Source organism: Acipenser ruthenus, chromosome 54, assembly GCF_902713425.1.
Source record: "Acipenser ruthenus chromosome 54, fAciRut3.2 maternal haplotype, whole genome shotgun sequence".
In the NCBI taxonomy this organism is placed as follows: Eukaryota; Metazoa; Chordata; class Actinopteri; order Acipenseriformes; family Acipenseridae; genus Acipenser; species Acipenser ruthenus.
Genome location: NC_081242.1, coordinates 7,945,226 through 8,014,109, shown reverse-complemented (window position 1 = coordinate 8,014,109; position 68,884 = coordinate 7,945,226). Strand labels below are relative to the sequence as shown.

Here is a 68,884-nt window from a genome sequence, read left to right as displayed (position 1 = left end):
AATTCCCTCAAATGTAATTATTTACTGCATTCTTTATTTTGCTCGTATTTGAATTTAATCTTATTTGCTACTGATTTTACTGTACATTATAACTGCTTTTATCTGCAATGTGATTTTGTAATGCAATATTTTGTAACAACTGTAAGTCGTCCTGGATAACGGTGTCTGCTATAAATAATAATAATCATAATAATAATAATAATAATAATAATACTGTACAAGCTGTTTATTTGGTGAACTCTTCAGATGAAACACATTCAAATCAATTCAAGTAGTATTAAATGTGTAAAACTCATTTTATCTTATGGGTGGGACACGTTTCTCTTGCTACATCAAAACTCTTAATTAAACTATTTCAGATTTTTCAGAAAGACAATGTAAGCATTTAAACACATTTTATTTATTTGAAACTAATACACTCTTCAAGCCAGCTGTGTATGAACCCATCATTCAGATAATTCTTTTAAAAACAGGGCAACAGTTTTGATTTGAGAAATAACCAGTATTTCACTAAGCCATATTACATAAAGAGAATGTGCAAGAGCAGTTTTTTTCCTGTTTGCTGCAAACGTATTCTTATTTAAAGGTGTAGTCAAAGAATTACTGTACAAGTGACACGAGTCCAGGCAATATATCATAATCTACGCGTCACAGAATTAATTTACAGTACAAGTGTAGAAATATTATTTCAAAACATGTGATTATTAAGAACTGGTTTAATCATGTTTTTTTGACTCGTATTATAACAAAAATATTACATAGTTACTGAATTTCAGTTTTTAACAATACATATTTTTTCAGATGCTCCGTAATTTAGAATGTTATTTATTTATTTTTTCTACTAAAACTGACGTGAATCTACCTTCCACTGTTCTCCATCCCGCTGTGCTTGTGTGGTCCCTGTGTTCACCACCTTGAACAAGCACTTCTGAACAGATTAAAACCCGGGAGCTTTTCAGTGCGGGCTGGGCTGCAGGCACCGGGTCCCTGATCAGCTGAACTGGTGCAGTGGAGCGATCCCGGGCAGGGGCTGACCGGCCGGGAGCAATAATTTGTGTTTCAGTGTTTGTGAGAGAGTGTGTGAAGTTCTTATCGACAGTGTTCGTGCATTCTCGTTCTCTTACGGCTTTTAAATCGCTCTCCGCGATTTCCAATCGCAATCTCACGCTTTCGAAATCTTTGTCTCTTTCGTCCAGTCTGAGGTGGAAAACTGCACATTTACTGTCCACGAACTTTGCTAACGCAGACATGACGCTCAGCACAGCCGCTTTCACTGCAGGCTCGATAGCAGAGGCGAGTTCTTCTTCCAGGAGAGACGCGGAGGATGCACAGAGATCCATCACCTCTTTCATTTCACAGGCTGATTGCATTGTTGGTTCTCTAATAAATAAAATAAAAAACACCGCTTTGTTTGATGTGGGGTAGCTGGTTGCCCTGTCTTGTATATTTACAACACTGTTTGTAAGCAAGGACCGCCTTTAACAACTGTCCACAATGTCCAGCAAACACAAGCTCTGAATCCACAGCTGTGTTTATGTTTCTCCTCTGAAAGTCCAGCACAACGAGTTTCCGCCCCAGTACCAGCGTCACTTCCGTTGTTCTCTAGTACCTCCACGTGGAATCAAAACAACATGTTCCTGTGTCAATGGGTTCCGTTTTTAACAGATATACAAGACCGTGACTTGTCTCTCTACGTTTTGACGGGCAAATTAAAACTTTTCTAGCTATTTTCTACAGCCTCAGAGGGCACAACACGTTTATACGATAATATAAAGAGAACACGATGAAGCTAAAATGTGGGCAATAATCCGATATACATACACTGCCGGAGTAACGTCAGAAAATAGATCCCGGTAACGTTTCTTGACGGTCTGTATATCGAATTTAGCATCCCCGTACTATTAAGAGGAGTTCATTTACTTAAGTTGCAACGGTTGCATAGAAATACGCATCCCCCTACAATCATCAGGACATGATTTATGTGTGAATCTATATTGATATTTAATCACATGCCTTCATTATTATTATTATTATTATTATTATTATTATTATTATTATTATTATTATTATTATTATTATTATTTATTTCTTAGCAGACGCCCTTATCCAGGGCGACTTACAATTGTTACAAGATATCACATTATACATTATTTCACATTATACAGTTATCACATTATTTTTACGTACAATTACCCATTTATACAGTTGGGTTTTTACTGGAGCAATTTAGGTAAAGTACTTTGCTCAAGGGTTCATGTGGTCCACTGAAACATAAAAACATTGACGGTGCTTCAGAGGTATTTTGCAGTACATGTAGAAGGGGTACACACTGCAGGACTGCATGTAGCTTATGTCAAAGACATTATAAGGGTTAAGGGTCAGGGTCAGAGTCAGGGGTCAGGGTCAACAGGTAGTGTAGTGGTCTCCTGAACCATACTGGCAGTACTATTATACTCATATTAATATTGTGCAATATTATAGTTCTTGAAAATGCTGTGATAATATTAGTGCCATATTTGTTTGTGATGTTTTTCAGTTGTGAAAATTGCATAATATTTACATTTTTCTTTTCAGTTTCGTACATTGAGGTGTGTACCACAGACAATGTGAAAGAGAAAGTTAAGATCAGTCAGAAAAGGAGCAAACTGAAGCAAGCCTGTGTAAAGGAGAAAGCAGCCAGGGCCAGTGAGGAGCCTCACAATGTATGTGTAACACTTGAGTACAGATTTATTTTACAAATAACAAACATATGGTTATGTACATATTACATACATCGGCATATCATGCAGGTGTTTGAAGAAATCAAATGCGCATAATTATGAGACAAGAACTGGTGTATTTTTTTTTATCTAAAAGTACATTCAAAACATCCATCCATCCATTATCATTAACTGCTTACTCCTTTACAGGATCGCAGTGAGCCGGAGCCTAACCCAGCAGACACAGGACGCAAGGTGAGACAACACCCTGGACGGGACGCCAGTCCATCACAGGGCACCACACACACACACACACACACACACACACACACAGAGGGCAATTTAGAGTGACCAATCGACCTGGACAGCATGTCTTTGGACTGTGGGAGGAAACCGGAGTACCCGGAGAAAACCCATGTGAACACGGGGAGAACATGCAAACTCCACACAGACAGTACCCTAGGCCGGATTCGAACCCAGGACCCTGGCGCTGTGAGGCAGCAGCGCTAACCACTACACCACTGTGCCGCCCACATTCAAAACATGTAATTTAAAAATATTTTGCATACAGTTACGTAATACTAAAGCAGTTCTTCAGGATGTGTCCTCCCATGGAACAAAAGGTTAACATCCAGCACTGGAAATACAAGCTGTGGGTGTGACTGCTGAACCTGTGCTTCCTGAAGACAGATTCAGCACTTGATTCCTGATTTCTAATAATCACTTAGACCCACAAACATGCATCAAAAATGTTGTTACAGTATGTGCAGAACATTCTCACTACTGTGGTGCACATGGGGCTGTTATGAAAGGGTTAATGAAAAAAAAACACAGTTTATGTAATTTATTTGTGTTTTATTCATCATATGTTATAGCAATTACAGGTTTGAAAACATTATTATTATTTTCAAAATCTGGTACCTGGGAAGGTGTTTCATTTTTACAGCTGGAGTTAAAGTTACTAACAGTCCCACCACAAAATATAGAAGTGTAGTGAATTGTAGCTGTTTTTGTTTAGTGTTACTTGGAAATTTGAAACATGCAGTTTTGCTTATAAAACCACTTTCTCATAAATCTAGAACACTGTGATCATTTAAATTAGAGTTGCAATTTTAGCCTGCAGGTAAACTCTGTATCCTAAGAAGTTTATATATATATATATATATATATATATATATATATATATATATATATATATATATATATATATATATATAGTTATTTCAAAGTATTCAGTGCAGCAACTGGTTGTAGTCACACTATTGTCCATTTCCTCACATTTACTGCACAGTTAGCACGCAGTCCTGCCATTTGGTAACTGGCATTTATGTATTTACAGCAAGACTAGGAACAGGGATTTCATTGACCTTTTCTCTCGAGCAATTCATCTCATAAGCATAAGGGTACCTCAAAATGTTCTCCTTTTTCTAGTAAAGCAGCACCACTGTGGATGGGGAGTTTGTTGCTGGGTAACTTCACTCAGATTGCTCACTAAATATCCTCGTATCCCTGAATGTTTTTCGTTTTAATAATATTACGTCTATGATTCTGATTTTACTACAATAATAAAACGTGTTAATTACATAAAAAACATTAAGTTATTTATTTACTTTGTTTCCTTTTGGGTAGATGGCGCCATTCTACTTTTTAATAAAGAAGTAACAAGCGGAAGTGACGATCGTGCTTGGGCGCAGGTTGTCTGTGAATGAGGAAAGGTACGCCACGGATGGAGATTCAGAGTGGAATTCGTCCACATGCTGTTTTCTCGCTGATATTTAGAGGCTTTTGTTCATGAAAGCTGCTGATACTACTGTAAAGATTACAGGCAGCTGCTGGTTTAGGCGGTGCATTTGCAAAAGTAGAGGGCCCATTGAAACCCGACTGAAATTAAAGCAGAGATGGATATCTGCGGATCCTCCGCGTCTCTCCTGGAAGAAGAACTCGCCTCTGCTATCGAGCCTGCAGTGAAAGCGGCTGTGCTGAGCGTCATGTCTGCGTTAGCAAAGTTCGTGGACAGTAAATGTGCAGTTTTCCACCTCAGACTGGACGAGAGAGACAAAGATTTCGAAAGCGTGATGTTGCGATTGGAAATAGCGGAGAGCGAGTTGAAAGCCGTAAGAGAACGAAAATGCACGAACACTGCCGAGAACGCAACACAGTCTTTCACGAACACCAGTGAACAGCACATTAATATCATCCAACTACCGAGAAGGCAGAAGGAAGGGCACCGTGTGAAAAGCGTTTCATTTTTCACTGATGATGAATCTGTAAATCACACAGTCAGCGACGGTATTATTGCTCCCGGCTGGTCAGCCCCTGCACGGGGTCGCTCCACTGCACCAGTTCAGCCAGTCAGGGACCCGGTGCCTGCAGTCCAGCCCGCACTGAAAAGCTCCCGGGTTTTAATCCAGGAGGATGGAAGCTATTCCGAGCAGGACCTGCTGATGCGAGGTGATGAACACAGGGGCCACACAAGCACAGCGGGGTGGACGAGAGCAGTGAAAGGTAGATTTGAAGCTGAATTTACGTCAGGTTTTAGCAGAAACCTTGACGTGGTTTCAGGGAACATAATTAATTTACAACCTGACGTTTAATTTTAAGTAATCGTTTTAAATGTAAGACAAACTCTAAAAGTTGATGGTGTTCATTTTTATTATGAATAAATACATACATAAACAAATAGGGGTCTAAAAAATGTGTGAGCCTGTAAGGCTGTTCAGTCCCAGCATGCCAAACCAGAAGTAGTTTCAATGTAATCAGCATGTACAGATGAGGGGCTGGGAGCGTGGAAATTCAATGCAATCGGACAACTTGTATAATTCACCACTTTGTGCATAGGACTGATAGAAGCAGGCAACATTCACGTTTCTACAAATGCAGTTGTTTAAATAAAGAATGGAATTCAATTTTATAAGACCATTCCTGTACTTGAAACAGAATCCATTATTAGGTAATAATAATAATAATAATAATACGATAATTGGCCCTGAGACAGGTCTATCATTTTCTTTGGGACATTGCTATTGGGGCTCATTTCAATCATCCTAACGTTGTAATGTCAGGTTACCTAATGTGCAATCTGGTGTAATTGTAGATTTTAGTCTTTCACTTTTCTCTTTGACACAGATCCTGCAGAGAGAAATGCTCTCCCTCATGCTGAGGAAGGGTCGAAGGCAGAATCAGTTCCCATTCAAGAGGAGCTCTTTGACCAGGAATGGTGCAGGAGTCCAAAGCAGGCTCCAGAGCTGACATCTATTGAAGGGGAGGAAGAGAAACCTGGACTGGATCCTGTCCATGTTAATGAAGAGATCCCTGGAATTGAACCGGTCATCATTAAAGAGGAGGTTCTTGAACTTGAATCTGACCCCATTGAAGAGGGGGGTTCTGACCACTTTCAAAGACGGCAGCAGATTCACGCTGGACAGAAACTGCATTGCTGCACAGAATGTGGGAAAAAATTCAGTACGTCATCAGATCTGAAAAGACACAGACGAATTCACACAGGAGAAAGACCGTACTGCTGCACTGATTGTGGGAAGAGTTTCAAAACCTCTGCAGATCTGAAAAGACACCGTCGCATCCACACAGGAGAGAAGCCGTATTCCTGTAAGTGTGGGAAGAGTTTCAAACAGTTACAGCATCTTAAAACACACCAGGAAATCCACACCAGACAGAAACCGTATTGCTGCAATGTATGTGGGAAGTGTTTTAGCCAGTCAGGAACACTGACATTACATCAGCGAATTCACACAGGACAAAATCTGTATCACTGCATTGAGTGTGGGAAGAGATTCATCACATCGGCACAGCTGAAAACACACCGTCGCATTCACACAGGAGAGAAGCCATACTCCTGCACGCAGTGTGAGAAAAGCTTCAAACAACTGCCACACCTTAAAGCACACCAGCAAATTCACACGGGAGACAAACCTTACCATTGTACTGACTGTGGAAAGACTTTCATCATGTCAACAGACCTTAAAAGACACCAGCGAATTCACAGCGGAGAGAAACCGTACAGCTGTGATTACTGTGGGAAGAGTTTCACCCGCTCAGGAACACTGACAGTGCATCAGCGAATTCATACTGGAGAGAAACCGTATCACTGCACCACATGTGGAAAGAGTTTTACTTTCCATTCTCAAATGAGGAAACATAGCTGTTTGCAACATGGGTAGAGCATGCAGTGGGTTTGTAAGGTATTCTGTGGCAGACTTTAGAGCATCACTGTCTGTTACTGAAACTGACACAAGCGACTGCGTCTCCTGCTTAAAAGATGCATCTTTGGACTGGATTTTGATCCAACTGTGCTGGACCTTTGCTAATAAATGATAATGTAACATTATTCACATGCTGAAAGTCTAGGCTCTGGCACTGCCACCTAATTGGCTATAAAAGTTGTATCTTGGGAAGAGCTTGTCTGATTTTGGTTAAACCATGCATGGGCATTTTCTGTGATGCACAGAGCAAATGCTAGAATGAACAAATGGTGCATGAAAACTTAGTTTTGGAAAAATGTACAAGTTACTGCAACCCTGATTGCAGCAGGTTCAAACCCTGCTTTATTCAACCAGCTCAAATGCTCTTTAAATAATAATAATAATAATCAGAACAGAAATATTTTAATGTAACGTGACTTTTTTTTTGACATATGTACCATACAGGATGTTGGCTTTATTGTATCTATTTTTAATAAACATAAAAAAGTGATTATTTTCATATAAAGTACAATGTGTTTCCTGTGAGAAGTTGAGGAAGACAGGCGCATTGTCACTACGGTAGTTACTTCAACCAGGCCAGAATAAAGGATGGAGGAACATTTCCATAGCAACCTCTACACTTCCTGTACAGGACTGAAGTCAGGGTGCTGCCAATGCTAGCCCAGTTGTGTCCGCGTCATTCACATATTTTGTTCTGTACAGCTATAAACACTAACATCAGAAAGCAATATTTTAACATCCGAGGGTGTCTCCGGCCCATCTGGATACACAGGTTCAAACCCCAGTGTAATTTTTAATACATTTCTCATGTACAGAAATGACCAAATGTGACAGGCTGACCGGGGTAAGGAGACTCAGAGTCAGGATGTGCAGGGAAAATAAAAGACTTTTAATTTAACAAAATAAACAAAACAAAAGGCACGATGGCCAACCAAAAAGACAAACACAAAAACAGGCTTTAAACAAACTATATCAAGAAACCACTCGTTCTCTCACACACGTCTTCTCACAGTCACAAACACTCCCCAACTCACATACCCAACCACTCCCTTTTATACAGGTGCCTGGGCTAATTGGGCAATTCGCACCTCATTAGCCCAGGCACATTCCACACATTCCTCACACAAACTCACTGAACCACATCCCAAACTCACTCTAAACAATACAAAAAACACAAAACCACCACAAAATAGGCTGCACCCCATCACACCAAGTTAGAATGAAGATGTGATATCTCCAGTCAGCTCTGGTAAAGATGTATCCACCTGCTGAGCACGGTTCTTTCAGAACGAGGCTGTGTTCTGTGGAGCGTCAAAACAAAAAGAATGGCACCTTTTGGAAACCTGTGCACAGTCATGACCACGAGACTTTGAGTAAACACAACAGTGAAAGATGGGGTTTTGTTCTTATTACGTAAAGCAGTGGTTTCTGTTTTCTGGTGGTTTACTCTAAATTCCTTTTATTAACAGTAAACGATCTGTGAAACGCACTTCAGCTTCATGGTGAAAGGTTTTGCATCGCCCTTAGAACTAATTTTGCTTCATGAAGTTGAATGAAAGCTGCTGAATAATGTTACATTAACATATTGAATTGCATACCGCTTCGTAGTTTTCAGTAAACTCATTAAATTTTAAAAATGTGACATTGTGACGTGTACTTTGAGTATTTATAAATAATAGAACCGCTTGGGTCAACATTGTGTATTAAAATCTGTTTCTGGTTTCTTGGATGTGGATTTCATCATTAGTGGCACGTTTTTGATATTCTGTTCACAGTGAGTCGGTACATTGGAGATAGAGGGGTCAGCTCTGGCCCATGAGAGCTGCAGGGGGTTCAGGTGTTTGTTCCAAATTATCTCTAAATTACTGAATTGAACAAATTACTACTTACATTGAAAACATTACTGCTTAACTAGTCAAAATTGTTCCAAGTATTCAGAAATGGATGATTCAGGGTTACCTGTAAACCCTGCTGGATTGTGGCTCTCCAGGCCAGGGTTAGCCACCCCTGTGTTAATGGTTTCCCTTTCCTGTGCAGCAGGGGTGCACAATTCCGGTCCTGGAGGGCCAGATCCCTCCTGGCTTTTGTTCCAACTGTGTTCTAAATTACTTAATTAGACCAATAATTGGTAATAATTGGTCCAATTAAGTAATTTAGGGCAAGGTTGGAACAAAAGTCAGGAGGGACACTGGCCCTCCAGGACCGGAATTGTGCACCCCTGCTGTACAGCCTCTCCATGCACTTCACCTGGCTCACCTTCCTGGCATGCAGAGTGGAAACTGCTTCCCAGAACGACCAGTGAAGAGGCAAGCGTTTGGGGCTCAGTGTTACATACATCATGACAGTGATAACGGTTTGTAAGTGTTTTTTCCCCTGGTTTTTAATTTCTGTTACGGTTTTAGTGCAGGGTTTCCCAGCCCTGGTCCTGGGAGATCCCCTCCCTGTGGCTGCCTGGTTTTCATTCCAGCTGAGCGCTCAAATTACTTTATCAAACCCTTCACTGGACTAATAATGTGCTTAATTAGACCTTTTTAAATTGTTCTCAGCTCTTAAGAAACTGCCGATTTTTCAAGTTACTTTTAAAATTGTATAGTTAACTTAATCACCAACTGTTTAAAAGCTGAAAACAATAAAAATGAAAAAAATGGTCTTATTAAGCTAATGAATAGTTCAATTACGGGTTCAATTAAGTAATTGAGAAGTCAGTTGCAATGCAGACCAGCAGCCACAGGAGGGCCCCCAGGACCGGGGTTGGGAACCCTGGTTTTAAACAGGATGTTAAACTGCCAGGTTGTCATGGTGAGAACAAATCTGTAATCTCAGCGTTACATACGTTTGAACCTCAGTATTAAATTGTGATTAAACTTCAATGCAATGAACAGAATCACATCAGGTGTGGAGAGGTGTTAAGAGTCATGGGTTATGCGGGTGTCTGTAAATCCGTTAGTCTTTAATATTTCACACTTGAGAACACAAAATGTTTTTTTTTTCCTCCTTTACACAGACTTGTTCGAAAGTAGAGTGTCAAATCCATTACATAATAATAAATAATAATAATAATAATAATAATAATAATATAACATGTGGAGGTATTCGCTAGATGGCGCTAGATGTAACAGGAAGTTCCAGGGAGCGTATTGTTTGTGTATCAGAGAGGAGGAGGAGGAGGAATCTCATAAATTATTATTTAGTTGGGCTGGTCTTCATGTTGTGCTTGGGTCTTTCATAATCGCTTTATTTTCTTGTAAGCTGCTGATGGAAGTGTAGAGGCTTGTTTCACAGTAAAGGCAGAATAAAACTAGATCGAGCACAGAAGCGAAGGCGGTGTTTCAGAGGAGGCCTAAAAAAAGGAGAGAACAGAAGTTAGACATGGATATCTGTGCATCCTCCGAGTCTCTCCTGGAAGAAGAACTCGCCTCTGCTATCGAGCCTGCAGTGAAAGCGGCCGTGCTGAGCGTCATGTCTGCGATCACAAGGTTCGTGGACCGCAGATGCGCAGTTTTTTACGTCAGTCAGAAGGAACGAGAAAAGGAATTTCAAAGCGTACGATTACGATTGGAAATAGCGGAGCGCGAATTAAAAACAGTAAGAAAACGAGACTATCTGAACGCTAATAAACAACACTCCCGGACGGACACTGATTTCATTCATCTAGCCGAGAAGGGAGAGAACCGTCTGAAAAGAGCTTCATTCTTCAGCGGCGGTATTATTGCTCCCGGCCGGTCAGCCCCTGCACTGGGTCCCTCCACTGCACCAGTTCAGCCGATCAGGGAGCTGGTGCCTGCAGTCCAGCCCGCACTGAAAAGCTCCCGGGTTTTAATCCAGGAGGATGGAAGCTATTCCGAGCAGGACCTGCTGATGCGAGGTGATGAACACAGGGGCCACACAAGCACAGCGGGGTGGACGAGAGCAGTGAAAGGTAGATTTGAAGCTGAATTACGTCTTGGTTTTAGCAGAAGTCATAACATGGTTAGGGTACGTTACACTTAACTCACTTTTTAAAAACACACAATTATTTATACACCATAAGTATAGCACATCTACAGGTGCGACATAGCTTCTAAGCGGCCAAACAAAAACACAATACTCTGGTAACAACAGAAGAACCAAAATTATCTAACCCAATACTAACCGTGACCATCTCCTCGCTACTAGTAGCACAGCATAGTAAAGTGGTATTTTATAAATATCTTTATTATTTCTTAATAATCTGGCACCCGATCTGATTTGAGATCAGTCGATTGAATGGGACATTATGAGCCAGTAGGTACCTACCAGCCTACTAACAGGTAGAGTAGATCCACATCAGCCGCTAGAGGGCGATAAAAAGCGGTGTTGAAATAATAGTACAAATTAATAGTAACACAGTTAGGTTTAGGTGGATAGATTTAGGGGTTCGTACTAGGCTAGTAGGTAGGTAGGTATCCTATGGGATGATTTTTGCTTGATAACGTCCCGTTCAAACGACTGATCTCAGTCACATCGGCTGAATCAGGAGTGTGTTGCTTTAATTGACCTAATAAGGTTTAATGATGACACATCTGGCAGAATTTCGCTTTTTTTAAATATTTGAGTTAAGTGTAACGTAACCCATTATTAATCTAAAACGTGACTTTTCATTTTAGGGAATCATTTTAAATAAGACAAAAAAAAAAAAAAAAAAGATAATATTATTTATTTGTATTGTTAGAGACCAAAGGCGATACGAGATACGATTAAAGGCTTTTTGTTAATTTAATTGTTAGAATTAGTTTTAGTTTTTTTTTTACAGTAGCTCATTTTTGTAAATTATATTTTCAATAGAAAGAAGATGGTGTACAAGTTTACAATGATATTTATTAATATTAGTTTATAATGTAACGATTTAAAACGAATGCACAAATACATTTCAATTATATCAAAACAAAACACACACGTTTAAATTATATGAAGATATTTTTTGGTAATTGAACTGGAATTCTCAGCTAGATAATATTCTGTTTGCTGTTTGAGGGATGTAATTAATAAATAAATAAATAAATAAATGCGATGTTCAATGTCTTTTTCCTGATTTTCAAAGAGCATGTCTCTGTCTTGGCCAGTAATGTTTTGAAATCTAGTCGTCATTTTGATTAAACTTCCAGTTTGTGTGCTGCGGTGAAGTCAGTTAAGATGCCCACATGACCTGTACATAATAAACTTTATCATCTGTGGAGGAGTGGTTAGGACTCTGGACTCTTGACAGGAGGGTCGTGGGTTCAATCCCAGGTGGGGGACATTGCTGCTGTACCCTTGAGCAAGGTACTTTACCTAGATTGCTCCAGTAAAAACCCAACTGTATAAATGGGTAATTGTATGTAAAAATAATGTGATATCTTGTAACAATTGTAAGTCGCCCTGGATAAGGGCGTCTGCTAAGAAATAAATAAATAATAATCTTACAACTGTAAATAATAAAGCTGTAAACTCCAGGAGCTCTCATAGAATCATAGAAGCGATGGTTTGCAGCCTGTAGGGCTGTTCAGTCCCAGCATGCCAAAGCAGAAGTAGTTTCAATGTAATCAGCATGTACAGATGAGGGGCTGGGGGCGTGGAAATTCAATGCAATCGGACAACTTGTATAATTCACCACTTTGTGCACAGGACTGATAGAAGCAGGCAACATTCACTTCTCCATTAACATCTACAGATACTGCGTTTTTACAACATTATTTATTGCATAAAATGATTGTATTGTTTTAATATTGGCACAGCCAGATGTTGTTAATGGAGCCAATGATCTAATGTCTAAAATGGTCAATACACCCCCAATTACTTCTTAGATAATCTGTTTCTACAAATGCAGTAGTTGTTTAAATATAATTCCATTTTAGAAGGCAATTCCTGTACTTCCAGTAGAATCCATTATGAGGTAGTAATAATAATAATAATGATAACAATAAGCCCTGAACCAATTCAGGAAGCAGATATTTTGAAGACAGGTCTATCATTTTCTTTGGGTCATCTCTATTGGGGCTCATTTCAATCATCTTGACACTGTAATGTCAGGTTACCTAATGTGCTATCTGGTGTGATTGTAGATTTTAGTCTTTCACTCTTCTCGTTGACACAGGTCCTGCAGAGAGAAATGCTCTCCCTCGTGCTGAGGAAGGGTCGAAGGCAGAATCAGTTCCCATTCAAGAGGAGCTTTTTGACCAGGAATGGTGCAGGAGTCCAAAGCAGGCTACAGAGCTGACATCTATTGAAGGGGAGGAGGGGAAACCTGGACTAGACCCTGTCCACATTAAAGAGGAGTCACCTGCTCTGGATCCTGTCCACGTTAATGAAGAGATCCCTGGAATTGAACCGGTCATCATTAAAGAGGAGGTTCTTGAACTTGAATCTGACCCCATTGAAGAGGGGGGTGCTGACCACTTTCAAAGCCGGCAGCAGATTCACGCTGGACAGAAACTGCATTCCTGCACAGAATGTGGGAAAACATTGAGTACGTCAACAGATCTGAAAAGACACAGACGAATTCACACAGGAGAAAGACCGTACTGCTGCACTGATTGTGGGAAGAATTTCAATACCTCTGCAGATCTGAAGAGACACCGTCGCATCCACACAGGAGAGAAGCCGTATTCCTGTAAGTGTGGGAAGAGTTTCAAACAGCGACAACATCTTAAATCACACCAACAAATACACACAGGAGAAAAACCTTACCATTGTACTGACTGTGGAAAGAATTTCATTATGTCAACAGACCTTAAAAGACACCAGCGAATTCATACCGGAGAGAAGCCGTATAGCTGTGATTACTGTGGGAAGAGTTTCACCCGCTCAGGAACACTGACAGTGCATCAGCGAATTCACACTGGAGAGAAACCGTATCACTGCACCACATGTGGAAAGAGTTTTACTTTCCATTCTCAAATGAGGAAACATAGCTGTTTGCAACATGGGTAGAGCATGCAGTGGGTTTGTATTCTGTGGCAGACTTTAGAGCATCACTGTCTGTTACTGAAACTGACACAAGCGACTGCGTCTCCTGCTTAAAAGATGCTGGACAGTAAATGATAATGTAACATTATTCACATGCTGTAAGTCTAGGCTCTGGCACAGACACCTAATTGGCTATAAAAGTTGTATCTTGGGAAGAGCTTGTCTGATTTGGTTTCAACCATGCATGGGCATTTTCTATGATTAAGGCCTTGTGTAAATCGTGATTTCACGGGATGTGTGGGAATTGTGAAATTTGCCCAATACCGTGATTTTTACAATATTCTTAAGAAATTAAAATAAATTGATAATTATTGTTAGTGTTTTATATTTTAAAAAATCACATTAACGAAACTGTACAGCTGTGCTGTGTGATTGTGTTAACTATTCGCCATGAACACAGTGCTGTGCAGTGATGATGTCATGTGACTGTATGCAATCAGGCAGGAAATTAAAATACTACACACTGTAAACAAGAAAATGGATGTCTCTAAACAGGCTAAAAATGTGTCTGCAGCAGATCACGTAAAGCAGTATCCAGCAGGAGTTTAAACAGCGATGGAGGGAAGCTCTTCTGTACATCCTGCAACGTTACTGTAGATCACAGAGAATAGGCTGTTGACAGGCATTTAGATTCACTGAAAAGAGAAAGGCAGACATCCAGAGCAGTACTGTGACTGCTTTACTTGCAAAGAAACAAAAAACGGAGACTTCCATGTTCCAAAAGTCCACTGAAAACCGTGAAGCACGAAACACATAAAACCGGACAGAGCCGTTTGTGAAAATATAGTTACTTCAACCAGACCAGAATAAAGGATGGAGGAACATTTCCATAGCAACCTCTACACTTCCTGTACAGGACTGAAGTCAGGGTGCTGCCACTGCTAGCCCAGTTGTGTCCGCGCCATTCACATATTTTTTCTTTTCTGTAGAGCTAACATCACAAAGCAATATTTTAATATCTGAGGGTGTATTAGAAGACACATGCAGCTGAAAAGTGGAAAAATATTCTCTGTTGAACAGATAGAATATAGTAAATTGTCCAGGCTGAAGGCGACAGGAGCTGACTCATTTACTTACGTTGAGCTATATAAAACAAAACAAACATCTGAGAAGACAACATGCCCCAGTCTATAGCACTGTGGTCTACACCTGCTGAATAATGTTACATAAACACATTGAATTACATACCGCTTCGTAGCTACCCATTATACTTAAAAACTGACAAATTGAAAAATACGACATTTCAAAATGTATCATAAAATACTGTACTGCTATTATGGTTTCCGGTAGACTTGTGTGATATAATTCTGTAGTTTATTTCATCACATTATGTTAAATAAAAGATCTACATTATGTTCATATGTTTTTATTTATTTATTTTTTCTCAATCCTAAAATTCTAGGTGATGCAAAACTTTTGGCCAGAGCTGTGTGTACTTTGAGTATTTATAAATACGAGAACAGCTTGGGGCAACATTGTGTATTAAAATCTGTTTCTGGTGTCATAATTAGTGGCACGTTTTTGATATTCTGTTCACAGTGAGTCGGTACATTGGAGATGCTCAGGAAGGTGTATTCTGCGTGCATTAATGGAGGGGCGGCCAACCCTGGTCCTGGAGAGCCACAATCCAGCAGGTTTTACCCTTCAATCGTCCATTTTTGAAGATTGCAAGTTGTTGATCAATTTAGCAAGTGGATGTGTTCAGTTAAATCAGAAGGGGTCAGCTCTGGCCCACGGAGAGCTGCAGGGGGTTCAGGTGTTTGTTCCAAATTATCTCTAAATTACTGAATTGAACAAATTACTACTTACATTGAAAACATTACTGCTTAACTAGTCAAAATTGTTCCAAGTCTTTAGAAATGGATGATTCAGGGTTACCTGTAAACCCTGCTGGATTGTGGCTCTCCAGGCCAGGGTTAGCCACCCCTGTGTTAATGGTTTCCCTTTCCTGTACAGCCTCTCCATGCACTTCACCTGGCTCACCTCCCTGGCATGCAGAGTGAAAACTGCTTCTCAGAACGACCAATGAAGTGGCAATCATTTGGGGTTCAGTATTACATACATCATGACAGTGATTATTATTATTATTATTATTATTATTATTATTTATTTATTTCTTAGCAGACGCCCTTATCCAGGGCGACTTACAATCGTAAGCAAATACATTTCAAGTGTAACAGTTTTAACTGTTTTTTCCCCCCCTAGTTTTTCATTTCTATTTTGGTTTAGTGTGCCCCCGGGACCCGCTTTTAAACAGGATGAGAAACTGTTGCTTATCATAGAGAGAACAAATCTGGAATCGTTTAAATAAAGTACCCTGTAAAGAAATAACGTATTGTTATGGTAAATGTACCGTAATATTGACAATTATGTACCTTTTATAATACGGAAATATACACTAGAATTAATCTACAAATAGCTTAAGTCTATAATAAAGTAAATTTACTATAAAAAGAAAAAAACTTATTTTTTTTAGTGTACACTATTTTAATTATTTACCCCTAGCGGCTGGGATAGAGGACGTGTTCGTGCTTATGTTGCTTCCTAATGTTACCAGTGTAACGTCAACGTTTGCTACTTCATCAGAATTTGCTACCAGTAGCAAAATATGACACACAAGTATCAAAGTTTGCTACCTTGTTAAAATCTGCTACCTGTCAAAATCTAACAATTCATCTTGGTGGTTATATAAAGAGTAATATATAGCAGAACTAAAATAATGTAATAAATTAACATTACTTATTATTAAACTAATATCAACAATATGATTGGAAGTCACACCAGGACATATCTCTATAATAATACTACCTCTGCAAAACAATTTTACAAAGGTGTACGTAAAGGTTATTTATAGTTTCAAGAAAACGCTACACTTCGATGTAAACAAAAGTGCTGTCAGCATATAGTTGCCTTCTTAGCTTCTGCTTTTTTTTAGAAACAGATGTATCTAGGTCTATAGTACATGTTATTATTATTATTATTATTATTATTATTATTATTATTATTATTATTATTTATTTCTTAGCAGACGCCCTTATCCAGGGCGACTTACAAATACATTTCAAGTGTTACAATACAAGTAATACAATAAGAGCAAGAAATACAATAACTTTTGTTCAAGCAAAGTACAAGTGTGACAAACCAAATTTCAATAATACAGCAGATAATAGTGATAGTTACATCAGGATATGATTAAATAGTGATAGTTACATCAGGATATGATTAAATACAAAGTACTACAGGTTAAACACTTGGCAGATTACAGTATTCTGAAGTACAGGATTAAATGCAGTAAAATAGGGGGCAGATAAGAGCAAAATAAAGCACATTTGAATGAAGGGTGATAGTGTCCCAGGATACAAACAGAGGAGTTCTACAGGTGCTGTTTGAAGAGGTGAGTCTTAAGGAGGCGCCGGAATGTGGTCAGGGACTGGGCAGTCCTGACATCTGTAGGAAGGTCATTCCACGTTACCCTTCATTAACACCAGCTGTCTGTATTTAATATAAAACTAATTATTACGTGTAGAGTAAAGTGCAACTTGACAAACCACGTACTTTTCTCATCCAATAAAAAATAAGATAGGTAGCAGTTTTTGATGAGCGTCCTCGGTCTTAAGGAACAAAATCTGGGCATGCGCAGTGCAGGGTGAAAATAGTCTGGGCATGCGCAGTACGCAAACACACCGCCTTTAATGAGAGGGCTACAGGCTTGTTGGGAGAAGTAAGACGTAGGCAGATCGGTAACTGGCTTTTTTTTATATAATAAACTCTTTCTGAAGGAAATCGGAGTCCAAATCAAAACAACAATATACATTTTTAAATGATTTCAGACATTTTAAAGATAAAACACGTATAGGTGGCAGTATTGTTTTGAATACCGACACGCAGCTACCGTCCTGAATTTCAGCAGCACAGCACTGGATCGGAATGTAAACAAATACATCTTCAAAACTAATCTTGGAGACAACAGAAGTTAGAGATGGATCTGTGTGCATCCTCCGCGTCTCTCCTGGAAGAAGAACTCGCCTCTGCTATCGAGCCTGCAGTGAAAGCGGCCGTGCTGAGCGTCATGTCTGCGATCACAAGGTTCGTGGACCGCAGATGCGCAGTTTTTTACGTCAGTCAGAAGGAACGAGAAAAGGAATTTCAAAGCGTACGATTACGATTGGAAATAGCGGAGCGCGAATTAAAAACAGTAAGAAAACGAGACTATCTGAACGCTAATAAACAACACTCCCGGACGGACACTGATTTCATTCATCTAGCCGAGAAGGGAGAGAACCGTCTGAAAAGAGCTTCATTCTTCAGCGGCGGTATTATTGCTCCCGGCCGGTCAGCCCCTGCACTGGGTCCCTCCACTGCACCAGTTCAGCCGATCAGGGACCCGGTACCTGCAGTCCAGCCCGCACTGAAAAGCTCCCGGGTTTTAATCCAGGAGGATGGAAGCTATTCCGAGCAGGACCTGCTGATGCGAGGTGATGAACACAGGGGCCACACAAGCACAGCGGGGTGGACGAGAGCAGTGAAAGGTAAGATTTGAAGCTGAATTAATTGACTGTTTCAGAAAATATATAAGACATTCTAAAGATACAGATTAAGCCATAGATACACCTAAAAAGTAAATTTATAATTTAAGTACAGTATTTTAAATCAAAGACACAATTGAAATAATCGTTTCCTTGCTTGATTGCGTCATCCTAAATACTATAGAACTGCACTGGCTTACCTGCTTTCATCCACGCTTGGCATAGGAAGCTGCAACGTGTGTTTCTTTAGAAGTCATTCTTTTAATATGAGTTTTTCTGGACTCCGACCATTCTAGTAAGTGTGGTGTAAACAAAGCCTGCTATCCAGTCCCAGCATGCCAAGTTCCCTCTTCTGTGTAAATATGACAGCTTGGAAATCCAATGCAGTTGGTTAACTTTAATGACATGCTAATTCTCAGCTTTTTGCACAATGAACTATTAAACAAACACATCCGAATTTCCTGTCCAGTAACTAATATTATATTTAACAGCTAGATAATAGTTCATCTACTCCTCACTTTAGCCATTTCCATTTCCAAAATGTTGTATTTTTCCCTTGTTAAATACCGACTTTGTTTCCAAGGCATAGTTAAAATAAACTTCAGTACTTGTTTTTCTTAAGTTACAGTTGCTTAAAATACTGATCATGACAAATAATGTCATCTGAAAGTGCCACTGCCTACATTTTTCCATTTGACATAAACTTTCAGCACATTATTCCCAAGTTTCATCAACTGAAGCAGCTGTGACATGTGCAAAACCATTTTGTTGAAATGGAAATGTATTTTGTAAAATAAATGTTTTTCAAAGCATATTTTACAGCAAAAAAATAAATAAAAAATATTAATCTGAAAGCAGTAGCGAAAATGTCAAGAGCCACATTCAGTGCAAGAATCACACAGCAGATATTTTATTGCAGCTCTTGCAAACTTATGTAGCAGTAACATACAGTTTTAAACAGCATAAACTCATAGAAAATATAAATACTCGACATCTAGTTTGATAATGTATTCTGACCCATACATATTATCTTATTTGCAAATATTGTTATACATCGCATCTGGTGTGATTGTAGATTTTAGTCTTTCACTCTTCTCTTTGACACAGGTCCTGCAGAGAGAAATGTTCTCCCTCATGCTGAGGAAGGGTCGAAGGCAGAATCAGTTCCCATTCAAGAGGAGCTCTTTGACCAGGAATGGTGCAGGAGTCCAAAGCAGGCTACAGAGCTGACATCTATTGAAGGGGAGGAGGGGAAACCTGGACTAGACCCTGTCCACATTAAAGAGGAGTCACCTGCTCTGGATCCTGTCCACGTTAATGAAGAGATCCCTGGAATTGAACCGGTCATCATTAAAGAGGAGGTTCTTGAACTTGAAGAGGGAGGTTCTGACCACTTTGAATACCGGCAGCAGATTACCACAGGAGAGAAACAACAGGGCTGCACTGTGTATGAGAAGAGTTTCAGTCGGTCAGCAGATCTGATAAGACACCTACAGATGCAAACAAGAGAAAAATTGTATCACTGTACGCAGTGTGGCAAGGGTTTCGCTCACTCAGGAACACTTGCATTACACCAGCGAATTCACACAGGACAGAAACCCTACAGCTGCACTGAGTGTGGGAAGAGTTTCACTCACTCAGCAACACTGTCTTTACACCAGCGAATTCACACAGGAGAAAACCTCTACCGGTGTTCTGAATGCAGCAGGACATTTATTGCATCGGCAGAGCTGAAAAGACACCAGCGAATTCACACAGGAGAGAAGCCGTACCGGTGCAGTGAGTGTGGCAAAAGTTTCAAACAGTTGCCACACCTTAAAACACACCAGCGAATTCACACCGGAGAGAAGCCGTACCGGTGCACTGTGTGTGGCAAAAGTTTCAAACAGTTGCCACACCTTAAAACACACCAGCGAATTCACACAGGAGAGAAGCCGTACCGCTGCAGTGAGTGTGGCAAAAGTTTCAAACAGATGCCACACCTTAAAACACACCAGCGAATTCACACAGGAGAGAGGCCGTACCAGTGCACTGCATGTGGGAAGAGTTTTACTTTCCACTCCCAGCTAAAGAAACACATTGAGTCCAGCCATGCTGTCAGGCACACCCCCTAAACGTGTTGGTCAGCATTTCCTCTTAAGTTTTTAGATACTGAGAAACTTGCCGTTTTGACTGAGAAACGGTAAATTTATCGGTGAGAAACCTTCGGTCACGCATGAACCCTTTTAATGTATTTTTGTTGCATTATACAATTTTGAAACAATATTCCATTCTCAGCAATTTTACAAATTTAAACAGACATTTATCGTGGCTCTGCCTTTGATTTTAAATCAAATTCTGATCCTGTACTGCATGCTTAACTGGTAAGCCTTCATAAAACACTGGCCTCTGAACTGCCTTCAATTGTAACCATACTTAGGGCTAACATTCATTGTTCCATTCTTGGGAATACCAAATTCAATTTTTCAAAAATGGCCAATTCCATTTGTTCCCACTTTTAATCAATGTATAAATAATTAAATACAGCATTTGAACATAAATAGTGTTGGTAGTTTAATAAATATTACTACAATTCATTTTTTTTCTTCAATCAGACTCTTGTTGCTGTAATAGTAAGTAAAGCACCTGAAGACACTTCAAACCTGTCATTGTGTTGATAGACATCACTTCATTGCTGGCATTAAAATAAGCAGGAAAACCTAAGACTTACATTACAACAGTTCAGAAAACCAAATGTCCAGCACAGTTGTGAGAATCACATTTACAGTCTTTCACTAACACAGTAGTTCAGTCTACAAATAAAGGTGTTTTGAAAAGACCTGTTTAGCTTATTGCTGGCATTTACAATCACAATAAAAAATATGAAGCAGTTTAGTAACAGTCCAGCAATGTCATGTGAGAGCACATGATCACGCGAATTGCAGCAAAACTTTGAGAATACTATCGCACCGTCCTCCTATAGATAATCAGGTTTCTTTCAGCTCCGTCTTACTGAAGCATTGCTCTTTTTTCTTCGTTGGTGCTGCCGCCATGTTGAGTTTCAGCAGAGACGTGGAGTGAAGTCACATGATGAATAAACTCGCAAAAAAAATGGACATGGTTTGTCTTCAATTTCTATACACTTAAATGTGTATTTTCGACAAGTTTGCTGATTACATTTTTACCAGTTTCAAAACGCTTGAGATGAGTTCTGAAATGGTCGTTTTTTAAAACAAAAACCGTCAAAGTGTGGGTATTGATTTTTATTTAAGTTTACCGGAGTATTTATACTTTTAAATAATGCAGGAAGATTGTGCGTCACTGATTTTAGTGTTCAATTATACAACTAGTTAAAAACTTTGAAAGTTCATGAGCAGCACCGAGCAGCACTCTATAGAGGCAGAATCGCTAGACGCCTGCTTTGCCCGCCCTGTGGCAGTAGATTCGCTGGCACCCAAGCGCGTTCTGCACGTGCATTTTTACAGGTAAATCAGAGAATCAGATGCGAATATGCTTATGCTTTGTAAGAATGGTCTCAGAATAATAGGTTCACCGCAAGAGGCTGGAGTCTCGATTTGAGGTGGATGTTTATGATAATAATTTGCGAAAGTTAGTAAACTGAGTGCGAAGGTTGTTGCCAGTTCCTATGAAAAATGCGCGCATTTTAGCCTTGGAGGGAACGCTGGTGTTGGTGCAGTGCAGCTTGGAATCAAGTGAATACTGATGGTGTTCTGCATCAGGGTCTTGACTGTAGAAGGCACATCAAAGAATAAAATCTATTTTTTTCTGACCGTAAACATTTCGCAGTACTAAAACTTCAAATTTATCATCACCCATATAAAGATGGAACAGGAACTACATCAAAAGTAAAATTGTTTTTGTCAGATTTAAATTTCTTTTCTGTGGGAGAAACTGCTAGGCCATGCTGACTTATTTTTTGCTTGAGTGACTAATCTGGATGTTGCCTCTCTATAATCTCCTAATGGCCACGGTGTGAAAAAAAGATATAATGCATTTGACTGCATTCCCATCTCCATCTCTACCAGCAGTACAGTTACTCGACAGGGTCGGTGAGTCAGCTGCAGGTCTGTTGAAAGATTTGTATGACTCTAGACCTGTACAGAAACCTAAGGAAGGCTTTCATGCAGTTCAGAATACAGCTTGCTTTGCCCATGACTGGCAGGAGTAACCACTGGATTCTTGATGCCCATAGACCTTTGTAAAGGATCTTTGTAAAGGGCCAGCAGTGTGGAGTAGTGGTTAGAGCTCTGGGCTCTTGACCGGAGGGTCGTGGGTTCAATCCCTGGTTGGGGACACTGCTGCTGTACCCTTGAGCAAGGTACTTTACCTAGATTGCTCCAGTAAAAACCCAACTGTATAAATGGGCAATTGTATGTAGAAATAATGTGTAAAAAATAATGTAATTGTATGTAAAAACAATGTGATATCTTGTAACAATTGTAAGTTGCCCTGGATAAGGGTGTCAGCTAAGAAATAAATAATAATAAAGATGTTATTGACCAATGTTTATTCAACTGCTTGTATGAGTTTGCATATACAGAGAATTTATTAAAAAGATCTATGCTTTCTGATGAAGACTAAAGCCAAAATGTTGCAGCAAATTGTTTAAATAGTGAGCAAATTACTCTGTCTTCAATATGTATATCTAGTGATTTGATGAGTATCTTATTGCATCTAAACTCTCTTAGGATATGGTGCAGTTTGCTGTTTTTGAAGTCTGTATACAGAGTGGGAGAGTAAGCTCCCTGCTGTGATCTTGACGTTGCTTTTGGACCGCAGCTCAACGGAAATAACAATCTAGCAGGAGGACGTGAAGCTTGGATAATAAGCTCATTGCATCTTTTTTTCTTTTATTTTGAATTGTTTGTGTTTTATAATTTATACCGATGTGTTGGACCTCGCTGTTGTTTTCCTGATTCAGTTGACTTTCAAATCTATTGTGTGAGACCGTTGTGTGACTCCAGTCTCCAGTGAAGCTTGGTGGCTTTGTTTGCGTTCTGGGCTGCCATCTCACATACAGCACCATTTATCTTCTTAGCCCAAGGTGCACTCCATACAGGCCCACTGGAGTTAGGGGTCATCCAAAACTATCACCAGTTACAGCAAGCGTACACAGCAGGCTCTGTTCGGTTGTATTTTTATTTACAAATAAACTTTTCATTTTAATATTATGGTATTAATGTAGACAAACCATTTCCTAATGCTGGTCACTAAATACATATATTTTATGAGATATCCCTGCACCACATCTCTTTGGTTTACAGCCAAAACTGTTCATAATAAAAGGGGACTAGATTTGCAACACTGAAGCTTAGATTATGATTGTTCTGTAGCTTTTCTACACTTGTTTTACCCTCTGCATTTCTGTAACCCAGTGAATTGTGTTATGCAAGTGTAGTGAAATCTTAAAATATACGTCTGCTTTGGAATTGCGTTTTCATATAAACGAAAATAAAACATTGTAAGGAACTGATTGGTTTGCATTTAATAAATTACATCAACCCCTTTATTTAGCACTTCAGGTACAGTGATGCTAAGTGGTCTGTGTAACGCTCATCAAGTGAAGCGCTTCTAAATAGTGTATATATATATATACATACATATATATATATATATATATATATATATATATATATATATATATATATATATATATAATATAATATAATATAATTTTAATCGTTTGCCTTTGCAAGTCTGCAATGTTCTCCCCCATCATCCAGCATTATTATTATTATTATTTATTTCTTAGCAGACGCCCTTATCCAGGGCGACTTACAATTGTAAGCAAATACATTCAAGTGTTACAATACAAGTAATACAATAAGAGCAAGAAATACTATAACTTTTGTTCAAGCAAAGTACAAGTGTGACAAACCACAATTCAATAATACAGCAGATAATAGTGATAGTTACATCAGGATGTGATTAAATACAAAGTACTACAGGTTAAACACTTGGCAGATTACAGTATTCTGAAGTACAGGATTAAATGCAGTAAAATAGGGGGCAGGTAAAAGCAAAATGAAGCACAGTTAAATGAAGGGTGATAGCGTCCCAGGATACAAACAGAAGTTCTACAGGTGCTGTTTGAAGAGGTGAGTCTTAAGGAGGCGCCGGAATGTGGTTAGGGACTGGGCAGTCCTGACATCTGTAGGAAGGTCATTCCACCACTGCGGAGCAAGGGTGGAGAAGGAGCGGGCTCTGGAGGCAGGGGAGCGTAGCGGAGGTAGAGCCAGTCTTCTAGTGCAGGCGGAGCGGAGAGGTCGAGTGGGGGTGTAGGGAGAGATGAGCATCCGTCCCGATGTGTGACCTTTTCATTACACAAATGGCAAACATTGTTTGATTTGCCATTATTTTAGCAGGAGTAACAACAAATGAAAGAGGTGAATTTCAAACCACTGACTGAAATTTCTGGGGTTTTTTTGTTTTTTTTCCAGAGAAAACAAAAAAACTAAACTCTTTTTTGCCAACATTTCTATGTTTTAAATGTTTCTCATTTTAAATGAGAACCGTTTCCGGAAACGTTCTACAAATTGAACTGATAAGTGTGAAGCAGACTCTAAATGTATAATACTGTACATTGCAGTGCAGCTTTGAAGTATCTGTGTCATAGTTACATATATAAAAAGCATAGGAACCGCTTATGCAATTGTGATGTAACCTGGGGTCTCTGTATTCTTTGATGCAAGCTATTGAGCATAGAGGAAGATGGGGTTCAAGAAGGCATCAGTCTGTAATTAAACTTACACAGTGGGTGTAGCTCATGAGAATATAGTTTTCACTTTCCTAATGGCTCTCGTTTTGGAAAAAAAAAAATATAGAAATGTGTACTGCTGTAAAACACCCTGCCCGGACCTCTTTAGTTTAAAAAAAAAAAAAAAAAAAAAACACCTTTGACTTTAGTGTGTCTGCATAGTGCAGTATGCTTCACCTCAGGTCATGACCTTATTCTCCAGAAGCACTTCCCCTGTCACGACCCGCGAATTTTATGAATTAATTCTGTGTGTTGGAAATCTACTGTAAAACGTTTCGTGTTGAATTTCGTCTGCTTTATTTTTGTGCAGTAGTTTTATGATGTCAAAATGAAAAATAAAATATATGGGAATGTGTTATGAATATTTAGTGTGGAATAAGTAATGGGCAGCACTGTGGAGTAGTGGTTAGAGCTCTGGACTCTTGACCGGAGGGTCGTGGGTTCAATCCCCAGTGGGGGACACTGCTGTTGTACCCTTGAGCAAGGTACTTTACCTAGATTGCTCCAGTAAAAAAACAACTGTATAAATGGGTAATTGTATATATAAAAAAATAATAATAATGTGATATCTGTATAATGTGAAATAATGTATAATGTGATATCTTGTAACAATTGTAAGTCGCCCTGGATAAGGGCGTCTGCTAAGAAATAAATAATAATAATAATAGTGTACATTTGGTTAGCTGGCTGTTTTGAGTGTGTAAAGCAGGCTTTCTTTACTGTACATCTTCACTGTGACATACATACAGAACAATGACTTGATTTTATAATCAATTATAAAACTGAATGAACACTTGCTTCCTCTTCCCCAACACAAAGTGTATATTTAGAAACCATTGGCTTAATATACCGGGTTTTTTCCTTCGTTTGATGACGACATCGATGATGATGCTTATGTAATACTGGAGGTGTTCGGTAGATGGCGCTAGATCGGTAAGCAAGCAGCTTCACGCTTCCTTTTTCTCTGTTAAGAAAGACCTTAACAACGCGGAAATGACTGTCGAGTCGAGGAGCTTTGTTTGAGCCAGAATCGTCGCAGCTGGAGTTTCAGAGTTGAGATTCGTAGGTTTGTTAAAAGCTTAGCGTGTTTAAGATAGCAATTGCCTTCTGTACTATAAAGTTAAAGACTATATTGGACAAGGATATTTCCAGTTAGGCAGAATAAAGCAGCGTCGGCACAGAAGGGAAGGCGGTGTTTTTTTTCTATATAACGTGCTGGCCTACTGAGACACATATCGAGATGGATATCTGTGCATCCTCCGCGTCTCTCCTGGAAGAAGAACTCGTCTCTGCTATCGAGCCTGCAGTGAAAGCGGCTGTGCTGAGCGTCATGTCTGCGTTAGCAAAGTTCGTGGACAGTAAATGTGCAGTTTTCCACCTGAGACTGGACGAAAGAGACAAAGAATTTGAAAGCGTGAGATTGCGATTGGAAATCGCGGAGAGCGAGTTGAAAGCAGTAAGAGAACGAGAATGCATGAACACTGCCGATAAGAACTTCACACACTCTCTCACAAACCCCAGTGAACAATACTCCGGGCTTGATATTGATTTCTTTCATCTACACGAGAAGGAAACAGTGGAGGATCCTGTGAATAACACCCGGGTCAGCGACAGCATTATTGCTCACGGCCTGTCAGCCCCTGCACGGGGTCGCTCCACTGCACCAGTTCAGCCGATCAGGGACCCGGTGCCTGCAGTCCAGCCCGCACTGAAAAACTCCCGGGTTTTAATCCAGGAGGATGGAACCTATTCCGAGCAGGACCTTCTGATGCGAGGTGATGAACACAGGGGCCACACAAGCACAGCGGGGTGGACGAGAGCAGTGAAAAGTAAGATTTGAAGTACTATTACGTAACTGGTTTAGTAGAAAACAGTACATTCTACAGCAGGGGAGACTCGGGGTTTGATTCAGCAAACAAAAGAACTGTATATATATATATGTGTATATATATATATATATATATATATATAATCATAAGCAAATACATTTCAAGTGTTACAATACAAGTAATACAATAAGAGCAAGAAATACTATAACTTTTGTTCAAGCAAAGTACAAGTGTGACAAACCAAAATTCAATAATACAGCAGATAATAGTGATAGTTACATCAGGATATGATTAAATAGTGATAGTTACATCAGGATATGATTAAATACAAAGTACTACAGGTTAAACACTTGGCAGATTACAGTATTCTGAAGTACAGGATTAAATGCAGTAAAATAGGGGGCAGATAAGAGCAAAATAAAGCACATTTACATGAAGGGTGATAGTGTCCCAGGATACAAACAGAGGAGTTCTACAGGTGCTGTTTGAAGAGGTGAGTCTTAAGGAGGCGCCGGAATGTGGTCAGGGACTGGGCAGTCCTGACATCTGTAGGAAGGTCATTCCACCACTGCGGAGCAAGGGTGGAGAAGGAGCGGGCTCTGGAGGCAGGGGAGCGTAGCGGAGGTAGAGCTAGTCTTCTAGTGCAGGCGGAGCGGAGAGGTCGAGTGGGGGTGTAGGGAGAGATGAGGGTCTGGAGGTAGCTGGGTGCAGTCTGGTCAAGGCATCTGTAGGCGACTACAAGAGTCTTGAACTGGATGCGAGCGGTGATCGGGAGCCAGTGGAGCGAGCAGAGTAGTGGAGTATCATATAATCTATCGGGGCTTAAATTTATATTGATATCGTGAAGACATTTTATATTACATTTATATTACAATTATTTTATCATGCTGCTTTGATTATGTCTATAGAAAACATAATCTAAAACAACTTTGTCCAAAGTGTGCTCCTGCCCAAATCAAATCAATACTGTGTGTGATATTTTAAAAAGATTTAATGTGAGCCTCTTGTATCACTTGAAAGGTGGAGAACTACATTTTGAAGCAACATTTTAAAAAATGAACAGATGAACAGTATAAGAAATGTGATTTGAAGAAAGCAATTGGTTTTTGAAATATATATTTTTTTTTAAAAATTGAGATGATAAAACTTTACTTAGCAGAATCTCCTCTAACGTACTGCTAATCTAAACTACCTCTCTGCCAACATTTAGACAGCCCCTGAGCAAATTAGTGACACATTGCAATTATTTATCCCTAGGAGAGAAGAGTTATACAAATGTTCGTGTTAATTATCTCTGTGATGCTCCTTATTAATTAACGGTTGAGAATTGTGTTTATAGTAAAGGGTTGAGTGCACAGGTAGCAGATATAAAACAACCAGGTGTTGCATAAGAGTTATTTTCTGAAAAAAAAACTTTTACCCATATCTCACTCTGTGACAGTGTAGGATTACACAAATCCAAATGATCCTCTACTTGTGATTGTGTGTTTGAACCTTTCAAATTGAATGTTTTGTAAAAACCTGTTGGTTTAGATTTGTCATGTCTGTTTGTTCAGTCTAGAATCAACAGTGCATGAAATAGTTTTTTAAATAATTGTCATTTATTTTACTTTCACAGCAGAGAGAAATGCTCTCCCTCATGCTGAGGAAGGGCCGAAGGCAGAATCAGTTCCCATTCAAGAGGAGCTCTTTGACCAGGAATGGTGCAGGAGTCCAAAGCAGGCTCCAGAGCTGACATCTATTGAAGGGGAGGAGGAGAAACCTGCACTGGATCCTGTCCACGTTAATGAGGAGATCCGTAGACCCCAGCAAATTCAAACTGGGGAGAAACCGCATGGCTGCACTGTGTGTGGGAAGAGTTTCAGTCGATCAGCAGAGCTGAAAAGACACCAGCGAATTCACACTGGAGAAAAAAGCTATCACTGCAATGAATGTGAGAAGAGCTACAAATATTCACACCACCTGACAACACACCAGCGCATTCACACAGGAGAAAAACCATATCGCTGCAGCGACTGTGGGAAGAATTTTAATACGAAAGAAGAGCTGAAAAGACACCAGCGAACGCACACAGGAGAAAGACCGTACTGCTGCCCTGAATGCGGGAAGAGATTTAAACACTTACACCACCTCACAACACACCAGCGCATTCATGGAGCACAGGAGCATGCATTGAATATGGGCAGAGTTTCAAACGCCTATGCAGCATTACAACACAGCAGCACATTCATGGAGGAGGAGGACATGCAGTGAATGTGAACATAAGAACATAAGAAAGTTTCCAAACGAGAGGAGGCCCCATTCAGCCCATCTTGCTCGTTTGGTTGTTAGTAGCTTATTGATCCCAGAATCTCATCAAGCAGCTTCTTAAAGGATCCCAGGGTGTCAGCTTCAACAACATTACTGGGGAGTTGGTTCCAGACCCTCACAATTCTCTTTGGGAAAAAAAGTGCCTCCTTTTTTCTGTTCTGAATGCCCGTTTATCTAATCTCCATTTGTGACCCCTGGTCCTTGTTTCTTTTTCCAGGTCAAAGAAGTCCCCTGGGTCGACATTGTCTATACCTTATGTGGGGAGAGTTTCATTGCAAAAGCAGAACTGAAAGGACACCTGCTAACTACAAATTATTTCTTGAACTGACTTTACACCAGAGAATTCAGAAAGGAGGGAGGATTTAAGCTGAGAGAACACAAAGTCACCTTTTCAGGAACAGGGGCGTGAAACCTGGTTCCAGGAGACCTGGAGAACTAGTTTGAGGCAACTTTGCTGAATCAAACCCCAAGTCTCCCCTGGTGTGCCGTGCAGGGGTCTGAAACTTAGTCTCCTGAAACCAAGCTCCAAGCCTCAAAGTGGCTTCGTGTTCCCTTAGCTGAACAAGTGTACTGAATATGAGAAGAGCTTATTTGGAACAATTAATAATACACCAGACCCTTAGCTTAAAATATTTTTTGATAATAAAAAAATAATTTGCTGTTTATTAAACTGCTTTGGAGAGTTAAGTCAGCAGTGATTTATTAAAGTGGTGTGAGTACGAGCTTTGTTTAATGAATACAAACAGATTTCAGATGCCTCTGAGGCTGTCTGAACAGGGTTTCAAGATTAGATCTCTGTCATTTAGAGAACAGCAATAAAAACTCAATGATATAACCTAAAGGATGTGTGGTCTAGGTTAACAGAATTAACAGTGGATTGAAAAAATGCAAGTGTTTTTTTTTTTATTCTGTATAAATAAACTTCAGTATTTTAGCAAAAAGCCTCTTAACTGGATTCTATTCACTGCTACTTCAAAGATTTATTTATTGATATATATATATAGTCATCAAAAAACGCATTGTTTAATCATAAATCTGGCATAATTTAGCCTCCATTTTGTGAATGGAGAGTACATTTTCTGCAATCTAGTATACTATATATATCTCTTTTAAAACAATGAAGTGCGCCCTCGTGTGTCGCTATTGAGAAATACAACACGCTTTGATGAATGTGCCACTCTTTCAGGCAGTCTGGCTGCGTTCTGTTACACACCTGCCTCGCTAGCTCTGCAGTTGGTAGAGTGGAGGATCAGAGTTAGGAGATAACTTTTCATGCCGGGGGAGGGGGCGAGTCTTACTCTAGGGGCCCATCGTTAAAATAGTTTTCTTCTAATTTAGTGGTGTCGTGATCCTATAGCGAAGCAGAAGTGCTGAATTATGGTATAGTGGAATGCTGATGTGTATAAAGTAAGCTTTTAACCACACAAATACTCAATTAAAAGTCGATAAACTTTCAAAAGTTGTAAAGAGTCAGTACATAAAATAGTTGAAAACATAACAGGAGAAATATTTGGCTACAAATGCACGCTATTGAGGTACTACGAATCCAGCGGATTGCTCAGGAATGCCATTAATGTAAACAGGGAAAGGGTTTATTGATGAAAAATACAAGGGCATTGAAAATAAATTGGTTTCCCTCACATTTCACACATACTTTAAACTCCCACCCCCTACAGGGACAATTAAAATAAAGCGGGGACTATTTTTTTAAGGGCTTTTTTTCCTGTAGTTTAAAAACTGTTAACAAGCATTTTTTTAGCTATGGGTTAGCGTTAATAAAAGCCTGATTTAATTTGCTAAACATTACTACAGTAACAATTTGAACCGATTTCAAGCATATGATCGACTGGGTATTGATTATCCATAGGGCTCTGCTGTTTGATTGATCATCCATAGGGCTCTGCTGTTTGATTGATCATCCATAGGGCTCTGGTATTTGATTGATCATCCATAGAAAACTGGTGTTTGATTGATCATCCATAGGGCTCTGCTGTTTGATTGATCATCCATAGGGCTCTGGTATTTGATTGATCATCCATAGGTCTCTGGTGTTTGATTGATCATCCATAGGGCTTTGCTGTTTGATTGATCATCCATAGGGCTCTGCTGTTTGATTGATCATCCATAGGGCTCTGGTGTTTGATTGATCATCCATAGGGCTCTGCTGTTTGCAGTTTTAGCTGACTTATTATATGTTATTAACTAACAGTTAACAGAAAATAAATAATGTTAATAAACAAACAAAAAAAACGTCTGTTAAAATAAAGCGTGACGTAAGATGCTATATTAAATATAATTAGCAGGCAAAATATAACATGCGAGATGTTAATCAAAAATGTACAAACGTATTTTTAATTTTAGTGAAATAAAAAATTAACAAAAATAATAATAATAAAATGATAAACGCCTTCAAAACCACCTGATTTCTCGCGATCCAATTGCCAAATAAAGATATAAAAACGTTCATACAAGCGTCATCGCTGGGCTTCTGGGTAGTGTAGTTTTAAAAGCAATCCATTGTTTTTAAATAGGAGAAAAACAAAGAAACATTTCGTGCCAGCTAGTTAAGCGTTACTGCAAGTATTCAAGCGCGTGTGTGGAGTTGTATTTTTTCTAAACACCGCACTGCCAGCGGGGAATTAGCTCAAATGGTAGAGCGCTCGCTTAGCATGCGAGAGGTAGCGGGATCGATGCCCGCATTCTCCACTTTTTTTTTTTTTTAAATCCTACATCAGACAAGATGCGTTTTCTTTCTGAAAACATGTTTTCTTTTAATTTATTTTCGTTATCCACTAGTACATATAGAGTACAAGGATTTGCCCTTCTCTGTTTAAAACACATCCTGCTAGATTAATAAAATGATTGTTTCAAACACGCATAACAGTGACATATTAAAATGATATCGCGTGGCAATTGATAATTTAAACAATACAGCAATTTCAGCCAAGATGGCCGACAACACAGAGACAGTTTCTTCATTTTCTCAATGTAAATTTAGCTGTCAGGTCAGTATTATCTCCAGTTTAGTGACCCACCTTAAATTTTAACGTGAAGTTCATTAAATAATAAAAGGATTATTATTTCAGCCGTGTAACAGAAAGACCGTTTCACATGGCATTACTCCATTTCCACCTGAATGTGTATTGTGAAGATACTGTAGAGAGCAGAAACTGTAACTCTTTTAAATGACATTGTGGGCGGCTCTGAAAAGAGCCTTTGTGTTCAAATGCAGCCGATGAAAATCCTTAACCTCCGAATCCGTACAGAGTGCGACCCTGGCGCTTCAGAGCGTACACCACATCCATGGCGGTGACGGTCTTTCTCTTGGCGTGCTCGGTGTAGGTGACGGCATCCCGGATCACATTCTCCAGGAACACCTTCAACACCCCGCGGGTCTCTTCATAGATCAGCCCGGAGATTCGCTTCACTCCTCCGCGGCGAGCCAGACGGCGGATAGCGGGCTTGGTGATGCCCTAGATATTATCACGGAGTACTTTACGATGACGCTTGGCGCCTCCCTTTCCAAGTCCTTTACCGCCCTTGCCTCTTCCAGACATATTCCTAATAATTCCCAAACCAATAATCTACAAAACACAATGTTTTAAACAGGCTTTCAAGTCTCTTATATAGACACAGTTCGGACCTGATTGAAAAGAGTCCATCAATGAAGAGCGCGCACACTGAGCGCGTGTTAACTACAAACTGCTCATTCATTCAATGCAGTGTTGCTGATTAACAACGATAAACCTGTATTTATTATTATTATATGCAGTATATGGTGCATTTGTTTTAAAAACCTATATTACAAGTCCTTTCACTTTTTTTCGGGGGTCTGTGTAATGGTTATTTATTTTCCCGTGTATTATTATTATTATTATTAGTAGTAGTAGTATTTATTTCTTAGCAGACGCCCTTATCCAGGGCGACTTACAATTGATACAAGATATCACATTATACATTATTTCACATTATACAGATATCACATTATTTTTCACATACAATTACCCATTTATACAGTTGGGTTTTTACTGGAGCAATCTAGGTAAAGTACCTTGCTCAAGGGTACAGCAGCAGTGTCCCCCACTTGGGATTTGAACCCACAACCCTCCGGTCAAGAGTCCAGAGCCCTAACCACTACTCCACACTGCTGCCCATATTGCAGTTGTATTTGTGCATTTAAATTCATACGCAGTACATTATGAACCTGTTTCTGTTCCACACCGAACAACAGCTGAACGAGTCTGTTTATCTTTATTTACGGCATGTTTTACATGTATCTATACATAGGCGAATGCATGAGAATCTACGGGGGTCATTCATGTTTTTTTTTTAAACATATATTACGAATGGTACGGCGTCACTCACTTGCTCTTAAACAGCAGATAGAGGTGGCAATCCTTATGAAATACACCAGCTGTAAAACATTTAAACTGAGAAAATGCTGTGGTGATGTCAGGGTTAAAGTGTTGTAACAACTGTGGGTCATGGATAAAGAGAAGTGATAAAATGTAGCAAAATAATTCTCTCCTCGGCAGGGTGTGCTGAAGTGTGTTAACCGCACCTCACAGAAAGGCGATTAAATGTACAGTTTTTCAAACCTCACGCTTCTAAAGTACTTAGTGATGTTTGAGCAGCCTTCCGGGTTGTGCAGGGAATTGTAGCGTTACTTTGAACAGTAATGTGATCATTTTAATTGAAGAAAATACAGTGAAGTACTGAGCGAACAGGTCTACTGCGCTGAAGCGCAGTGATGTTTTAGTCTCCTCAGTCAGAAATGCTGTAAAGTTCCTGGTTAAAGAAGGAGCTAACATGCAAACATAACCCTTCTATTTAGAGACCCTCGGTTGTTTATGTATATTTGTTGTTCTTTCGCTATTAAATTGTATATTTTGGGCGGGTAGGAAACACAAGACGTTTTCAAGTATGTTGCCTGGGATACATGGAGTCTACACGGTTCTCATCGTGTGGATAAGTTCCGCTCTCCGCCTTTCCGCTCACATTCTCTGACAGACACAAGAGTCTCGCATTACGCTTACCTATTGGATAAAAAAGCTTAAAAATGGCAGAAACTGATCCCGCACCAGCCGCTCCTGTTCCGGCGAAAGCTCCCAAGAAGAAGACCGCAGCAAAGCCCAAGAAATCGGGTCCCAGCGTGTCGGAGCTCATCGTCAAGGCTGTGTCTGCCTCCAAGGAGCGCAGCGGGCTGTCCGTGGCGGCGCTCAAGAAGATCCTGCAGGCCGGCGGCTACGATGTGGAGAAGAACAACTCCCTCGTCAATAGAGCCCTCAAGAGCCTGGTGACCAAGGAGACCCTGCTACAGACCAAGGGCACCGGCGCCTCGGGCTCCTTCAAGCTCAACAAAAAGGCGGCTGAAGCCAAGGAGAAGGCGGCCAAGAAGAAGGCAGCAGCTCCCAAGAAACCAGCGGCAAAGAAAGCGGTTGTCAAGAAAACAACGAAAAAGGTTTCGGCAAAGAAAGCAGCGACTCCCAAGAAGTCTCCTAAGAAAGCGACGAAACCAAAAGCTGTAAAGAATGCGCCCAAGAGCCCGAAGAAAGCGGCTGCCAAGCCTAAAAAGGTCGTGAAGAAGAGCCCGAAGAAAGCGAAGGCAGCGCCTAAACCTAAACGGGTAACCAAGGCAGCTAAACCCGCAGCGAAGAAGGCGGCTCCGAAAAAGAAGTGATCAGACAAAGCGACGATGAAATAATGAACCCAAAGGCTCTTTTCAGAGCCAACACATCTTTCTAAAGAGCGGATCTATTTTTATATACAAACTTGGCACTCCTATGATGTTCTGAGCACAGTAAGAAAGTAACAGGCGCAGTTTGAATAAAGTAATTGGAGTAAATCAATGCTATATAAGATAACCATGAATAAATTAAGATTCGATTGGATTTTATTTGTCTAAATTAACTACGGTGTTTCCCTATAAATAGCAAATCAGGTTTTTGGTTGGAATAAACTTGGAAAGAAAAGCAGGAGACAATTTATTACATATAGTGTATATCAAATCAGTCACATTGTAAAATAATGGCCGCAAATTCCTAATTAATGTATATTTCCCAGCTGAATATTTCTTGCATTTCCTCAGAGTTCTGATGTTATCACATGTACAACAGTTGGGGTTAGGGATTATACACGCGATAACATCAGATCCCAGAGTAAGTGCATGTCGTACTCATAAGGAATTAGGAATTTGCGGTCATTATTTTAAAGTGTTACCATTAACTGTACGTTTATAGAGTAATTAATGAAATGTATCTATTATTCGATAACTAATATAGTAGACTTTTAACATGTAAAGTAGTTACACTTGTTTCAGGTTCCTGGATAATAAGCACTTTGAGAGAAGGGAGTGGCTCTTAAAAGAGCCTTTGTGTTTCACGGTATTTTCTTCAAAGGTTTTGCAGTTTAAGCGCGTTCCCCTCGGATGCGGCGGGCCAGCTGGATGTCTTTGGGCATGATGGTGACTCTCTTGGCGTGAATGGCACACAAGTTGGTGTCCTCAAACAGCCCGACCAGGTAAGCCTCGCTAGCCTCCTGCAGCGCCATCACAGCGGAGCTCTGGAAGCGCAGATCAGTCTTGAAATCCTGAGCGATTTCTCTGACGAGCCGCTGGAAGGGCAGCTTGCGGATCAGCAGCTCGGTGGATTTCTGATAGCGGCGGATCTCCCTCAGAGCCACAGTCCCGGGTCTGTAGCGATGAGGTTTCTTCACGCCGCCGGTAGCGGGAGCGCTCTTTCGGGCAGCCTTGGTAGCGAGCTGCTTTCTGGGCGCCTTTCCACCGGTGGACTTACGAGCGGTCTGCTTGGTTCTTGCCATCTTCAATGCAGTATGTAAAACGCTGTACAATAACAAGAACCCGTATCCTTGAGAATATATAGAGGGACTGAGCTGCTCTGATAGGATATGAGACCTTAGGGCGGGTTTATGTTCCTCATTGGTTATATCCCAGATTCTCAATGACTGATTGGATCATTTGAATTTGGCGCGCATTCTATTGAAACGGTCACTCTGCCCGCCCGGTTTGCGCTCCTTCTCATAGGTTCTGATTTTGTGCTTTGTCACTCACAATAATCTCTTCTATTGAAAGACACATTTCATTGTTTTGGAAAGAAAACAATCTACCATAATGATTGATATTTATAAAGAACCCGTAGCTCGCGTCTCATCTTGTGTTTAACAACCTAGTGTCATATAATAAAATCCTACTGTATTTAAAATACTTTCTGTATTTCAAATTAAATAGATTGTGTATCATTGTATTGCACAGCAAAAACGTCAGAAATAGAGAAGACGACACTTTGTGGCAAAAAGAAAAAATAAACAAAAGATTTCGTTTACAATTAAAATAATTATCAGAATAATTAATCAAATAAAACTGCAGCTGTACTTTTAGCAGCTGGTGGTTTATTTATTTAAGGGAGGGGTGTTTTCACCCACCTGCTTTGGGTTTGTGATATCGCTAGAAGCATTGTTATGTTCTACTACTAAGTGTTTCAATTTGAACTAATTAAACATTAGTCAAACGGCTTCATATTTTTTAAACAGATAACATGCTCTTACTGAAATTGGGTGGCTCTTAAAAGAGCCTTTGGGGTTTTAAAAGATCTTAAAAGCGGCGTCCGAGTGATTTACTTCTTGGCTGGCTTCTCGGTTTTCTTGGGCAGCAGCACGGCCTGGATGTTGGGCAGCACTCCGCCCTGAGCGATGGTGACGCCTCCCATCAGCTTGTTGAGCTCCTCGTCGTTGCGGACAGCGAGCTGCAGGTGACGCGGGATGATTCTGGTTTTCTTGTTGTCCCGGGCGGCGTTCCCGGCCAGCTCCAGGATTTCAGCAGTCAGGTACTCGAGCACAGCGGCCAGATAGACCGGGGCTCCAGCGCCGACACGCTGGGCATAGTTTCCTTTCCGTAGCAGCCTATGAACGCGGCCGACTGGGAACTGCAGTCCCGCCCTGGAGGAGCGAGTCTTTGCCTTAGCTCGGGTCTTACCGCCGGTCTTTCCTCGTCCAGACATCTTCACTGTAATTCAAAAATTCAAAATGTAAATTAGTCTTTGCGCGCTTCCATTTTTTATACACGTTCGCTTAATTTTGATTGGACAAAACAGTACAATGTTTATTAGCATATTATAAACGTCATGGTTTGCATACGTCTCTGATTGGCTGAAACATATCACTCCTGCTCGCCATTCTTCTCTATCCCTCCCCAAGCAGCTTTTTCAGCTCTTTGTTCTTCTTGTCGCTTATTTTCTTACTTTTAAATCCAGAATAGATAGAAAGTCGTGTTGGATTTTTCTCAGAATTCATTGCCTTTGCTTTACAGTCTTCTATAGTTACACGCCTGTGCATTCGACTGTCTGAAAACAGGACAACCTAAGGGAGCTGTAACAGCAATAACAATTACCAACGTGATTTTTTATTGCAGATATTACAAATAGTATTTGAAAAAAGAGACATTTCATTTTGTAAGTCATTGGAATAGGCATTTCCACCCGCATGTTGTGCGGTTATTTTCTTGAAAACCTGTTAAAAAAGTTGTTTATTTTATAAATGAATAAAGAACATATAGCTTCAAACGTCTCCTCAGCTTTGCACTTCCGAATGCTGTGCCAGTGCGATCTGCTGGCTGTGCGATTCAGCGTATTTCTGCGCATGCGCCATTATACCGGCCTGTGCTCAGAAAATAGCATTTTACACAATTACTTACTGCCATAATTTGCCAATATTGGCGTTTTCTTCGAGAGACATTGGGCAAAAGTGAAATTTACTGTAGAAGTTTGATGCATTTTTTGGACAGCGAAAATTTGACACAGGTCCTCTATACTAGACTCATGGCGGATATCGGTAGGTGGCGCTAGCCCGGAATCAGACACATGTGTGGCAGTCTGAGGGCAACAACGCGGAAGTCCGTGTCTGCGGGAATAATCAACACACCAGGAGCGGAAGAGAAGCGTTTTTTTCCACATTTTGTGGTTACTGAACAGCTCGTTTGTCTGATTATTTTTTAAAACGTTCGTTCTGTGACCCCGGTGTCTATTTTCAGCATCTCCAATGACCTGATTTTAAAAAAAGTGAACATTATAGACAGTACTGAAAAGAGTAAGACAGAGGGCCACGTTTTCCAGTTAGACAAGACAACTAGCTTCAAGAAGAAAAACGAGAATGAGACCCGTCTGTGAAATGAGAGAGATGGATATCTGCGCATCCTCCGCGTCTCTCCTGGAAGAAGAACTCGCCTCTGCTATCGAGCCTGCAGTGAAAGCGGCTGTGCTGAGCGTCATGTCTGCGATCACAAGGTTCGTGGACAGTAAATGTGCAGTTTTCCACCTGAGACTGGACGAAAGAGACAAAGATTTCGAAAGCGTGATGTTGCGATTGGAAATCGCGGAGAGCGAGTTGAAAGCCGTAAGAGAACGAGAATGCACGAACACTGCCGATAAGAACTTCACACACTCTCTCACAAACACCGATGAACAATACTGCGGGACTGACATCATCACAGACGTCACTGAATCATGTTGGTATTGCTTTCCACGTGAGGAATTACCTGAAGTACTCCTCCTCTTTTGTTGATACACTTATCATATTAACGCTATGTCTTATACATTACTGCAATGCTCTTTAAAATGTAGGGCAGACAAGGTCACTACATTTCCAGTGTCATAGGGTTATATTTATACACACTTTTTGATTGCCTGTTCAAAGGGGTAGAGGAATAGACTGACCTGAACTAGCCAGCTACACTTACATTGACTCTGCTAGTGGGAAGCCTTGAAGATGCATTGAATTGCTGGACTCTTGTGCTGAAGTTAGATGGGTCTATTTGTAATCTAATCATGTCCATATTGATAAGAAAAATGATATTCAGAAGCAGTATCATTTTAATTTTATTTTGAACAGCAACCTTAATTAATTAATTAATTAATTAATTAATTAAACATGTTCAATGCAGGTCTAATGGACAGAGCTAGCAAAATATAATTGGAGGTTGGGGGCCCAATTCAGCCCTTCTCACATATAATGACAAGTTACTGAATGTGCAGTCTAGAACGAACGCAGTTTATGATGCAGACTTTACAGTCTTTCACTCTTCTCTTTGACACAGGTCCTGCAGAGAGAAATGCTCTCCCTCATGCTGAGGAAGGGTTGAAGGCAGAATCAGTTCCCATTGAAGAGGAGCTCTTTGACCAGGAATGGTGCAGGAGTCCAAAGCAGGCTCCAGAGCTGACATCTATTGAAGGGGAGGAGGAGAAACCTGGACTGGATCCTGTCCACTTTAAAGGGGAGTCACCTGAACTGGAACCTGTCCACGTTAATGAAGAGATCCCTGGAATTGAACCGGTCATCATTAAAGAGGAGGTTCTTGAACTTGAATCTGACCCCATTGAAGAGGGGGGTTCTGACCACTTTGAAAGACGGCAGCAGATTCACGCTGGACAGAAACTGCATTGCTGCACAGAATGTGGTACGAGTTTCAGTACGTTTGCAGAGCTGACAAGCCACCAGTGCATTCACACAGAGAGGAAACAGTATCGCTGCACTGAATGTGGAAAAAGTTACAAATATTCAAACCACCTTAAAACACACCAGCGGACCCACACAGGAGAAAAGCCCTATTGCTGCAGTGAATGTGGTAAGAGATTTATTTCATCAGAACAGTTGAAGAGACACCAGCGAAGTCATACAGGAGAAAAGCCATATCACTGTACACAATGTGGGAAGAGTTTTACTCAGTTTGGAAACTTGAAATTGCACTGGCGAATTCACACGGGAGAGAAACCGTATTGCTGCACGGAATGTGGAAAGTGTTTCACACAGTTACAGCACCTCAAAACTCACCAGCGAATTCACACAGCAAAGAAATTGTACTGAAAAAAAAACACAAAATCAAAGTTTTTAAGTACCACTGTTTGGAGATTTTTTTAAAGACACAATGGACCTAATTATTATTATTTTTTTTTTAACATTTTAGAGAAAGAAAGATTTTTTTTTTTAAAAGTGCGATTGGATTAGAAAAAAACAAACAAAAAACTTCCATCACTTGTTATATAGACGATACTGGGTCTTATATTTTTGTGTACCATGAATGTAAAAGATGTCTGAGAGGAGACTGGCAATCTGTGAAGAGAAGGATCTGTGAAGATGGGAGGGTAGCAAAGGGTGCAACCGTTAGCTTAGACACCGCCGATCAGTAAATTCTATTAAGACACCTGGTGAAAACTGGTGAAATGTTTGTACATAGTATGTTTATGCAGGAAAAGAAAAATGTAGTGAATAAAAATTATACAAAGTCAGCTAAGCCATCTTAATGCGATCAGTAATGTTAATGTTAAAAATAAAAATATGTTTTAGGATTATTGTTAACTTTTAAAATCATTTTCTTTAAGCAGATAGTGTTCTGTGTATTATATGTATAGTAAGGGGGCACATGATGGTGGTCCACTATGAAAGGCGCTATATATGAAAGGCGCTTGATTGATTGATATCTGTCCCTAAAGCCAGGAAATACTTCTGCTGGGGAGTTAGTTGCAGATTGTCTTGCAGACACCCAGTGTTGGATGTCTCAGAATTATTTAATGCTAAATTCAGATAAAACAGAGGCTATGCTCATGGGCTCTCAGAACCAACTAAAAACATGTGGGATTACATGAGTAATCTCTCATTCAATCTTAAACTAGGAATGAAAAATGTGGGTGTCATCTTTGATCCTGATATATCAGTTGAGACTTATATTAGGGAAGTTACTGAACCATTTGAGAACTATACCCAAACTTAGACCAATTGTTTATATATCTGATGCCAAGATAGACTATTGCATGCCTTTGTTTCATCTAGAATTGATTACTGTAATGCACCTCTCTCTGGTATCCCAAAAGATGTGCTGTCCCTCTTACAGCTCGTTGAGAATACCACCGCTAGAATTCTGACGAAAACCAGGAAGAGTTAACATATTACCCCATGTTTTAGTTTTTTTTACACTGGTTCTCTGTACAGTATAGAATGGATTTTAAGATGTTGCTGTTAACCTATAAAGCCCTAAATGGAGAGGCACCTAGTTATTTACAAGAGTTACTGACCCCGTATCATCCAAATCACACACAGATCACAGGATGTGTGGCTGCTGGTTATTATTATTTGTTTATTTAGCAGACGCCTTTATCCAAGGCGACTTACAGAGACTAGGGTGTGTGAGCTATGCATCAGCTGCAGAGTCACTTACAATTACGTCTCGCCCGGAGGAGGTGAGGTTACAGGAGGTTAAGTGACTTGCTCAGAGTCACACAATGAATCAGTGGCTGAGGTGGGATTTGAACCGGGGACCTCCTGGTTACTAGCCCTTTTCTTTAACCACCGGACCACACAGCCTCCTATATTCTGAGGATCAACAAAATTAACATGGGAGGAAGAGCTTTCTCATGCAGAGCCCCTGAATGATGGACTGCCCTTCCTTCTTTCATCATAGAAGCTGGGACTAATTCTTAACAGTATATATAGATATAGATATATATATACCTTTTTTAAAATATGTTATTTAATATGTAGCAGGTATTGCTACATATTAGTGGTATTGTGTTGTGTAAATGTAAAGGTTTTTTTTGTCTTTTTTTATGCTTTGTGATACTTTTGTATGAAAAGCGCTATATAAATTTAATAAATAAAAAGCTCTTGACAATTACATTTTCTTTTAATGCAGTTTATTCTTTTATTTCACGGTAATGGTGGCTGCTAGAAGAGAAAGTCTCCTTATAAAAGATGTTCTTAGTAAAAGCACAGCAATGTGTAATAAAGCCCAGTGAAAATAGTGAAGTATAAGAACGCATTGTGAAGCACAGAGAGGTACAGTAAACAATACAAAAACAACAAGGTAAATCATGTTAAACTGTGCTAAATGAAATATATAATCATGGGAAACTGCATATAAATTATATATATATATATATATATATATATATATATATATATATATATATATATATATATATATACACACACACACACACATATTTTTCCATTAATTATTGTTTGTCTATTGTTGAGTGTTAATTCCAGTATTAAAAACACAGCCTGCTTAATTTGAAGGCACTTTTTAAAAAAAAAAAAAAAACAGGCTTTACTGATGACTAACAATAAAAAAAGAAGCGCCAAGAGCTTGGAAACAGTGACTATTTCCACATTGCGCGCAAAAAATCGAATGATCCAATAAATCATTGATAACGTAAAATGTAACCAATGGGGAACATAGCACCGCCTACGTGTCTCATAGCCTATCAGGACAGCACAAATTCTGTATATATTCTGTGGTAGCGCCTGCTAGTATTATATTTTGCAGGCTTTGATTCTGTGTTGAAAATGGCAAGAACCAAGCAGACAGCTCGTAAGTCCACCGGTGGAAAGGCGCCCAGGAAGCAGCTCGCTACCAAGGCTGCCCGAAAGAGCGCTCCCGCTACCGGCGGCGTGAAGAAACCTCATCGCTACAGACCCGGGACTGTGGCTCTGAGGGAGATCCGCCGCTATCAGAAATCCACCGAGCTGCTGATCCGCAAGCTGCCCTTCCAGCGGCTCGTCAGAGAAATCGCTCAGGATTTCAAGACTGATCTGCGCTTCCAGAGCTCCGCTGTGATGGCGCTGCAGGAGGCTAGCGAGGCTTACCTGGTCGGGCTGTTTGAGGACACCAACCTGTGTGCCATTCACGCCAAGAGAGTCACCATCATGCCCAAAGACATCCAGCTGGCCCGCCGCATCCGAGGGGAACGCGCTTAAACTGCAAAACCTTTGAAGAAAATACCGTGAAACACAAAGGCTCTTTTAAGAGCCACTCCCTTCTCTCAAAGTGCTTATTATCCAGGAACTTGAAACAAGTGTAACTACTTTACATGTTAAAAGTCTACTATATTAGTTATCTTATAATAGATACATTTCATTAACAAGTAACACTTGAAAATAATGACCGCAAATTCCTAATAAATACGGCATGCACTTACTCTGGGATCTGATGTTATCACGTGTATAATCCCTAACCCCAACTGTTGTACATGTGATAACATCAGAACTCTGAGAAAATGCAAGACATGTTCAGCTGAGAAATATACATTAAATAACAATTTTAGGCCATTATTTTACAATGTGACTGATTTGATATACAGTATATGTAATAAATTGTCTCCTGCTTTTCTTTCCAAGAGTTTATTCCAACCAAAAAACTGATTTGCTATTTATAGGGAAACACCGTAGTTAATTTAGACAAATAAAATCCAATCGAATCTTAATTTATTCACGGTTATTTTATACAGCATTGATTTACTCCAATTACTTTATTCAAACTGCGCCTGTTACTTTCTTACTGTGCTCAGAACATCATAGGAGTGCCAAGTTTGTATATAAAAATAGATCTGCTCTCTTTAGAAAGGTGTGTTGGCTCTGAAAAGAGCCTTTGGGTTCATTATTTCATCGTCGCTTTGTCTGATCACTTCTTTTTCGGAGCCGCCTTCTTCGCTGCGGGTTTAGCTGCCTTGGTTACCCGTTTAGGTTTAGGCGCTGCCTTCGCTTTCTTCGGGCTCTTCTTTACGACCTTTTTAGGCTTGGCAGCCGCTTTCTTCGGGCTCTTGGGCGCCTTCTTTACAGCTTTTGGTTTCGTCGCTTTCTTAGGAGACTTCTTGGGAGTCGCTGCTTTCTTTGCTGAAACCTTTTTCGTTGTTTTCTTGACAACCGCTTTCTTTGCCGCTGGTTTCTTGGGAGCTGCTGCCTTCTTCTTGGCCGCCTTCTCCTTGGCTTCAGCCGCCTTTTTGTTGAGCTTGAAGGAGCCCGAGGCGCCGGTGCCCTTGGTCTGTAGCAGGGTCTCCTTGGTCACCAGGCTCTTGAGGGCTCTATTGACGAGGGAGTTGTTCTTCTCCACATCGTAGCCGCCGGCCTGCAGGATCTTCTTGAGCGCCGCCACGGACAGCCCGCTGCGCTCCTTGGAGGCAGACACAGCCTTGACGATGAGCTCCGACACGCTGGGACCCGATTTCTTGGGCTTTGCTGCGGTCTTCTTCTTGGGAGCTTTCGCCGGAACAGGCGCGACTGGTGCGGGAGCAGTTTCTGCCATTTCTAAGATTTTGAAGAAAGAGAAAACTATCTAATATACAAGCAAAGTGCGAGACTCTTGTATCTGTCAGAGAATGTGAGCGGAAAGGCGGAGAGCGGAACTTATCCACACGATGAGAACCGTGTAGACTCCACGTATCCCAGGCAACACACTCATTCTGAAACGTTCTGTCTTGTGTTTTCTACCCGCACAAAAGATACAATTTAATAGTGAAATGCGAACTAATATACAGAAACAACCGATGGTATCAAACGAGAAGGGTTTTGTTTACAATATAGCTCATTCTTTAACCAGGAGTCTTATTTCATTTTTAACTGAGATGACGAAATCCTCACTGCGCTTCAGTGAAACACATCAGTTCGCTCAGTACCTCGCTATATGTTTTTGAAATTAAATGGTGAAATCACTGTTTTTAATAACTGTGTACTTTGTCTCAAATCCCGGAAGGCTAGTCAAAGTCAAATTAATAAATTTGAAGCGTGAGGTTTGTAAAACTGGACATTTAATCGCCTTTATGTCGGGTGCGGGTAACACACTTCAGCACACACCGCCAGCACGTCCCATTCTAATCGACTCGGGGAATTTCTTTGCTGTTTTATCACTTCTCTTTATCCTTGACCCACTCTGGTTACAGCAATTGAATTACGCTGGCGTCACCGCAGCATTATCTCAGTAGTTTAATATTTGACTGGTGGTGTATTTCATAATGATGCCATGATTCCTATGCACAAACTCACGTAATAGTGCGTAGAAAAATAAGTAACCATTAGGTAGAACAAAATGTGAAACAATTCATATCTGAACAGTTTAATGAATCTTCACAGTTGTATCTTTTCTCCTTGTAATATGGGTATTTAAAACAAATGCGACAATTAGTACGAAAAACAATTCAATAAAAAATACAGATTCAGCGTTATGAATCAGCAAAACCGTGCATTGAATGACAGTCAGCAGTTCAGTGGTTAACACGCGCTCAGGGACACGGCTCTCTGGTGGGCGGGTCTAATGTGTGCGCGCTCTTCTTTGCTGGCTTGGTTTCAATCAGGTCCGATCTATGTGTATATAAGATACTTTCAGGGGCTCTCTTCAGTTATTGTATTGTTTTATTAGTTGTTTTTAACATGTCTGGAAGAGGCAAAGGTGGCAAAGGACTTGGAAAGGGAGGCGCCAAGCGTCATCGTAAAGTACTGCGAGACAACATCCAGGGTATCACCAAGCCCGCTATCCGTCGTCTAGCTCGCCGCGGAGGAGTGAAGCGAATCTCCGGGCTGATCTATGAAGAGACCCGCGGGGTGTTGAAGGTGTTTCTGGAGAATGTGATCCGGGATGCCGTCACCTACACCGAGCACGCCAAGAGAAAGACCGTCACCGCTATGGATGTGGTGTACGCTCTGAAGCGGCAGGGTCGCACTTTGTACGGATTCGGAGGTTAAGGATTTTCATCGGCTGCATTTGAACACAAAGGCTCTTTTCAGAGCCAACCAAAATGTCTTTTAAAGAGGTCAAAGTTCTTCCCCCCCCCCTCTCTCCCCCCTCCCCCCCAGTATTTGAGAAATGTTGCGTTGGAATAGAATGATACTTTGTTAAAACCAACTTTGTTACACGGCTGATGCGTATTATTTAATTGATTTCAATACTCTCATTACTTTTAAAAAAACAAATTTTGGAAGTTCCTGGCAGATGTCGCACATTTTCATACAGTTCTTGTAATACAAACATCCACACTAAAATATTTAGTTACATGAAGAGAAAAAAAAACTATTACTGATCAATTTGTTTCATAAATACTGTTTTATTGAGATTAGTTTAAGAGTTATTTGGGATTTTTATTTATTAATAGAATTAATATATAGCTTTAACTTTAAACTATTTTTTTTTATATACTGTAATTCTTTTTTATAAAATTGCGCCAAAATTAAATAAAGTATTTCTGTGGAAAGGGGCTAAGTTCAACAAATACCTGTTCTCTCTTACACTAACCAGTCAAAAGAAGCAAGTCTTACATTTTAATATCTCTTATTCTGTTTTGTTCATATTCCTTTCGAATTATTTTAGTTATTGCTTTTTATATAAACTTATCCTGCTGTTTTTATTGTACTATTGTATGTCTTTTTTTGTGTATTTCTTTGTTAAAGCGTCTTGGGATGGCTTGCGATGAAAGGCGCTTCATAAATAAAATTGGATTTGATTTTAGTCCCGCCTGTGGCGTATTAATTAGTTACCAGCCTGCTGTTAAAGGCGGTACAATGTTAGGGGCTCTGAGAGTCTGAAATACTGCCTCGCCATTCAAGTTCCAGAGAAAGAAAAAACAAAATGCCGGAGCACCAGAGCTGCCCTATCCGCTCCAAGAAAGCCGTTGTTAAGAAGCCGTGGAGGAAGAAAGCGCAGGAAGGAGAGCAACGCCATCTACGTGTACAAAATGCTGAAGCAGGTCCACCCGACACCGGCTTCTCTTCCAATCCGATGCGCATCCTGAACTGCGCATGTTGGAGCGCATAGTCTCGCTTGGAGGTAAAGAGGTAAATTATTCAACTAGGATGATGCATTACAGATGGCAATGAATGTGTTTTGCGCTCTGCAGTTGTTAGTAGAGGAATGTATTGCTCAGAAGCGGGAGCCTACGTAGCTGGTTGTCGTGGCCGAGTGGTTAAGGCGATGGACTAGAAATCCATTGGGGTCTCCCCGCGCAGGTTCGAATCCTGCCGACAACGTGAACTATTTTGATTTATCTTTTTATTCCTTGCTATTGTATAATCTCACTTGAATGGATATTGTTTAGGAATATGTTTTTCATCTGGGCACAATTCTAGGTTACTGAACCTCATTGACAAGATACTCGAGTTAAAACATACACACAGTAAAAGTCCAAAGCACTATTTTGGTTATTTGCTTGCCTTTCATGTTTCACTTTGAAAACCCGTGTTAATCAAAACTTGCTAACAATGTAGAGAACATAAATACTTAGACTATAGTGTATCAATTATATATAAATTAATATCTCTTATTATAAGATATGTACTCTCCAGCAGTTTTGGCGATAGGTCCTGTCTGACAAAACGTTCATATTATTATTATTATTATTATTATTATTGAACAAAATATCCTCTGTAGTTTGTTATATAGCTGAGTACATGTTTTTCGTTTATGATTTCTATGCATTGAAACAGTCAAGCTGCGCCCCCGTGTGTCTCTAATGAGTATAACACGCTCTGCTGAGGGCTCCACTGATTCAGACAGTCTGCCCGCGCTGTGAGACAGACCTGCCTTCGATAGCTCAGTTGGTAGAGCGGAGGACTGTAGTGGTGAAGCATGGGCATCCTTAGGTCGCTGGTTCAAATCCGGCTCGAAGGACAGAAGTTTTAATTTTATAGACACTCGTTGTTTTAACACATTATATTTTCTGGAAATACCTGATGCCATTTTCCACGGAAGACAATATTAGCATCGGGTTTCACAGAACACGATGATCGCTGATCTAAAGCGCATCTAAAGAAGGCAGACGAGCCTTATGTCATTGCCTTAGCTCATGTCATTGAGTCCTGGGATCAGCCTAGCTGCCCTTCTCGAGGGCAATTATGTTTTTTTTGTAGTAAGGTTGTAATGGTCACTACTCTGTTGATAAACAACAGCCCTATCCTCCCTAATGAGTTATTAATTGCCACAAAAAATAGATAAAGAAAATGACCAACAGCAAAACACGGGGACGTCAGAAGTACCAATTTAAGAATAATACACTGTTTATTACATGTATGTCAATAAAGCCAGAAATGAACCAATTACAAGAACCCAGCAAGAAACAGATAACGTATAAACATCAATAGAATGACGAGTGAAAGTGAGCAGAAAAGATAGAAACACATGGAGGAAAATGGATAATGAAAAGTAAAACTGACCAAAACAAATAGCAAAATGGAGGAGCTTCTGAGATTCCTTTAACAAACACAATACCTCAGAAACACATATAAACATTAACAGATAAATAAACCAGTTTTTTTTTTTGACGGGTGGCATTGAACACAAACGCACCAAGTCCTTTAGAGTTGACAGTACTTCAAACAATCCCAGGTGAAGTAAATGAAAAACAAAAATATTAAACAATAAACTCCACACAAGGAATAAATAAACAACAGTGAATTATAATTATATATTACAGTGCAAGTGAATAATTAAATCAGCCACCACAGATCCCCAAATGATACACAAATTGGCTAACAGTTAATGCTCCAGGGAACAAAAACACCAGTAAACAGTGACGTCACTCCTTCGCAGCTCCTCTACAGTAAACACACAACGATACAAACCAACTCAAACACACGAATAAACCACAGAGGACTCCAAATACAATCTGCTACAGACCAAGGGCACCGGCGCCTCGGGCTCCTTCAAGCTCAACAAAAAGGCGGCTGAAGCCAAGGAGAAGGCGGCCAAGAAGAAGGCAGCAGCTCCCAAGAAACCAGCGGCAAAGAAAGCGGTTGTCAAGAAAACAACGAAAAAGGTTTCGGCAAAGAAAGCAGCGACTCCCAAGAAGTCTCCTAAGAAAGCGACGAAACCAAAAGCTGTAAAGAATGCGCCCAAGAGCCCGAAGAAAGCGGCTGCCAAGCCTAAAAAGGTCGTGAAGAAGAGCCCGAAGAAAGCGAAGGCAGCGCCTAAACCTAAACGGGTAACCAAGGCAGCTAAACCCGCAGCGAAGAAGGCGGCTCCGAAAAAGAAGTGATCAGACAAAGCGACGATGAAATAATGAACCCAAAGGCTCTTTTCAGAGCCAACACATCTTTCTAAAGAGCGGATCTATTTTTATATACAAACTTGGCACTCCTATGATGTTCTGAGCACAGTAAGAAAGTAACAGGCGCAGTTTGAATAAAGTAATTGGAGTAAATCAATGCTATATAAGATAACCATGAATAAATTAAGATTCGATTGGATTTTATTTGTCTAAATTAACTACGGTGTTTCCCTATAAATAGCAAATCAGGTTTTTGGTTGGAATAAACTTGGAAAGAAAAGCAGGAGACAATTTATTACATATAGTGTATATCAAATCAGTCACATTGTAAAATAATGGCCGCAAATTCCTAATTAATGTATATTTCCCAGCTGAATATTTCTTGCATTTCCTCAGAGTTCTGATGTTATCACATGTACAACAGTTGGGGTTAGGGATTATACACGCGATAACATCAGATCCCAGAGTAAGTGCATGTCGTACTCATAAGGAATTAGGAATTTGCGGTCATTATTTTAAAGTGTTACCATTAACTGTACGTTTATAGAGTAATTAATGAAATGTATCTATTATTCGATAACTAATATAGTAGACTTTTAACATGTAAAGTAGTTACACTTGTTTCAGGTTCCTGGATAATAAGCACTTTGAGAGAAGGGAGTGGCTCTTAAAAGAGCCTTTGTGTTTCACGGTATTTTCTTCAAAGGTTTTGCAGTTTAAGCGCGTTCCCCTCGGATGCGGCGGGCCAGCTGGATGTCTTTGGGCATGATGGTGACTCTCTTGGCGTGAATGGCACACAAGTTGGTGTCCTCAAACAGCCCGACCAGGTAAGCCTCGCTAGCCTCCTGCAGCGCCATCACAGCGGAGCTCTGGAAGCGCAGATCAGTCTTGAAATCCTGAGCGATTTCTCTGACGAGCCGCTGGAAGGGCAGCTTGCGGATCAGCAGCTCGGTGGATTTCTGATAGCGGCGGATCTCCCTCAGAGCCACAGTCCCGGGTCTGTAGCGATGAGGTTTCTTCACGCCGCCGGTAGCGGGAGCGCTCTTTCGGGCAGCCTTGGTAGCGAGCTGCTTTCTGGGCGCCTTTCCACCGGTGGACTTACGAGCGGTCTGCTTGGTTCTTGCCATCTTCAATGCAGTATGTAAAACGCTGTACAATAACAAGAACCCGTATCCTTGAGAATATATAGAGGGACTGAGCTGCTCTGATAGGATATGAGACCTTAGGGCGGGTTTATGTTCCTCATTGGTTATATCCCAGATTCTCAATGACTGATTGGATCATTTGAATTTGGCGCGCATTCTATTGAAACGGTCACTCTGCCCGCCCGGTTTGCGCTCCTTCTCATAGGTTCTGATTTTGTGCTTTGTCACTCACAATAATCTCTTCTATTGAAAGACACATTTCATTGTTTTGGAAAGAAAACAATCTACCATAATGATTGATATTTATAAAGAACCCGTAGCTCGCGTCTCATCTTGTGTTTAACAACCTAGTGTCATATAATAAAATCCTACTGTATTTAAAATACTTTCTGTATTTCAAATTAAATAGATTGTGTATCATTGTATTGCACAGCAAAAACGTCAGAAATAGAGAAGACGACACTTTGTGGCAAAAAGAAAAAATAAACAAAAGATTTCGTTTACAATTAAAATAATTATCAGAATAATTAATCAAATAAAACTGCAGCTGTACTTTTAGCAGCTGGTGGTTTATTTATTTAAGGGAGGGGTGTTTTCACCCACCTGCTTTGGGTTTGTGATATCGCTAGAAGCATTGTTATGTTCTACTACTAAGTGTTTCAATTTGAACTAATTAAACATTAGTCAAACGGCTTCATATTTTTTAAACAGATAACATGCTCTTACTGAAATTGGGTGGCTCTTAAAAGAGCCTTTGGGGTTTTAAAAGATCTTAAAAGCGGCGTCCGAGTGATTTACTTCTTGGCTGGCTTCTCGGTTTTCTTGGGCAGCAGCACGGCCTGGATGTTGGGCAGCACTCCGCCCTGAGCGATGGTGACGCCTCCCATCAGCTTGTTGAGCTCCTCGTCGTTGCGGACAGCGAGCTGCAGGTGACGCGGGATGATTCTGGTTTTCTTGTTGTCCCGGGCGGCGTTCCCGGCCAGCTCCAGGATTTCAGCAGTCAGGTACTCGAGCACAGCGGCCAGATAGACCGGGGCTCCAGCGCCGACACGCTGGGCATAGTTTCCTTTCCGTAGCAGCCTATGAACGCGGCCGACTGGGAACTGCAGTCCCGCCCTGGAGGAGCGAGTCTTTGCCTTAGCTCGGGTCTTACCGCCGGTCTTTCCTCGTCCAGACATCTTCACTGTAATTCAAAAATTCAAAATGTAAATTAGTCTTTGCGCGCTTCCATTTTTTATACACGTTCGCTTAATTTTGATTGGACAAAACAGTACAATGTTTATTAGCATATTATAAACGTCATGGTTTGCATACGTCTCTGATTGGCTGAAACATATCACTCCTGCTCGCCATTCTTCTCTATCCCTCCCCAAGCAGCTTTTTCAGCTCTTTGTTCTTCTTGTCGCTTATTTTCTTACTTTTAAATCCAGAATAGATAGAAAGTCGTGTTGGATTTTTCTCAGAATTCATTGCCTTTGCTTTACAGTCTTCTATAGTTACACGCCTGTGCATTCGACTGTCTGAAAACAGGACAACCTAAGGGAGCTGTAACAGCAATAACAATTACCAACGTGATTTTTTATTGCAGATATTACAAATAGTATTTGAAAAAAGAGACATTTCATTTTGTAAGTCATTGGAATAGGCATTTCCACCCGCATGTTGTGCGGTTATTTTCTTGAAAACCTGTTAAAAAAGTTGTTTATTTTATAAATGAATAAAGAACATATAGCTTCAAACGTTTCCTCAGCTTTGCACTTCCGAATGCTGTGCCAGTGCGATCTGCTGGCTGTGCGATTCAGCGTATTTCTGCGCATGCGCCATTATACCGGCCTGTGCTCAGAAAATAGCATTTTACACAATTACTTACTGCCATAATTTGCCAATATTGGCGTTTTCTTCGAGAGACATTGGGCAAAAGTGAAATTTACTGTAGAAGTTTGATGCATTTTTTGGACAGCGAAAATTTGACACAGGTCCTCTATACTAGACTCATGGCGGATATCGGTAGGTGGCGCTAGCCCGGAATCAGACACATGTGTGGCAGTCTGAGGGCAACAACGCGGAAGTCCGTGTCTGCGGGAATAATCAACACACCAGGAGCGGAAGAGAAGCGTTTTTTTCCACATTTTGTGGTTACTGAACAGCTCGTTTGTCTGATTATTTTTTAAAACGTTCGTTCTGTGACCCCGGTGTCTATTTTCAGCATCTCCAATGACCTGATTTTAAAAAAAGTGAACATTATAGACAGTACTGAAAAGAGTAAGACAGAGGGCCACGTTTTCCAGTTAGACAAGACAACTAGCTTCAAGAAGAAAAACGAGAATGAGACCCGTCTGTGAAATGAGAGAGATGGATCTCTGCGCATCCTCCGCGTCTCTCCTGGAAGAAGAACTCGTCTCTGCTATCGAGCCTGCAGTGAAAGCGGCTGTGCTGAGCGTCATGTCTGCGATCACAAGGTTCGTGGACAGTAAATGTGCAGTTTTCCACCTGAGACTGGACGAAAGAGACAAAGATTTCGAAAGCGTGATGTTGCGATTGGAAATCGCGGAGAGCGAGTTGAAAGCCGTAAGAGAACGAGAATGCACGAACACTGCCGATAAGAACTTCACACACTCTCTCACAAACACCGATGAACAATACTGCGGGACTGACATCATCACAGACGTCACTGAATCATGTTGGTATTGCTTTCCACGTGAGGAATTACCTGAAGTACTCCTCCTCTTTTGTTGATACACTTATCATATTAACGCTATGTCTTATACATTACTGCAATGCTCTTTAAAATGTAGGGCAGACAAGGTCACTACATTTCCAGTGTCATAGGGTTATATTTATACACACTTTTTGATTGCCTGTTCAAAGGGGTAGAGGAATAGACTGACCTGAACTAGCCAGCTACACTTACATTGACTCTGCTAGTGGGAAGCCTTGAAGATGCATTGAATTGCTGGACTCTTGTGCTGAAGTTAGATGGGTCTATTTGTAATCTAATCATGTCCATATTGATAAGAAAAATGATATTCAGAAGCAGTATCATTTTAATTTTATTTTGAACAGCAACCTTAATTAATTAATTAATTAATTAATTAATTAAACATGTTCAATGCAGGTCTAATGGACAGAGCTAGCAAAATATAATTGGAGGTTGGGGGCCCAATTCAGCCCTTCTCACATATAATGACAAGTTACTGAATGTGCAGTCTAGAACGAACGCAGTTTATGATGCAGACTTTACAGTCTTTCACTCTTCTCTTTGACACAGGTCCTGCAGAGAGAAATGCTCTCCCTCATGCTGAGGAAGGGTTGAAGGCAGAATCAGTTCCCATTGAAGAGGAGCTCTTTGACCAGGAATGGTGCAGGAGTCCAAAGCAGGCTCCAGAGCTGACATCTATTGAAGGGGAGGAGGAGAAACCTGGACTGGATCCTGTCCACTTTAAAGGGGAGTCACCTGAACTGGAACCTGTCCACGTTAATGAAGAGATCCCTGGAATTGAACCGGTCATCATTAAAGAGGAGGTTCTTGAACTTGAATCTGACCCCATTGAAGAGGGGGGTTCTGACCACTTTGAAAGACGGCAGCAGATTCACGCTGGACAGAAACTGCATTGCTGCACAGAATGTGGTACGAGTTTCAGTACGTTTGCAGAGCTGACAAGCCACCAGTGCATTCACACAGAGAGGAAACAGTATCGCTGCACTGAATGTGGAAAAAGTTACAAATATTCAAACCACCTTAAAACACACCAGCGGACCCACACAGGAGAAAAGCCCTATTGCTGCAGTGAATGTGGTAAGAGATTTATTTCATCAGAACAGTTGAAGAGACACCAGCGAAGTCATACAGGAGAAAAGCCATATCACTGTACACAATGTGGGAAGAGTTTTACTCAGTTTGGAAACTTGAAATTGCACTGGCGAATTCACACGGGAGAGAAACCGTATTGCTGCACGGAATGTGGAAAGTGTTTCACACAGTTACAGCACCTCAAAACTCACCAGCGAATTCACACAGCAAAGAAATTGTACTGAAAAAAAAACACAAAATCAAAGTTTTTAAGTACCACTGTTTGGAGATTTTTTTAAAGACACAATGGACCTAATTATTATTATTTTTTTTTTAACATTTTAGAGAAAGAAAGATTTTTTTTTTTAAAAGTGCGATTGGATTAGAAAAAAACAAACAAAAAACTTCCATCACTTGTTATATAGACGATACTGGGTCTTATATTTTTGTGTACCATGAATGTAAAAGATGTCTGAGAGGAGACTGGCAATCTGTGAAGAGAAGGATCTGTGAAGATGGGAGGGTAGCAAAGGGTGCAACCGTTAGCTTAGACACCGCCGATCAGTAAATTCTATTAAGACACCTGGTGAAAACTGGTGAAATGTTTGTACATAGTATGTTTATGCAGGAAAAGAAAAATGTAGTGAATAAAAATTATACAAAGTCAGCTAAGCCATCTTAATGCGATCAGTAATGTTAATGTTAAAAATAAAAATATGTTTTAGGATTATTGTTAACTTTTAAAATCATTTTCTTTAAGCAGATAGTGTTCTGTGTATTATATGTATAGTAAGGGGGCACATGATGGTGGTCCACTATGAAAGGCGCTATATATGAAAGGCGCTTGATTGATTGATATCTGTCCCTAAAGCCAGGAAATACTTCTGCTGGGGAGTTAGTTGCAGATTGTCTTGCAGACACCCAGTGTTGGATGTCTCAGAATTATTTAATGCTAAATTCAGATAAAACAGAGGCTATGCTCATGGGCTCTCAGAACCAACTAAAAACATGTGGGATTACATGAGTAATCTCTCATTCAATCTTAAACTAGGAATGAAAAATGTGGGTGTCATCTTTGATCCTGATATATCAGTTGAGACTTATATTAGGGAAGTTACTGAACCATTTGAGAACTATACCCAAACTTAGACCAATTGTTTATATATCTGATGCCAAGATAGACTATTGCATGCCTTTGTTTCATCTAGAATTGATTACTGTAATGCACCTCTCTCTGGTATCCCAAAAGATGTGCTGTCCCTCTTACAGCTCGTTGAGAATACCACCGCTAGAATTCTGACGAAAACCAGGAAGAGTTAACATATTACCCCATGTTTTAGTTTTTTTTACACTGGTTCTCTGTACAGTATAGAATGGATTTTAAGATGTTGCTGTTAACCTATAAAGCCCTAAATGGAGAGGCACCTAGTTATTTACAAGAGTTACTGACCCCGTATCATCCAAATCACACACAGATCACAGGATGTGTGGCTGCTGGTTATTATTATTTGTTTATTTAGCAGACGCCTTTATCCAAGGCGACTTACAGAGACTAGGGTGTGTGAGCTATGCATCAGCTGCAGAGTCACTTACAATTACGTCTCGCCCGGAGGAGGTGAGGTTACAGGAGGTTAAGTGACTTGCTCAGAGTCACACAATGAATCAGTGGCTGAGGTGGGATTTGAACCGGGGACCTCCTGGTTACTAGCCCTTTTCTTTAACCACCGGACCACACAGCCTCCTATATTCTGAGGATCAACAAAATTAACATGGGAGGAAGAGCTTTCTCATGCAGAGCCCCTGAATGATGGACTGCCCTTCCTTCTTTCATCATAGAAGCTGGGACTAATTCTTAACAGTATATATAGATATAGATATATATATACCTTTTTTAAAATATGTTATTTAATATGTAGCAGGTATTGCTACATATTAGTGGTATTGTGTTGTGTAAATGTAAAGGTTTTTTTTGTCTTTTTTTATGCTTTGTGATACTTTTGTATGAAAAGCGCTATATAAATTTAATAAATAAAAAGCTCTTGACAATTACATTTTCTTTTAATGCAGTTTATTCTTTTATTTCACGGTAATGGTGGCTGCTAGAAGAGAAAGTCTCCTTATAAAAGATGTTCTTAGTAAAAGCACAGCAATGTGTAATAAAGCCCAGTGAAAATAGTGAAGTATAAGAACGCATTGTGAAGCACAGAGAGGTACAGTAAACAATACAAAAACAACAAGGTAAATCATGTTAAACTGTGCTAAATGAAATATATAATCATGGGAAACTGCATATAAATTATATATATATATATATATATATATATATATATATATATATATATATATATATATATATATATACACACACACACACACATATTTTTCCATTAATTATTGTTTGTCTATTGTTGAGTGTTAATTCCAGTATTAAAAACACAGCCTGCTTAATTTGAAGGCACTTTTTAAAAAAAAAAAAAAAACAGGCTTTACTGATGACTAACAATAAAAAAAGAAGCGCCAAGAGCTTGGAAACAGTGACTATTTCCACATTGCGCGCAAAAAATCGAATGATCCAATAAATCATTGATAACGTAAAATGTAACCAATGGGGAACATAGCACCGCCTACGTGTCTCATAGCCTATCAGGACAGCACAAATTCTGTATATATTCTGTGGTAGCGCCTGCTAGTATTATATTTTGCAGGCTTTGATTCTGTGTTGAAAATGGCAAGAACCAAGCAGACAGCTCGTAAGTCCACCGGTGGAAAGGCGCCCAGGAAGCAGCTCGCTACCAAGGCTGCCCGAAAGAGCGCTCCCGCTACCGGCGGCGTGAAGAAACCTCATCGCTACAGACCCGGGACTGTGGCTCTGAGGGAGATCCGCCGCTATCAGAAATCCACCGAGCTGCTGATCCGCAAGCTGCCCTTCCAGCGGCTCGTCAGAGAAATCGCTCAGGATTTCAAGACTGATCTGCGCTTCCAGAGCTCCGCTGTGATGGCGCTGCAGGAGGCTAGCGAGGCTTACCTGGTCGGGCTGTTTGAGGACACCAACCTGTGTGCCATTCACGCCAAGAGAGTCACCATCATGCCCAAAGACATCCAGCTGGCCCGCCGCATCCGAGGGGAACGCGCTTAAACTGCAAAACCTTTGAAGAAAATACCGTGAAACACAAAGGCTCTTTTAAGAGCCACTCCCTTCTCTCAAAGTGCTTATTATCCAGGAACTTGAAACAAGTGTAACTACTTTACATGTTAAAAGTCTACTATATTAGTTATCTTATAATAGATACATTTCATTAACAAGTAACACTTGAAAATAATGACCGCAAATTCCTAATAAATACGGCATGCACTTACTCTGGGATCTGATGTTATCACGTGTATAATCCCTAACCCCAACTGTTGTACATGTGATAACATCAGAACTCTGAGAAAATGCAAGACATGTTCAGCTGAGAAATATACATTAAATAACAATTTTAGGCCATTATTTTACAATGTGACTGATTTGATATACAGTATATGTAATAAATTGTCTCCTGCTTTTCTTTCCAAGAGTTTATTCCAACCAAAAAACTGATTTGCTATTTATAGGGAAACACCGTAGTTAATTTAGACAAATAAAATCCAATCGAATCTTAATTTATTCACGGTTATTTTATACAGCATTGATTTACTCCAATTACTTTATTCAAACTGCGCCTGTTACTTTCTTACTGTGCTCAGAACATCATAGGAGTGCCAAGTTTGTATATAAAAATAGATCTGCTCTCTTTAGAAAGGTGTGTTGGCTCTGAAAAGAGCCTTTGGGTTCATTATTTCATCGTCGCTTTGTCTGATCACTTCTTTTTCGGAGCCGCCTTCTTCGCTGCGGGTTTAGCTGCCTTGGTTACCCGTTTAGGTTTAGGCGCTGCCTTCGCTTTCTTCGGGCTCTTCTTTACGACCTTTTTAGGCTTGGCAGCCGCTTTCTTCGGGCTCTTGGGCGCCTTCTTTACAGCTTTTGGTTTCGTCGCTTTCTTAGGAGACTTCTTGGGAGTCGCTGCTTTCTTTGCTGAAACCTTTTTCGTTGTTTTCTTGACAACCGCTTTCTTTGCCGCTGGTTTCTTGGGAGCTGCTGCCTTCTTCTTGGCCGCCTTCTCCTTGGCTTCAGCCGCCTTTTTGTTGAGCTTGAAGGAGCCCGAGGCGCCGGTGCCCTTGGTCTGTAGCAGGGTCTCCTTGGTCACCAGGCTCTTGAGGGCTCTATTGACGAGGGAGTTGTTCTTCTCCACATCGTAGCCGCCGGCCTGCAGGATCTTCTTGAGCGCCGCCACGGACAGCCCGCTGCGCTCCTTGGAGGCAGACACAGCCTTGACGATGAGCTCCGACACGCTGGGACCCGATTTCTTGGGCTTTGCTGCGGTCTTCTTCTTGGGAGCTTTCGCCGGAACAGGCGCGACTGGTGCGGGAGCAGTTTCTGCCATTTCTAAGATTTTGAAGAAAGAGAAAACTATCTAATATACAAGCAAAGTGCGAGACTCTTGTATCTGTCAGAGAATGTGAGCGGAAAGGCGGAGAGCGGAACTTATCCACACGATGAGAACCGTGTAGACTCCACGTATCCCAGGCAACACACTCATTCTGAAACGTTCTGTCTTGTGTTTTCTACCCGCACAAAAGATACAATTTAATAGTGAAATGCGAACTAATATACAGAAACAACCGATGGTATCAAACGAGAAGGGTTTTGTTTACAATATAGCTCATTCTTTAACCAGGAGTCTTATTTCATTTTTAACTGAGATGACGAAATCCTCACTGCGCTTCAGTGAAACACATCAGTTCGCTCAGTACCTCGCTATATGTTTTTGAAATTAAATGGTGAAATCACTGTTTTTAATAACTGTGTACTTTGTCTCAAATCCCGGAAGGCTAGTCAAAGTCAAATTAATAAATTTGAAGCGTGAGGTTTGTAAAACTGGACATTTAATCGCCTTTATGTCGGGTGCGGGTAACACACTTCAGCACACACCGCCAGCACGTCCCATTCTAATCGACTCGGGGAATTTCTTTGCTGTTTTATCACTTCTCTTTATCCTTGACCCACTCTGGTTACAGCAATTGAATTACGCTGGCGTCACCGCAGCATTATCTCAGTAGTTTAATATTTGACTGGTGGTGTATTTCATAATGATGCCATGATTCCTATGCACAAACTCACGTAATAGTGCGTAGAAAAATAAGTAACCATTAGGTAGAACAAAATGTGAAACAATTCATATCTGAACAGTTTAATGAATCTTCACAGTTGTATCTTTTCTCCTTGTAATATGGGTATTTAAAACAAATGCGACAATTAGTACGAAAAACAATTCAATAAAAAATACAGATTCAGCGTTATGAATCAGCAAAACCGTGCATTGAATGACAGTCAGCAGTTCAGTGGTTAACACGCGCTCAGGGACACGGCTCTCTGGTGGGCGGGTCTAATGTGTGCGCGCTCTTCTTTGCTGGCTTGGTTTCAATCAGGTCCGATCTATGTGTATATAAGATACTTTCAGGGGCTCTCTTCAGTTATTGTATTGTTTTATTAGTTGTTTTTAACATGTCTGGAAGAGGCAAAGGTGGCAAAGGACTTGGAAAGGGAGGCGCCAAGCGTCATCGTAAAGTACTGCGAGACAACATCCAGGGTATCACCAAGCCCGCTATCCGTCGTCTAGCTCGCCGCGGAGGAGTGAAGCGAATCTCCGGGCTGATCTATGAAGAGACCCGCGGGGTGTTGAAGGTGTTTCTGGAGAATGTGATCCGGGATGCCGTCACCTACACCGAGCACGCCAAGAGAAAGACCGTCACCGCTATGGATGTGGTGTACGCTCTGAAGCGGCAGGGTCGCACTTTGTACGGATTCGGAGGTTAAGGATTTTCATCGGCTGCATTTGAACACAAAGGCTCTTTTCAGAGCCAACCAAAATGTCTTTTAAAGAGGTCAAAGTTCTTCCCCCCCCCCTCTCTCCCCCCTCCCCCCCAGTATTTGAGAAATGTTGCGTTGGAATAGAATGATACTTTGTTAAAACCAACTTTGTTACACGGCTGATGCGTATTATTTAATTGATTTCAATACTCTCATTACTTTTAAAAAAACAAATTTTGGAAGTTCCTGGCAGATGTCGCACATTTTCATACAGTTCTTGTAATACAAACATCCACACTAAAATATTTAGTTACATGAAGAGAAAAAAAAACTATTACTGATCAATTTGTTTCATAAATACTGTTTTATTGAGATTAGTTTAAGAGTTATTTGGGATTTTTATTTATTAATAGAATTAATATATAGCTTTAACTTTAAACTATTTTTTTTTATATACTGTAATTCTTTTTTATAAAATTGCGCCAAAATTAAATAAAGTATTTCTGTGGAAAGGGGCTAAGTTCAACAAATACCTGTTCTCTCTTACACTAACCAGTCAAAAGAAGCAAGTCTTACATTTTAATATCTCTTATTCTGTTTTGTTCATATTCCTTTCGAATTATTTTAGTTATTGCTTTTTATATAAACTTATCCTGCTGTTTTTATTGTACTATTGTATGTCTTTTTTTGTGTATTTCTTTGTTAAAGCGTCTTGGGATGGCTTGCGATGAAAGGCGCTTCATAAATAAAATTGGATTTGATTTTAGTCCCGCCTGTGGCGTATTAATTAGTTACCAGCCTGCTGTTAAAGGCGGTACAATGTTAGGGGCTCTGAGAGTCTGAAATACTGCCTCGCCATTCAAGTTCCAGAGAAAGAAAAAACAAAATGCCGGAGCACCAGAGCTGCCCTATCCGCTCCAAGAAAGCCGTTGTTAAGAAGCCGTGGAGGAAGAAAGCGCAGGAAGGAGAGCAACGCCATCTACGTGTACAAAATGCTGAAGCAGGTCCACCCGACACCGGCTTCTCTTCCAATCCGATGCGCATCCTGAACTGCGCATGTTGGAGCGCATAGTCTCGCTTGGAGGTAAAGAGGTAAATTATTCAACTAGGATGATGCATTACAGATGGCAATGAATGTGTTTTGCGCTCTGCAGTTGTTAGTAGAGGAATGTATTGCTCAGAAGCGGGAGCCTACGTAGCTGGTTGTCGTGGCCGAGTGGTTAAGGCGATGGACTAGAAATCCATTGGGGTCTCCCCGCGCAGGTTCGAATCCTGCCGACAACGTGAACTATTTTGATTTATCTTTTTATTCCTTGCTATTGTATAATCTCACTTGAATGGATATTGTTTAGGAATATGTTTTTCATCTGGGCACAATTCTAGGTTACTGAACCTCATTGACAAGATACTCGAGTTAAAACATACACACAGTAAAAGTCCAAAGCACTATTTTGGTTATTTGCTTGCCTTTCATGTTTCACTTTGAAAACCCGTGTTAATCAAAACTTGCTAACAATGTAGAGAACATAAATACTTAGACTATAGTGTATCAATTATATATAAATTAATATCTCTTATTATAAGATATGTACTCTCCAGCAGTTTTGGCGATAGGTCCTGTCTGACAAAACGTTCATATTATTATTATTATTATTATTATTATTGAACAAAATATCCTCTGTAGTTTGTTATATAGCTGAGTACATGTTTTTCGTTTATGATTTCTATGCATTGAAACAGTCAAGCTGCGCCCCCGTGTGTCTCTAATGAGTATAACACGCTCTGCTGAGGGCTCCACTGATTCAGACAGTCTGCCCGCGCTGTGAGACAGACCTGCCTTCGATAGCTCAGTTGGTAGAGCGGAGGACTGTAGTGGTGAAGCATGGGCATCCTTAGGTCGCTGGTTCAAATCCGGCTCGAAGGACAGAAGTTTTAATTTTATAGACACTCGTTGTTTTAACACATTATATTTTCTGGAAATACCTGATGCCATTTTCCACGGAAGACAATATTAGCATCGGGTTTCACAGAACACGATGATCGCTGATCTAAAGCGCATCTAAAGAAGGCAGACGAGCCTTATGTCATTGCCTTAGCTCATGTCATTGAGTCCTGGGATCAGCCTAGCTGCCCTTCTCGAGGGCAATTATGTTTTTTTTGTAGTAAGGTTGTAATGGTCACTACTCTGTTGATAAACAACAGCCCTATCCTCCCTAATGAGTTATTAATTGCCACAAAAAATAGATAAAGAAAATGACCAACAGCAAAACACGGGGACGTCAGAAGTACCAATTTAAGAATAATACACTGTTTATTACATGTATGTCAATAAAGCCAGAAATGAACCAATTACAAGAACCCAGCAAGAAACAGATAACGTATAAACATCAATAGAATGACGAGTGAAAGTGAGCAGAAAAGATAGAAACACATGGAGGAAAATGGATAATGAAAAGTAAAACTGACCAAAACAAATAGCAAAATGGAGGAGCTTCTGAGATTCCTTTAACAAACACAATACCTCAGAAACACATATAAACATTAACAGATAAATAAACCAGTTTTTTTTTTTGACGGGTGGCATTGAACACAAACGCACCAAGTCCTTTAGAGTTGACAGTACTTCAAACAATCCCAGGTGAAGTAAATGAAAAACAAAAATATTAAACAATAAACTCCACACAAGGAATAAATAAACAACAGTGAATTATAATTATATATTACAGTGCAAGTGAATAATTAAATCAGCCACCACAGATCCCCAAATGATACACAAATTGGCTAACAGTTAATGCTCCAGGGAACAAAAACACCAGTAAACAGTGACGTCACTCCTTCGCAGCTCCTCTACAGTAAACACACAACGATACAAACCAACTCAAACACACGAATAAACCACAGAGGACTCCAAATACAATCTAACCAGTCTCCACAGCCCACAGCTGCTACCCCTAAGAACAGCCGCACTACAAAGGAATATCCACCATAAAGTGTCCTGAGGGCATCAGATGGTTAGGGTTAGGTTTTAGGGCTGGGGTCAGGTTGGGTTGATTTCGTAGAGTTGCCAAGCTCTGGAAGTGAAAGGTGGGAGTGCTTGAAATGCCCCCAAAATCATGTGATGCCTTCAGGACACTTTCTAGCAGATATTCTTTTACGCTGCAACCAAGCTGGCTGGGTGAAGCTAGCAACAGTTGCTGGCAAAAATAAGCAACTTCCGGAAGCAGCAGCGCACATTAACGTCAAAATAAAAGTCCCTTGTGGATCGCAATTGTTCATACATTAAACAGCAAAATACATACAAATAACTTAGCTATATAATACGGACAATGTTTTTTTTTTTTTCTCAACTGCTCAAAAATAATAAAAATAATTACATTTTTTTTAAATATATCACAAACAACTCCCTGAATAAATGTGTTTAAAATGCGAGACTAATGAAGCATGCGCATATACATATATATATATATATATATATATATATATATATATATATATATATATATATATATATATATATATATATATATATATATATATATCCTATTAATGAAAAATATAAGGATTGTAACTCAATAAAAGGGGGCTGAAATGTGAACTAGCGACATAGGGGAAATAGAAAATAATGTTTTTTTTTTTTTTTATATACCAGATTTAGGTCATTGTGAATTTGGCTGTGCTTTTAGGATGGAGCGGAGAGTTATAGTTCGCCTATGATTAGATCCTGATTAGTATTAATGGTGGCCCGTCTGCCTTCTTTAGATGCGCTTTAGATCAGCGATCATCGTGTTCTGTGAAACCCGATGCTAATATTGTCTTCCGTGGGAAAAGGCATCAGGTATTTCCAGAAAATATAGTGTGTTAAAACAACGAGTGTCTATAACAATAAAACTTCTGTCCTTCGAGCCGGATTTGAACCAGCGACCTAAGGATGCCCATGCTTCACCACTACAGTCCTCCGCTCTACCAACTGAGCTATCGAAGGCAGGTCTGTCTCACAGCGCGGGCAGACTGTCTGAATCAGTGGAGTCCTCAGCAGAGCGTGTTATACTCATTAGAGACACACGGGGGCGCAGCTTGACTGTTTCAATGCATAGAAATCATAAACGAAGAACATGTACTCAGCTATATAACAAACTACAGAGGATATTTTGTACAATAATAATAATAATAATAATAATAATAATAATAATAATAATAATAATAATAATAATAAATATGAACGGTTTGTCAGACATGACCTATCGCCAAAACTGCCGGAGAGTACATAACATATAATAAGAGATATTAATTTATGTAAGGGGTGAGGATGTGTGGTCCAGTGGTTAAAGCTATGGGCTTGAATCTAGGAGATCCCCGGTTCAAATCCTACTTCAACCATTAACTCATTTTGTGATCCTGAGCAAATCACTTAACCTCCTTGTGCTCTGCCTTTCAGGTGAATCGTAATTGTAAGTGACTCTGCAGCTTATGCATAGTTCACACACCCTAATTTCTGTAAGTCGCCTTGGATAAAGGCATCTGATAAATAATAATATTAATTTTGAATGTTTGAATCATATCGTCGCGTAGTCTTCTTTCTTCAAGACTGAATAGAATCAGTTCTTTTAGCCTGTCTGCATACGACATGCCTCTTAAACCCGGGATAATTCAGGTTGCTCTTCTTTGCACTCTTACTAGAGCAGCAATATCCATTTTGTAACAAGGTGACCAGAACTGAACACAGTATTCTAGGTGAGGTCTTACTAATGCATTGTAAAGTTTTAACATTACTTCCCTTGATTTAAATTCAACACTTCTCACAATATATCCGAGCATCTTGTTGGCCTTTGTTATAGCTTAGATGTGGGGAAGCTATAAAAAATACTATTGACAAAAGTATTGACAAATTAAAAAGAAATACATTAAATATTTAGGTTTAAAGGTGGATGGGCGGCTCCTTGGCTTTGGCACTCCCAGGGTCGAGGAGGTGGGATTCGGCTTAGACTGTTTCTCCTCACCGCTCTGTGGTGACCCCTACAGGCCAGGCGCAGAGTGAGCTGAGAGATTTGCTGGGCTGGTCTTTGTCCTTCAGAGGCCGGTAGCCTGCAGACATCTGGTCTCGAGTTCCTGGGTGTAAAAAAGATGCCGATTGGCTTGTGGGATTGGAGGACGCCCACTGAGCCTCGGGTCCCTGAGCTGTGTGGGAAATCGCCGTGGTGAAGGAGAAACAATAATAATAATTGGGCATTCCAAATTGGGAGAAAAAATAAATATGGGAGATTCTTTAAGTTTTCTTCCAATTGTAATTGAGTCACTCAGGGTCTCTGTGTTACTTGTAGTTGGCAGTTCCAGTTATTCATACATTGCTGTTCATTTTTCCCATTGCAACATGTATTAATTATTGTTATAATAATGCTGTCTTCATGTATATGGGTGTTTGCTGGTTGGCATTAGCGGCGTTGCAGTTCAGTTCTTAATTCCTTCCTTTCATTCTCAACCGCTTGGTTGCCCTTGAAGTTTTTTCAAACTTACACTATATCTCATTACTACAATAACGATATTGAATTAGCAGCTCTTCAGTGGGCCTCAAATTTATCTGTATTGTTATGGTTACCAAACTAGTCTCCCTTTCTCATTCTGGGTATATTTTTTTGAAGGCACAGCACAATTATCAATAACTCAAGAAAGGGGCTCTGGTTGTCATAGAGACCAGGCCAGCTGACTTTTAGAAGGACACTGGATCCAATGAGCCTCTTCTGTTCCTATAGTGTTACTTCCAGCACTTAGTGTCGTGTGCATATGTATTAGAACAACTCAAGATTTATCATTGATATCCTTTATATTCTTACCTGCACAAAAACCTCTGGGTGTGAGAATTTCAATTTCAACAGTAAATCATTGATATAGAAACAATAGGGACTTTTGTGTGAAAATGTTAGACCGCTTTGTGCTTCTAAAAAGTTGTGAATGTTACCATCTGTGGCTCTGTGTTCCTAAAGTAATTGTATGTGTGGCATATTAAAATCAATTAAATTAGACAATTGCTAATTTGCCTATTTTGATCATTTTCAGTTACAGTGGCTTTAACACTGTGTTCTTAATATTAACAAATATAGTTAATCTGTACAGAAGGTGTTTTGTTGCCTTGTTTTCTCATTATAAGATCTGTTTTGCCATTTTAGCACCCTGTCTAAAACCCTGTTTTATTTATTTATTTAATCCGGTCCTGTCTAATAAGTTATCGATTAAGAGTTCAATGCCGAGGACTCTAGAGAGTTTAACTGCACATATCAGACAAAAACATTTACACAGAAGAGGTCTGATTAAATAATAATACTGTCAGAAAAATATTGTTTATTGTACAAGACATGATACATGAACAACATATTCTGAAACACAAGCTAGACAGTAAGTACTGCAGAGTACAAGTCCTATAAGAAATCCCAAAGCCCAGAATTAAAGAAACTCCTCTCTGTGGCCTTGCATTAGCTGGAGCAGCATTATCACAGGCCCCCCTTTCTAGTGTTTCTTATCATTTGGTTCTGGTTTTGGTTCTATTTTTTAATTCATGTCAGGCAGTTGTCTGAAATATAAATCCTCAATTAAATTACAAACAAACAAATGATTTCCACCACAACGAAAGAGGGGCTTAGTGACAAGACTGCGTACACTGAAGCACAGAAAACTAAGCCTTGGTGCCACTTACTACCGTTACAACCCACCTACATAATTCTTTACAAAGTTACCTTCCTTCCCTTTAAACTAAACTATAGCTACCACATAACACCTGAGTGAGTACTGTGTAATATATGCTCTGGTACTAAATACCTAAGTAATTGTTTTTAATGTATATCTTTCACAACCTGAATGACTCATTGTATTGCCAACAAATTCATTGCATTCAGAGTTTTTGGTGGTAGAATCCTCTCATGCTGATTTGAGCAGCATGGTGAGCAGGCTGATCGACACGGCCAGCAGGAGGGAGCTGGCTTGGGTGGACGGGGACGCACCTGTACCCCTTTCTTGGTATTTGTTACACTGGCTGGCCTGGCAGCACTCTACAGTTTGGAAGGCTGTGCTCGATGCTGTGCAAGTGGCCTCACAGGTCTTCGTGACAGCAGTCGTTTTTCCTGAGAGGAAAAATTTACAAAGAAGGTTACCCACCCCCAGAATAGGTGTGTTCTCCAATCAGAAAGCAAAGATTTAAACATCCCAACTGTTTCAGAGTCAGGAGCTCCTGTCAATCTGTGAGGTCTCTTCAAGGGGCAACAGTAACATACCATCTGTCCAAAAACATAACCTGTCCAGAAAGTTAGAGCGACCAGCCATACAGAGATGTGATTTCTACAAACACGGCCAGGTTAGATATAAAAAAGGAGTGTGTTCTTTTTATTTTTCAACCACCTACCTCTCGACTGTTTAGAGCTGCTCAGAACATTGGACAGCCCTGGGTTTGAGAGTTAAGCAGAAATAACAGGGACATTCTCATATGCGGGCCATCAGATTATTTTGGTCTGCACCGAGCAAGATTAATAACAAGATTGAATAATGCTGATCAACATAGATCCACCTAGCAAAACAGCCTGTGTGTGCCATTCCTGAAGGCTTTTATTTAAAAGGTTATGTAATGTCATGACTGCTGCATGCTTTGGGAGCACTTTAAAAAGGTCAGCTTTGATAGAAACAAAAACATACAAATAGAATTAAAATATAAATATTGGTGTTCTCTTTTTTTCAACAACCTCTTGTCCACGTTTGTGCTCAGGATCTTTGTTGAATTCTGCATGTTTATATTGTGGACCGCACGTGGATCACTCAATCCCTGGTGCTGGGGTTAAGAGGATGCTTACCTGCAATGGTGTTGCGAACAGTCTTGCAGAACTTGCTTTCAGCACCGCATTCTATGACCGTACATTGCTTTTCATCTGCCAGTCCATTACAAGTGTAGCAACTCAGTTTAGGCTCTGCATGACAAGCACAAGAAACACAGTGAACACAAGATGTAAAACTATAAGAAGCAGCTTACCTTTGATCCATGGCTTTTCAGGATCATTGGACACTTTGTGATTCTGATTTGGCAAATTAAGTAGGATTGAGGCAGGAGAACCTTCAAGGTATCACTGAACTTTTGAGATCTGCCAGGGAAAACCAGGGTGGGTACTAGTGTAACGGGTGTGAGATGCACTGTCGTTACGGACTCTGTCCCTTGTCAGTGAGATGAGATTAAAAGCTCTAAAACCACGAGCGCAGACGAGCCCGGCTGTTTTAGTATTGTGGTTAAGACGCTCGCGTGCGGTGCGCAGGTGTCGCCCGTTCACGCCCAGCCTACGCCCTGTTACAGTGCTAGTGTAACAGGGCGTAGGCTGGGCGTGAACGGGCGACACCCGGGCACCGCACGTGAGCGTCTTAACCACAATCTCATCTAAACAGAAACAGAATCATCTCTTTCTTTGTGGAAGTGTTTTTGAAAAACTGTAGGGTCTGTCTTACCATTGCACAGGTCTGTAGTGCAGCAAGTTCTCCTCTTTGACAGATCATCAAGACTGGCACAGGTTCTGTCACAGCCCTTTGTGACGGTCGTTCCTAAGAGCGGGTTCAAAGAATATGATTAGCCTTCACCCACTCCAGAATATCAGTGTTTCTGAAATGCAGTCAACAGGGTGAATGTGTGCAGCCACAACAGCCTCTTGTAACCGTTCTTTAAACCAACCCTACAGTGGTGCAGGAAACAGTCACTGCTCTGTAGGTTGCATTAAGCACACTGCACTGTGAGAGTCTGGTTAGTTTTCAGTCTACTGTATAGGCCTTTATCACCTATATAAATCAAGAACTATCTTGTCTCAGTCAAGAATGACAACGTTATAGCGTTACCCGTCCCCAAGTGCTGCTACAACTGTTTAAATAATGTACCTGTCAGTTCTTTTCATTGTTAACATCCTGACATCTTGTTTACACTTCTAACTTTTTA

General features: G+C 40.3%; 11 protein-coding genes, 6 non-coding genes and 2 pseudogenes across 17 annotated transcripts in view; 12 read left to right on the top strand and 7 right to left on the bottom strand.

Annotated features, from left to right (window-relative positions):
* Positions 1 to 1,608, bottom strand: part of LOC117398196 (zinc finger protein interacting with ribonucleoprotein K-like) — a 3,448-nt gene extending 1,840 nt beyond the window's left edge. Inside the window, exon 1 of the mRNA XM_033997177.2 lies at positions 863 to 1,608. Within this exon, the coding sequence (XP_033853068.1) occupies positions 863 to 1,370 (508 nt within the window). The 5' untranslated portion in view covers positions 1,371 to 1,608. The remainder of the gene's footprint in view (positions 1 to 862) is intronic.
* Positions 1,609 to 4,334: 2,726 nt separating this feature from the next.
* On the top strand, positions 4,335 to 8,326 carry LOC131723315 (zinc finger protein 19-like). Its single transcript, XM_059016932.1, has 2 exons — positions 4,335 to 5,204; positions 5,826 to 8,326. The coding sequence occupies exons 1-2, from the start codon at positions 4,598 to 4,600 to the stop codon at positions 6,875 to 6,877; spliced, it is 1,659 nt and encodes a 552-aa protein (XP_058872915.1). The 5' UTR covers positions 4,335 to 4,597; the 3' UTR covers positions 6,878 to 8,326.
* A 1,612-nt stretch (positions 8,327 to 9,938) lies between these two features.
* LOC117398097 (uncharacterized) lies at positions 9,939 to 22,911 on the top strand. The gene is made up of 4 exons (XM_059016890.1): positions 9,939 to 10,838; positions 13,011 to 13,842; positions 17,846 to 18,411; positions 19,516 to 22,911. Exons 1-4 carry the CDS (start codon positions 10,289 to 10,291, stop codon positions 20,520 to 20,522), a joined length of 2,955 nt encoding a protein of 984 aa, XP_058872873.1. The 5' UTR covers positions 9,939 to 10,288; the 3' UTR covers positions 20,523 to 22,911.
* Positions 22,912 to 26,143: 3,232 nt separating this feature from the next.
* On the top strand, positions 26,144 to 30,252 carry LOC117398195 (zinc finger protein 354C-like). Its single transcript, XM_033997176.3, has 2 exons — positions 26,144 to 26,994; positions 28,613 to 30,252. Exons 1-2 carry the CDS (start codon positions 26,406 to 26,408, stop codon positions 29,245 to 29,247), a joined length of 1,224 nt encoding a protein of 407 aa, XP_033853067.3. The 5' UTR covers positions 26,144 to 26,405; the 3' UTR covers positions 29,248 to 30,252.
* Positions 30,253 to 31,937: 1,685 nt separating this feature from the next.
* On the top strand, positions 31,938 to 32,010 carry trnaa-agc (transfer RNA alanine (anticodon AGC)). Its single transcript has one exon. It is a non-coding gene; the product is annotated as a tRNA-Ala (tRNA).
* Positions 32,011 to 32,503: 493 nt separating this feature from the next.
* On the bottom strand, positions 32,504 to 32,905 carry LOC131723323 (histone H4-like; annotated as a pseudogene).
* A 1,398-nt stretch (positions 32,906 to 34,303) lies between these two features.
* Positions 34,304 to 35,036, top strand: LOC117398207 (histone H1-like). The gene has a single exon (XM_033997192.3). It carries the CDS (start codon positions 34,364 to 34,366, stop codon positions 34,982 to 34,984), a length of 621 nt encoding a protein of 206 aa, XP_033853083.3. The 5' UTR covers positions 34,304 to 34,363; the 3' UTR covers positions 34,985 to 35,036.
* Positions 35,037 to 36,872: 1,836 nt separating this feature from the next.
* LOC131723322 (histone H2A-like) lies at positions 36,873 to 37,338 on the bottom strand. Its single transcript, XM_059016950.1, has one exon. The coding sequence runs from the start codon at positions 37,317 to 37,319 to the stop codon at positions 36,936 to 36,938; it is 384 nt and encodes a 127-aa protein (XP_058872933.1). The 5' UTR covers positions 37,320 to 37,338; the 3' UTR covers positions 36,873 to 36,935.
* A 548-nt stretch (positions 37,339 to 37,886) lies between these two features.
* LOC117398198 (zinc finger protein 180-like) lies at positions 37,887 to 41,984 on the top strand. Its single transcript, XM_033997180.3, has 2 exons — positions 37,887 to 38,821; positions 39,410 to 41,984. Exons 1-2 carry the CDS (start codon positions 38,467 to 38,469, stop codon positions 40,174 to 40,176), a joined length of 1,122 nt encoding a protein of 373 aa, XP_033853071.1. The 5' UTR covers positions 37,887 to 38,466; the 3' UTR covers positions 40,177 to 41,984.
* Positions 41,985 to 43,716: 1,732 nt separating this feature from the next.
* On the bottom strand, positions 43,717 to 44,476 carry LOC117398206 (histone H1-like). The gene has a single exon (XM_059016947.1). It carries the CDS (start codon positions 44,387 to 44,389, stop codon positions 43,769 to 43,771), a length of 621 nt encoding a protein of 206 aa, XP_058872930.1. The 5' UTR covers positions 44,390 to 44,476; the 3' UTR covers positions 43,717 to 43,768.
* Positions 44,477 to 45,470: 994 nt separating this feature from the next.
* Positions 45,471 to 59,997, top strand: LOC117398203 (uncharacterized; annotated as a pseudogene).
* On the top strand, positions 47,019 to 47,100 carry trnas-aga (transfer RNA serine (anticodon AGA)). The gene has a single exon. It is a non-coding gene; the product is annotated as a tRNA-Ser (tRNA).
* Positions 47,653 to 47,740, top strand: trnay-gua (transfer RNA tyrosine (anticodon GUA)). The gene is given in 2 exon segments: positions 47,653 to 47,689; positions 47,705 to 47,740. It is a non-coding gene; the product is annotated as a tRNA-Tyr (tRNA).
* Positions 50,992 to 51,457, bottom strand: LOC117398212 (histone H2A-like). Its single transcript, XM_033997196.3, has one exon. The coding sequence runs from the start codon at positions 51,436 to 51,438 to the stop codon at positions 51,055 to 51,057; it is 384 nt and encodes a 127-aa protein (XP_033853087.1). The 5' UTR covers positions 51,439 to 51,457; the 3' UTR covers positions 50,992 to 51,054.
* On the top strand, positions 51,986 to 56,104 carry LOC131723318 (zinc finger protein 180-like). The gene is made up of 2 exons (XM_059016941.1): positions 51,986 to 52,940; positions 53,529 to 56,104. The coding sequence occupies exons 1-2, from the start codon at positions 52,586 to 52,588 to the stop codon at positions 54,293 to 54,295; spliced, it is 1,122 nt and encodes a 373-aa protein (XP_058872924.1). The 5' UTR covers positions 51,986 to 52,585; the 3' UTR covers positions 54,296 to 56,104.
* Positions 57,838 to 58,597, bottom strand: LOC131723321 (histone H1-like). Its single transcript, XM_059016948.1, has one exon. It carries the CDS (start codon positions 58,508 to 58,510, stop codon positions 57,890 to 57,892), a length of 621 nt encoding a protein of 206 aa, XP_058872931.1. The 5' UTR covers positions 58,511 to 58,597; the 3' UTR covers positions 57,838 to 57,889.
* A 1,142-nt stretch (positions 59,998 to 61,139) lies between the features above and the next one.
* On the top strand, positions 61,140 to 61,221 carry trnas-aga (transfer RNA serine (anticodon AGA)). The gene has a single exon. It is a non-coding gene; the product is annotated as a tRNA-Ser (tRNA).
* A 552-nt stretch (positions 61,222 to 61,773) lies between these two features.
* Positions 61,774 to 61,861, top strand: trnay-gua (transfer RNA tyrosine (anticodon GUA)). The gene is given in 2 exon segments: positions 61,774 to 61,810; positions 61,826 to 61,861. It is a non-coding gene; the product is annotated as a tRNA-Tyr (tRNA).
* A 1,970-nt stretch (positions 61,862 to 63,831) lies between these two features.
* Positions 63,832 to 63,919, bottom strand: trnay-gua (transfer RNA tyrosine (anticodon GUA)). The gene is given in 2 exon segments: positions 63,832 to 63,867; positions 63,883 to 63,919. It is a non-coding gene; the product is annotated as a tRNA-Tyr (tRNA).
* Positions 63,920 to 68,884: the final 4,965 nt, after the last annotated feature.

What these genes read in the sequence shown, in the direction of transcription:
- LOC131723315 (XM_059016932.1), top strand. Translation starts at nt 4,598, where the DNA reads ATGGATATCTGCGGATCCTCCGCGTCTCTCCTGGAAGAAGAACTCGCC. An exon ending in GTGGACGAGAGCAGTGAAAG is followed by an intron (nt 5,205 to 5,825) that starts GTAGATTTGAAG and finishes TCTTTGACACAG; the next exon opens with ATCCTGCAGAGAGAAATGCT.
- LOC117398097 (XM_059016890.1), top strand. Translation starts at nt 10,289, where the DNA reads ATGGATATCTGTGCATCCTCCGAGTCTCTCCTGGAAGAAGAACTCGCC. An exon ending in GTGGACGAGAGCAGTGAAAG is followed by an intron (nt 10,839 to 13,010) that starts GTAGATTTGAAG and finishes TCGTTGACACAG; the next exon opens with GTCCTGCAGAGAGAAATGCT. An exon ending in CATAGCTGTTTGCAACATGG is followed by an intron (nt 13,843 to 17,845) that starts GTAGAGCATGCA and finishes CTAATCTTGGAG; the next exon opens with ACAACAGAAGTTAGAGATGG.
- LOC117398195 (XM_033997176.3), top strand. Translation starts at nt 26,406, where the DNA reads ATGGATATCTGTGCATCCTCCGCGTCTCTCCTGGAAGAAGAACTCGTC. An exon ending in GTGGACGAGAGCAGTGAAAA is followed by an intron (nt 26,995 to 28,612) that starts GTAAGATTTGAA and finishes TTACTTTCACAG; the next exon opens with CAGAGAGAAATGCTCTCCCT.
- LOC117398207 (XM_033997192.3), top strand. Translation starts at nt 34,364, where the DNA reads ATGGCAGAAACTGATCCCGCACCAGCCGCTCCTGTTCCGGCGAAAGCT.
- LOC131723322 (XM_059016950.1), bottom strand. Translation starts at nt 37,319, where the DNA reads ATGTCTGGACGAGGAAAGACCGGCGGTAAGACCCGAGCTAAGGCAAAG.
- LOC117398198 (XM_033997180.3), top strand. Translation starts at nt 38,467, where the DNA reads ATGAGACCCGTCTGTGAAATGAGAGAGATGGATATCTGCGCATCCTCC. An exon ending in CACAGACGTCACTGAATCAT is followed by an intron (nt 38,822 to 39,409) that starts GTTGGTATTGCT and finishes TCTTTGACACAG; the next exon opens with GTCCTGCAGAGAGAAATGCT.
- LOC117398206 (XM_059016947.1), bottom strand. Translation starts at nt 44,389, where the DNA reads ATGGCAGAAACTGCTCCCGCACCAGTCGCGCCTGTTCCGGCGAAAGCT.
- LOC117398212 (XM_033997196.3), bottom strand. Translation starts at nt 51,438, where the DNA reads ATGTCTGGACGAGGAAAGACCGGCGGTAAGACCCGAGCTAAGGCAAAG.
- LOC131723318 (XM_059016941.1), top strand. Translation starts at nt 52,586, where the DNA reads ATGAGACCCGTCTGTGAAATGAGAGAGATGGATCTCTGCGCATCCTCC. An exon ending in CACAGACGTCACTGAATCAT is followed by an intron (nt 52,941 to 53,528) that starts GTTGGTATTGCT and finishes TCTTTGACACAG; the next exon opens with GTCCTGCAGAGAGAAATGCT.
- LOC131723321 (XM_059016948.1), bottom strand. Translation starts at nt 58,510, where the DNA reads ATGGCAGAAACTGCTCCCGCACCAGTCGCGCCTGTTCCGGCGAAAGCT.